We start from the raw sequence: 72,089 nt of genomic DNA, 5'->3' as shown, positions 1-72,089 counted from the left end.
ATTAGTACTGCAAATATATGTAGAATCCTGCACAAAAAGACAAACACCGAAAAAGCAGATTGTTTTGGTCAATTATAATTGATAGGCAAAGGAACTCTCATATACGACAAGGGGAAAAGAAATTATCCCACTCTACTACATCCATGACATGAACAATATAATTATCTTTCTGTCCTATCAAGGCATCAAATTTAAACTAATGCGATTTTGTCGCTAAATTATTTAATATTAAATTAAGTTTATTTCATAACATTGTGTAGACAATAAAGTTCTTTAAATTTGGATTGGATGTTAATCAATTAATTGATATGATATTTATTCATTTGACATCAATATAAAGGTTTTTTAATGTGGCTTAACTAATAAATTAAGAACCAATGCCCATGGCACAATTATGTTATTAACTGTTTAGAGAAAAAATAACATTTATCATAAAAATGATATAAGCTATAGTTATTTTTCTATATCAAGAGTTTTTATACAATATTTAATATCTAGAAAAAATTAAGATTCAAAATATAACTAAATAAGTAAAATGTCAAATCACGATTCTTAAAATAAGTTATTATTAGATGAATATATAATTTTGATAAAATAGAAGAATAATTAAATTTTAATTATAGCTATTGAAGTTGTGAAGATGATTCCACAATAATTATAAATTGTTTTTAGTATTGAATGTATAACAAAGTTATGATAATTGTTGAACCTTTTTCTTTCCATTATTTTTAAACAAAATTATTGGTTCCGTTCATGTCTTGAATTAACTTGTAAGTTTTTTTTTTTTTTTAATTTGAAAAACCCTGAAAAAATTAACCTGTAAATTGGTATTTAATCTATTCATTAACCACTAATTCTCAAATCTACACGTTTGACTGAATCGTTAACTGCATAATAAATATAAAACTAAGTCAGGTTTTAATTATTGGCAATAGATGATGATCTGCTATGGTTTTAAGCCGTCCGGTGTAAACAAAAATTGGTTCGTCATGAGAGTAAAATCGCACAGGTAGAGTTTATTTATGATTATATCAGATACCAGATACGAATTTTAAAAATTATTACTCATATAACTCAATTTATTTTTAATCTATTTTTATTTTATCAAAGATTAAATTTAAATCAAATCAAATTTAAATTTATTTTAAAAGAATTGAATTCAAATTCGAATCAAACTCTTAACTCATTATTAAAAAAATATTATTTTAATATATATTAATTAAAATGATAATATTTTATATTAAAATTTTTAAATTCATAAATTTAATATATTAAATACCTCAAAATTTGAATTAAAAAAAATTAAACTTCTACACTTAAACTCAAATACGAATTTAATTAAATTAAACTTATTTTTACTTATTTAAATTAGATTTAAAATTCAAACCCGAATAAATAAATTTCATATGAATCTAACCGTAATTTTATACTTGCATCAATCTGATCTGCATACTTCATTCGTCTGCCCATTTGCGAGGTCTACCACTAGTTCAGCGGTCAATAATGTACCACGTGCAGTTGGTCAGGTCCAGTAAAAATAAAAGTAATTCTGAAGACCTGCCCATCATGCCAAAATATTTACTTATTATTAATTTTGATATTAATTCAAAGAGAGGACCCAGGGTAATGAATACTTGTGGGTCGTACAGGTACTGGGCAGAGGAGAAAATTGAAGGTGACAGAGAGTGTCAGGAAGATGCAATTTCCAAGGCGACTCCTCGAGCCGGTGGAGAGTTCTAGTTTAGGGAAAGAGACGATGCTCCAAGTATGACGGAATTTAGGATTTTCTTATAAAAATAATGTTATGTGTGTATTTTTATATATAATTTTTATATATAAATAATAATATATTATTATATAATTAAATAATTAAAAATAAAATATAATACTATTTATATATAAAATTATACGTATAATTTTATTATTTTTATAAATAGCCTCTAGATATAAGAGTTAGTAGAGCTTAGCCTTTAATTTTGATGGAATCCAAAAGGCCAAAGGATTTGCACCCACATAACTATTAGTCTTTTTTTAGTTTTTATATATTAACTTTAAAAAATTTAAATATTTATTTATCTTTTAATTTTTATAATTATTGTTAGGAACAAAATTATTATTTAATAAAAATATTTAAATAAATTAAAAATTTATCGTATTTTATTTTTAAATTTAAAATTTTAACAATTTTCATTTATCACCTCCTCACACAAGGTTTAAAAAATTACAAATTTCCCCTAGGGTTTAGAATTTTTTCCAGGTGATTTGCGCATGACCGGAGCCTACCTTCCCCACCACCCATCCTTCATTAGTGGTTGAAGAAGAAGGAACGACAACCACTTTTTGATTTGTCCAATGCTCGAAAAGCAACAAATCTCAGCCATAAGTTGAACGACAAATTTCCATAATGTTGTCCAAGCATCTCTCGTTGTCGTTTGAACATCTCTTGTCATCCTCTAAGCATCACCTTGTCACCGTCGTGGCTAAGATTGACTAATCGTGCAACATACTCCTTTGAGCGTCAAACGAATCGAAAAGTGATTGTCGTTCCTTCTTCTTCGGCGGCTAACAAAAGATAGATGAGGAAGGTTGACTCTGGTCACTAAAGAATCAATTGAAAAAAATTCCAAACCTTATGCAAGAATTTGTCATATTTCAAATATTGGGTAGAGAAAAAATTGTTAAAATTTTAAACCTAATGGGAAAAATGTGAGAAATTTTAGTTTTTAAAAATGTTTTTGCTAAATAATTTTTAGGTTTTTTAAAATTAATAGGTAAGAACATGAAAAACTTTTGGGTGAGAATAAGTCCACACACCTTCCCTACCCTAGAATTTAAATCCAAATTGAATGAATTTGACCGAAACTTGGAGGCAACTCGACCAATTAGGGTTTGCCCCAACATTGATAGAGTCACCTTGATTAAATTGATATAGGGATGAGTTAAAAATTTAAATTAGAATTGAAACGATAGATATCTGACTTTTTTTATTTTAATTCCTACCTGAAATCGGTTTATCTTGGATAAGTTTTGGTTTCAATTTTTTGGAATTCGACTAGTTCTAATTCCACCTCATAAAGAATTGAAACTTATAAATAGATATTATGTTAAAAAAAAAAAAAAAACTCTTCCAATTATTAAATTAATTTCAGTGAACATTATTCTAATAAAGGCCTTTAAATTAGTGATCTTATATCTGATTGCTATTCAACAATTAACTATGATTTAGTAATACTAAAACACCATTTTGTAGAAGTCTTTTACCACTATTACTGTGTAAAATAGTAGATTTCCATGGTTATTGTCGCATATATTCAACAAGAGGTTAAACCCTAGATTCTTTTTATTGTGTTAAACTACCAAAAAGAATCAAAGTATTTTACATCATTTGATATACTTGGTACATATTTGAAACTTACAAGATTGGTTCCTATTCAAAATCAATTTTTTAGGTTCGAGATTTTGATTCCTATTTCTAAAAACTCGTTGATTCTAATCTAATTTTAATTCCTTAAATTTTATAAATGATCCGGAACAACTCCCTCCTAAATCCGTATTCTAAATTGTGAAAATTTGACCCAAATCTAAGTCATGGCAAAATATGTCATACACACCAAACCACATAGTATTATTTTTTTATTTAATCTATTTGAAAATGGATTGTAAGTGAAGACATGTTTGACTTGACTATTAGGAATTTAATTTTAATAATATAAATATATTTTTTTATTTAATCAATTTCAATTTCTACCCGAAATTGATCTATCTTAAATAGATTCTAGTTTCAATTATTTGGAATCAAATGATTCTAGTTCTAGCTTTAATTCCACCTCGTAAAGAATTAGAACCTACAAATAAATATTATGTAGGGAAATTTTTTTAATTATTAAATTAATTTCAGTGAACATCATTCTAATAAAGACCTTTAAATTAGTAATCTTATATCTACTTGCTCTTCAACAATTAATTATAATTTATTAATACTAAAACACCATTTTGTAGAATCTTTAAGTCTTTTACTACTATTAATGTGTAAAATAATAGATTTCCTCTTATAAATATGATAAATAATTATGAATAGAAGATTTTATAATTAAAATAAAACTTAAACAGGAAAAGAAGATGAATGAAGTAGATATAAGTGGAATAAAAGTGAAAGCAAAGTCTGTTTGGTGAAACATTATGATATTGTTGTATCACTATAGGTAAAAATATATTTTATCTACGAGCGAGCCTTATGAGGGTCAAAAAGATTATCAGCATATACATATCTAACCAAACTAGAATTTTTAGAGAATTTAACATAATAGAATAATTTCAAATTTTTAGTTTCACATAGATAACAAAGTATATACTTAATTCTTTTCTAGTGGCGATGGGTTGATATAAAGCTAAATTTTGTCAATAAATTTACTGTAAAAGATATATCCGGTTTAATACATTCAGTCAAATATATTAGGACTCTAATAACATTAAGATACAGTAGTTTGGGATTGAATATCTTTTCATCTTGTTTTTTAGAAGGAAATGGATTTTTTTCATATCGAAAGACAGGACAACCATTGAGGTGTTCAAAAGATAAGTCTTATCCATATTAAAATGTTTTAAAAAAATTTTCAACATACGTTGATTAATGAATAAATATTCCATTTGAATTGTGTTTGATCTACAAGCGAGACAATATTTTATTTTTTCCAAATCCTTTATCGCAAATTATTTTTTCAGATATTTAGTAGTTTTTTAGAACTCTTTAGGAGTCCTAATTAAATTCATGTTATCAACATAAATTACTATAATAATAAATCATGATTTTGACCTTTTGATAAAGACACATAGGTATATAAAGTCATTCATCAAATGTCTTAGATGTAAATTCATTAGTATTATCTAGTCATGTTGACTTGATTGGATCATATAATTTTGACCTTTCGATAAAAACACCTGGACATATAAAGTCATTTATCAAATGTCTTAGACGTAAATTCATTAACATTATCTAGTCATATTTACTTGATTGGATCATCTAGGAAATGAGCCGTTAATTTAATACTTTAAGTTAATAATTTAGCAAATGCAACATTTCGAGTTAGCAATAAATAAACATAAGAGCATCATACAAATACATCCATTAAGACCATAAAAAATGAAATGACCCAGTTAGTGGATGAATGAGTTTACATATGTCCCCTTGAGTCGTTTATAGGAATGATGAAGATTTAACTCCAATTTTGAAGGGAAATTGTCTGATTACCAATTCACCTTGTGAACAAGCGGTGTAAAATTTTTTACTAGACAATTAAATCTTATAATTTTTTAATGTATATCCATATGAATTTTCAACAATTTTATGTATCATTGTAGATCCTGAGTGACATAGACGGTCATATCAAAGTATAAAGACTTTTGGATCAGAGAATTTCTGGTTCAATACTGTGTAGGTTTCAATTACTTTTATGATTGTATAATATAATCCAGATAATAAAACGGAGAATTTTTCTAGTACAAACCTTCTTTCAGAGACATTATCAGTTGTACATATGATTTCTGCCCTATTTTCACTCATGGTTTTAATATGATAAATATTATTTCTTATATCTTTAAAACTAAGTAGATTTTTTCTAGATTTACTTGAATATAATGCATTATTGATGCTTAATTTGATTCCATTTTTAATAAAATTGTGACTCTTTTGAAGTCTTCAATCAGATTTATTGATTCTAATATAATGTTTACTTTAGCTTCAATAAATGTTAAAGTTAAGAAAAATTTCTTTTCCTTAAGAATTTTGTGCATTGTTGTACTATTCACCAAACACATCTCCATCATCAGCTTTTGAAGTTAACACTTCAGTTTTGAAGTCCATATCCTTTCATTAAAAATCACCTTAGTTATAACGTACACAAAATAATAAAAGAAAGGAAAACATGATAATAAAACACAAAATAATATTCATGATTTAAAATAATTATATATGATGGATTCTAATTATAAAAATCTTTGGTATTCACATCACTAGTCAAATGTCTCATATTTTTATTTTTGAAAGAAATATTGAAACATCAAAATTTATTAAATCGATAGGATCTAAATCATCAATAAATTTAATTTTTATGAATACTTAATATAGATCCACCTAATGTTTGTGTATACTACAACTACGCGATCAATGGCATTTACAACCATACCTATATTTTGTAGTTTACTCTACATTATTCTTTATTTCACCTCAGTCTTAGTCCACTTTTAATAGTATGACTAAGATTTTCTATTGTAATCATCTTCATATAAAAAATTATTTTATACATGACCTTACTTACACTAGTGATAACTACTGTTTGCTATTACGTTCACTTCATGGAACAATGCAATGATTATGGGGCAAGTTTGATGGTTTTTTCATTAATGAGAAAATATAACATTAATTCATAATTTATTTTTCCAATATTGCTACTATAAGAGCATAAAAAAATGAAATGTGAGAATATTTTCTCTTCTACATTATCTCAATCAGGAAAAGATTTTAAACACTGCAGAGTTGTACTAAATTATAGACCCTTTAGAAGTATTATTGAATCTGATATTCAAATTTATCTTTCAAATTTCTACATGAATATAGTGGATCTATCATTATATCCACATTTTTGGCTTGCAATCTTTCAGAGATGTGATACCGGTAACATAGTGGTATTGGATTTGTCCTTTTGGGACATTTTATTTAATAACTTTTTCAAGGCTTATAAATTTTAGATAGATAATTATGTAAAAAACCATTTAATATTATACATCCAATTTTAAAAACTTTAGGTTCAACCATTGTCATATTCACAAAACTTCTGGTTTTGTAGAGAATATATTGAGATTAATTTTTAAAACTTTAGGTTGATGTATTATCTTATATTTATAAAATAGCTGGTTTTGTAGAGAAAATATTGTGATTAATTTTTTAAACTTCAGGTTCAGATATTATCTCATATTTATAAAACTTTTGATTTTGTAATTATATTCAAAATATTATAATTCTTAAACTTTAATTTTGATTATATTTCAAACTTCAAGTCTATATTTTTTATAATTTATGCACACTTCAGATTACAAATGTGATATAATAATATAAAACAAATAAATATTTCGATACAATTTGGGACTTCGAGCCTATATATATAAAAGTATATATTCTCACAATTTTATAAATTTCAGGTTACAAATCGGATACAATTATTATAAGATAAATAAATATTTAAATAATATTCATGACTTCTGATTCAGATTCATGATTTTGTAAAGTTTGAGTTACAAATGATATCAAAAACTTCATATTACAAAAGATATTCAGGACTTTGAGCTAGATTCCTGGTTTTGCAAACTTCAGGTCATAAATTAAATACAATTATGAATAAAAAATTAAATAGAAGAATAATAGAAATTAAAATATCTATAGTTTGTATTTTGCAAACAGAATAATTTTATAATTGGACTATCCGTATTTGCAATATACAATCAAAATAACAATATAATTAAAAGATAACTAATATTAAAATATACTTGAACTGATTGTGTTAATAACATATTATAAATATGACAAAAAATTATGAGTAAAGGATTTTATAATTAAAGCAAAATTTAAGCAAGAGAAGAAGCTGAATGAAGTAGATGAAAGCAAAATAAAAGTGAAAACAGAAAAATAAAAATAGTACTTGGGAGGCGTGAATTAAAATTGTTCACTAGATGCATCTTAGAAAGGAAGAGTCTTTGTCTATTGCTTGTCATTAGACAAAGATGACGTCTTTGTCTCAAATGAAGATGACGATCTCCATCTCAGATGAATATACGGTTTTTGTTTCTGATGAACAAGGAGGAGCACCGACGAAGAAGAATGAGAGAAGGTCGACCAATAACTAGGAAGTAATTGATAGTCAAAGAGAAGGAAAGAAAATCCTAAAGAGAAATTGTTACTTTTCAAATTTTGGATAGGGTAAATTTAAATTTTCAAATTGAGAGGCAAAATTGATAAAACTTTAGTTTTTTGATTAAATAACGATTTTACCTTTAACTTTAAATGAGAATTTTAACAAAACTTGGGTCGTGAGTGTGTATTTAAGTTTTTAAAAATTAGAGGGTGAGAATTAATATTTTAACCTTATCTTTTTGGCCAAAGTCTTTGTCACGTGGTGGAAAAATCCACCATATATAACATTTCCATGGTTATTGTTGCATATATTCAACAAGCGATTAAACTCCATAAGTTTTTTATTGTGTTAAACTTAAAAAAAGAATCAAAGTATTTTACATCACTTGATATATTTGGAACCTATGTGAAACTAACAAGATTGGTTTCTATTCAAAATCGACTTTCTAGATTCTAGATTTTTATTTTTATTTTTATTTTTAAAAATAGATTGATTTTGATTCTAATTTTAATTTTTTAAAATTTTTTAAAATACCCACCAACTCACTCCTAAATCGGTATGCCAAATTGTAAAAATTTTACCCAAATCTATCATGACAAAATACGTCATACACCACCAAACCACATGGTGTTATTTTTTATTTAATCTATTTGAAAATGGATTGTAATTGAAGACATGTTTAACTTGATTATTTGGAATTCAATTTTAATAAATATAAATATAATTCAGCTATAATATTTAATATTAATATAAATAAAAGAATATTTTAAATATTTACACAGTACAACCATGAAAACATTGTTCCCTACTCAGAACAGATAAGTACAACTACAATAACAGGTTTTATTCATAGAAATTAGTACTTTCATGTATTTTTTTTAAAGTTAACCCATGGGGAAAGTGTTGAGATGTGACAAGTCCTGCGATATATCCCTTCTTAAATTCCTTTGAAATTAACAAATCAGAGGACAAACAAAACCCTAACTCCATTGATATTATAACTGAAGATCTTCTTCAAAATTGAAACTAGTGACAAAATTTGTACGTACCTAAATGAGAACAAATCCTTCTTTTTGGCAGAGTCACGAAAGAGAGACAGAGACAGTAAGAAGAAGCTATGAAACTCAGGATGGATAGCGCTACAGAAGAGCTATTTCTTGGCAGTAACAGTGGCGCTATCCCTCCTGAGCTTAACAGATCCTTCTATACAACATATAGATCATCGTTAACAAAGGAAGCAGAAGCCAAGAAAAGAAAGCTCGCTGGAAGGAAACGAACCTCAAAGCTAATGGTTGGTTGGGTTCTTAAAATGGTGAGGAAGATTTAAAGAAGACACAGCTATATTTATAGCAGCTGATCAGGAGAGAACGTGGGATTGCAGACAAACGTCACCTCTCGTGGAGCCATGAGTACATTGACTAACTTATTTCTAACAATTATTTTAGTAGACTATAGTGAAGAGACGGATTATTTATTATTTATGTTTGAGGCTGAATTTTTTGAATTCAGATATTGAAATTCAATCGTAAAAAGATAAATTTATATGTCTACTCATCATGGTATATTAGGTTTTCTATGCAACTTGTTGGAGGGTTTGAGCTTGAAATAGTCGGCTATGAGTTGGGTTTGAATTAAAGTACTGTTAAGTTTTGGGTATAGGATGTTGTTGAATTCAAAGTACTGTTGATTTTATAGGTTCACGTATATAAATAAAATACTATTATTTTCGTTTATTTAAAATAATGTTATTTTGTGTTAATATTATATTATGTAAATAACACCAAATGATACGTGGTTTCAAAACCCTAAATGGTTATCTGTTATTTAATTTTTGTTAGAATTTTTTATTATAACTAAGGGTAAAATCATTATTTTATCAGTAATATTAAAAAAAATAATTTTATCTCATTTCCCCTCTAGATTTTAAAAATTGACAATTTCACCACAGTCTCAATTTTAAAAAATGACTTTTTTCTCTCATATCCCTAAGGTTTTCCTTTTTGTTTTAGCGATAGTGACGACCACCATCTCCACCATTTTCCTTGTCTTTAGTCTTCTCCCTCCTCAATAGATGAAGAGATGAAGACGATGTCTCTTCGTCAACGAAGACGAAGATGCATTTTTTGTCTTTGCCGACTTCATATGCCAAGAAGGGAGACGATCAAAGGGAGGAAAATGGTGGTTGTTGTTGTTGCTATCATCAGAGAGAAGAAAACCCTAGGGATGTGGGGTGAAAAAGTCAATTTTCAGAGTTAAGGTTGTGTGTGTGTGTAGGGATGTGAGGGGGAAATTCACTTTTAAGAGTTGAGGTTTTGTGTGTGTGTGTGTGTGTGTTTTGAGCTTGACGTGTTTGAGGAGAGTCGAGCTTGAGTTTGACTCAAGTTCAAACTTAATTTGAGTTTTGATATCAACTCAGTATCAAAATAACATCATTTTGATATGTATTGGTTAAAAAGATGTCATTTCAATCAATTTGTATCGAAATTTTACACACTTGCCAACTTGGCAAGTCGAAAACCCCCAAATCTTGTGTTTGAACTTAAACTAGAAAATATTACTCCTAGACTCGAACTTGAATTCGAGTTCACTTTAGTCGAACTTATTTCAGGCTTGTTTACGCTAAGTTTATTTTCAAATTCAAATAAGCTCAACTTAAATTCAACCCTATCACTAACTCCAATTTCAATCTTTTTATACGATTCAGTCTACCCTTTGAAAATACATTAAAATGACAAACCTATAATTTTGACTACACTCGATTTTATGGGCGTATCCATTATGAGGATTCATTTAGTCTTCATTCTTTAATTTCTTGGGATTAAGTTGATGACACAAAATAGGCAAAATATCAAGTTTAGTAATCGCCCCATAATAATTGCATTAGATAAATCAATAATTTAATTCTCCTATGTCAAAAATAGGTTTTGAACTTACTTGAGCACCTATATTTTTATCACTTAAGCCACCTCCTAAAAGTTTCTTTAACCTACTTTGATCAATAATTTCCTCCTAATTAATCATAGGAGGCTTTGAATAGACATGCAATATGTTGTGATAATGTGAAAAATGTGTAATTTTTTTTTATTAGCCAAAACGCTTATTCTCACCTAAGGTTTAGTCTATTGATATAATCTCACTCGTTAACTATAAAATATCTAAATTCTTATTTGTCAACTATTACTATTAGTAAAATATGTTAGTTATAAGAGTATAATTATAATTGTACTTAGTAATATTTAAAAGGGCAAAGGACTATTTCCTACCCAAGTTTTAGTCTAATCTCAATAGGACACTAGCAACAATTCAAAAACCTAAATACCCACCTATGGATTAACTTATGTTAGAGGTAAGGGTAAAATCGTTATTTTATTATTAAACTTTTAACCCCTAAAACTTTATGTTATTTTCTCTCTTAGTTTAAAAAACTAAAAATTTTTCCCATGATAAACTCTAAAAAACTGTAATTTCCCCCTAAGGTTTCAATTTTTATTTGAGCCACTGATGCACTATAATCTAATGGCTCAATGGCGATGAAGAAGCATCCAGAAGTGCATCATCATCTAGATTGATGCTTATGGATGACATCATCCATAAACATTGATCTAGACGACGCATCATCATCCAAAAGCATCAACGATCTGGACGACAATGCGTCGACACTTTTGGACATTGTTTTTTTATCCATAGGCATCAACCTAGGTGACAATGCATCTTCCAAAAGCATCAATACTTCATTATCCAAAGGCATCGATCTAGATGAAGATGCGTCGATCTAGACAACACATCGTCATTTAGAACGTCGATCTAGATGACGATGCGTCATCCAAAAGCATCGACATTTTTGGACGTTTTTTCGTCACTATTGAGCCAATGAATTTTGATGGATCGGTGACTTACCTAAAAAATTGAAACCCTAGGGTAAAAATTATAGTTTTTCAAAGTTTTATTATAAGGAAAATTGTTAGTTTTCTAAACTAAAGAGAGAAATGATATAAATTTTTAGAGTTTTAAAATTTAGTAGTAAAATAATAATTTTACCTTTACCTCTAACAGAAAATTATAATAGAAGTTAGTTTATAGGTGGGTATTTGAGTTTTTGAACTGCTGCATATGTGCTATTGAGATTTGACTAAGACTTTGTGGAAATAATCCTTTGCCCTATTTAAAAAATCAAAATTTATCTTATTTTCCACAACTAAGCTATAAAAATTGACCTTTTTTCCCTTGTTATCCTTAAAAAAATTGCAATTACCACAAATGAATCTCATACTTATATTTTTTTTTTTTTGGCTCATTGTACAATGATACAATATTTTTTTGTAATTAATTGCTTTTTTTTTTTCAATAATCTCTAGCTATACCATTTCATCATAAAATTTTTCTCATAATCTCTCACATTTTCCAACAATATATAAGGGAGATTGTGGTCAAGTTTATAGGTGAGAGCCAACTTGAAAAGGTGTTTTGAGTATAAAACCATCAACTTCCAAACTTATGGGGGACAATCGAAGAAGATGATGGAAACGAAGTATAACACTCATAGGTAAAATCAAGAGTAAAATACTCATTTCAAGTTTTATAAGCCAACCTAGGTTAATTGTGGAACATAATAAGTCAAAACATTCATAAGCCCATGAATGTTTGCACATAATCTTCCTTGTGAGCATAGGTTGGAAGAGCCACATACATAATTTTAAATGAAAGGAACAAATGTTCACTTGTAAGAAGAATGTTTGTTCATGTCATTATTGAAATTGTGTTTAAAAGAGGCTTGTTTTCATGGTTTTTGGGGATATTTTCCAAACGTATGAAAACAAAAAACCCTAGAAAGATAGTGCACTAGAAAGTAGAGGCATAATACTTTAGTTTCTAACAATTATTTGTTGGTTTCGATGAGCGCAAAAAAGGAAAAAATCTGGAGAGAGAGAAAGATACCTTGCCAACCAGCCAACTTGCAATTTTGTCATTTGTAAGTGATGGTTTATCTAGAGAGTGTGTATACTTGTTAAGATTATAGGTTGTGTTTCAAGTGATGGTTTTATTGATGTCTGCATTGATTTTAGTAGATGATGATGAGGCTTGGCTAAATGGTGTGGTTAATATGTATATATTTGTGATCATGTGATTAACCCTTCATTGCAACACTTGTAGTAAGCCACAAGTACATTTATGAAGTTCTTTAAATGATTTTGGTGATGATTTGGTGAGATTGATGGTGTATGTGATGATATGAATACCTAGAGGTGTGATTAGGGTTTGAGTTTATATCTTTATGCTTTTGGAAGTTAATACATTCTAGATTGTTGTGTTTAGACATGTTTTAGTGTAAGTTTGTTGTTAATTATCATGTTGAAATGTTATGTAAACTAATTAGGGACAAATAATAGCATTTCACAATATGTTTTAGACTTTCTAGACGTCAAAAACTTTTATTCATTTGAGACGAATGAACGTTCATACTTGGAATAAACTTTTTACATGAATGAATGTTTTATACTTGAAGTTAATACATGTTGTGAATGTTGTGAACGTTTCATACTTGGAATAAACTTTTATTCGTTCATGACCGTAATTTTTTCTATCAAGGTTGGACAAACGTGTATGCACACTGCTCATCGTTCTTCTTTATCAAAAATGACATCACTCACGAACATTCATCACACAAGAATAAATGTGCCTAAAGCAAGACTAGGATGCCTTTAGTATCGTAGGAATAAGCAAAAAGAAAAGTAATAGATGTTTATCAAGGGATGATGAACAAACATTCATCATATTAAGAATTTGCTCGTCATGAACAAAAGATGAATGAACGTTCATAAGAAAGAAAAGACTGTTAGGGGTACTGTATAAACAAGTTAAGATAAATAATGAATCCTAAAAACTCCAAGGGTAAGAGTAAGACCTATAGAATAAGATATTACCTTAAGAGTCTAAGTTAAATCGGTGAAACGTGAAAGCATAATGAACATATAATTAGGTAGCTTGAGTTAACATGCATGCTTAGTAAAATGGTTCCATAGTCAACGTTACAAGTTTTAGGGTCATTTTGAGAGGACATCTATGAGATACTTTTTACATTGTTTGTAATAGGGCATGATTCACAATAGGACCATTTGTTCACAGTAGTACCTAATCACCTATAATAAGGTGTAGTGAGTTATAGTAAGTTTATATTTAGTTACAGTCCGATAGTGGTATAGGGAGTGGACTACGTAGTTATGACACTCATGTGGTCAAGGTGCCAAATCCCTATTTCTACTTAGTTTGTTCGAAAAGTCAATTACAGTTCAGTTTAAGGTTAAGAAAGTTTTCACTTGTAAGTGTCTAATATAGGATCCTATGTGATCATTAAATTCCAAATTTAATTTCAGTATATAAATGAACGTTTGTAAGCCCATGAACGTTCGTGCATAGTCGTCCATGTTAACGTAGGTTAAAAGAGCCACGTACATAATTTTAAATGAAAGGAACGAATATGCACCTGTAAGAGGAACATCTATTTTTGTCATTATGGAAAATTTTTTTTAAAGTAGCACATTTTTGTGATTTTGGGGGATATTTTTCCAAACGCATGCAAATTATTAACCCTAGAGAGATAAGACGCTAAAAAGAAAAGGCATAATACTCTAGAAGGATAGTAAGTGAAGAAGGGAAAAATCTATAAAGAGAGAAAAAGAGAGAGAGAGAGATTCTATTGATGTTTGCATTGATTTTAATATATGATGATGAGTTTTGGCTAAATGGTAAGGTTAATATGTGTATATTTGTGATCACATGATTAACCCTTCATTGCAACGCTTATAGTAAGCCACAAGTACATTTACTAAGTTCTTTAAATGATGTTTCTGATGGTTTGATTAGACTGATGGTGTATGTGATGATGTGAATGCCCAGAAGTGTGAATAGGTCTATATCTTTATGTTTTTGGAAGTTAATACATTTTGGATTATTGTGTTTAGGTATGTTTTAGTGTAAGTTTGTTTGTTAATTATCCTGTTGAAATGTTGTGTAAATTGGTTAGGGATGAATAATATCAGTTTACACAATGTTTTAGGCATTCTAGACATTGAGAATGTTTGTCTTAGTCTAAGACAAACAAATGTTTCATACTTGGAATAGACTTTTTTTTCATACATCATGAACTTTTTTTCATGCGATAACAAACATTCATTCATTATCGTAATTTTTTCGAATGAGGTTGGATGAGCATGCATATGTGTTGCTCATCGTTCTTCTTCATTGAAAAAGACTTCATGAACAAACATTTATCACACAGGAAAGAATATGCCTATGGTAAAATGAATACCTTTAGCACTAAAGGAATAAGCAAATAAAATAGTAATGAACGTTCATCAAGGAAAGATGAACAAACATTGATCATATCAGGAACATCCATTTGCCACGAACAAAAGATGAACGAATGTTCATAGGAAAGAAATGACCATAAGGGGTATTGTACGAACAATGTAAGATAAATAATGAATCCTAAAAACTCCAAGGGTTAAAGTAAAACATATAGAATAAAAAGTTCAAGTTATATCAATGAAAAGGTGAAAACATAATGAGCACACAACTAGGTAGCGCAAGTTAGCATGTATGCTTAGTAAAATGGTACCATAGTCAGAGGTGCAAGTTTAAGGGTCATTACGAGAAGGTATCTATGAGATACTTCTTGCTAATCTAGTAAGGTCTACAACACGGTCTATAGTAGGACCATTGGTTTGTAATAGAACTCGATCACTTATAGTAGGGTTTGGTAAGTTGTAATAAGCTTGAGTTTAATCATAGTCTAATATGTCAAAAGGAGAGAAAAATGATGATGGAAATGGACATGCATGCATGGTGAAAGAAAGAATCAATGTCATTCAAAAACTATGAAAGAAAGTAACATTTATACCTTCTTTGAGTTAGTTTATTTGAATTAGATGATGGACTAGAGCTTCCCAAATGCAAATCCTTTAAAGATTGCACCAAACCAAGCATGAAATGACTTTTGGCGAAATAGGAGAGAGAGAAACGAATGGGAGAAATTGTTTTAGCTAAAATGAGTTCATATCTTCAAAAATTAACCAACTTTGCCTTTTTATATTAGTGGATTTAATTAGCAAATTCTTAATTCTTGCATGGCACCTTGCGAAATCCTCTATGTACATGATGACCATGCATGCATATCTTATATATACATTAACCATCCTAATTTTATTGTATGAATATCTTAACTTTTAAAAGGTCACTCAGAGTCAACCGATCCCCTCCTGATCATTATTCATCTCGTATACGAATAATGTAAGACCAACCTAATTTTATCATACGAAACATAACTAACTCCATATTTGTGCACCACATGAACCATAAGCATCCATATCAAATCTGACCATGATATCTCATGTCAAAAAATTACTACGTATATTAGTACAATCATACATAAGTCATTTATTACATTTCAATGATCATGTAACTTATCATAATTGGTCACGTTCAAAAAATAGTTAATTAACTGTTAATCCACACTAGTGCTCTAATGACATGACTGTCATTTCCATCCATACTAATATCATCTCATGATATTCAATAAAGACATTAAGTATGCCTACTGTATAATATTATTGTCTAACTAATATCACGTCTGTAGGGAACAATTCGATAATCTTATTTTACTTATTAAATGAATTATCTAGATAGTTCACATACATACTTTATATTTAAACCAATAAAGAAAATAGTTTATGTATATAAACAAAAGAATACTTTCTTTTATTAATAAATCATAATTACATATATACAAGATGAAATGCCCTAAAATCAACAACACAAATGGTTTTTAAGGCATACACAAACAAAACTCTTATTTGCGCTAGAGTCATTCGTTATTGTATCTCATACCCATCTTCTTAAAATGATGGTTTAACTGTTTTAGTGTTATCGCCTTAGTTAGTGTTTCTACAACATTCTTTGCTATGGTGTCTTTTAAGTCAATATTTCTCTAATTCTAACGAATTCCCTCAAAATATGATACTTTCGCTAAATATGTTCAAACTTCATATACACCCTTGGTTCATTTGCCTATGCAATAGTATCAGTATTGCCACAAAATATGGTTATTAGATAAGCCATATTCAGAACCACACCAAGTTCAAATATGAACTTTCACATCCATACAATCTTGTTTGCTATTTTTGAAGAAACTATGATTAATTGTTTGAAACGTTTCAAATTAACCAATCCTCCATTATATATGAAAATAAACTCTAACATAAACTTTCTATAGTCTATGTCCAGTTGAAAATTAGAATATGAGTTTCTCTAAATGTTCAACTCAGAATTAAATTCTTAGTTCTTCTTAAGTATTTAAGGATCGATTTTACAGTCGACCAATGTTTCTCTCATAGATTGATCTAAAATCTACCCATATCACTTATGACATAGGATATATCATGTCTTGTACATAACATTACATGTATTAGTTCACCTATAGCTAAAGCATAAGACACATTACACATCTGTTATCATTTTTCATAGGTTTTTGGACTCCTATCTTTAGAAAGATTAAGATTGTGAGTGAAGAGCAAAAGACCTCTTTTTTAATTACCCATACTAAACCTCTTCAGCAACTTTTCTATGTACAATTTATGGGATAAGCCAATTATCCCATTTGTTCTATCTTTATAGACATGAATTCTAAGGATATAGGTTGCATCTTCCAAGTATTTTATTAAGACAGTTCTAGATAACCAGATTTTAACCTTATTTATCATACTAATATCACTACCCATCAATAGTATGTTATCTATATACAATATGAGAAACTTTATGACATGATCCTTAACCTATTTGTAGACACAAGGTTCATCCAAATTCTTTATGAAACCAAACGATTTAATCGTATCATTGAATAGCATGTTCTAATTTCTTGAAGCTTGCTTCAATCCATAAATAGGTTAATGTAACTTGCACATTTAATGTCTTTTGATAGTGGATATAAAACCTATGGAATGTTCCATATAGATATTTTCCCTCAATGAATCCATTGAGGAATACTATTTTGACATCCATTTACCAAATTTCATAATCATGGTATACAACAATAGCTAGAATTATATAGATGGATTTAATCATAGGTATGGACGAAAAAATTTTCTCATAATCCAACCCTTATCTCTAAGTATAACCTTTTATTACTAGTCGAGCTTTGTAAGTCTCTACCTTTCCATCATTGTCAATCTTTCTCTTGAAGACCTACTTATAACCTATAAGAACAATTCCTTTTGGTGGGTCAAGAAATGTCCAAACTTAATTAGTATGTATGGATTTTATTTTAGAATTCATAGCATTTAGTCATTTACCTGAATCAACATCTAGTATTACTTATTCATAATTTATTTCTCTCACTAAAAAGGATTCAAAAACCTACTTATAAAGACATTTGTATCTATTTAGAGGTCCAAAAACTCTAAAAGATCTATGAACTGGAAAAGGTGTATCATATGAAGAAATCTGTTGAAAGGATTCTCCTGGCTCAACTTATTTGATCTAAGGCTTTTCGAACTCTTCTTTGAACTCTATTCTTCTTCCTACACCATTTTCTTGTAAAAATTCTTTCTCCAAGAAATATATGTTCTACTAATTGGAATTTTTTGATGATTTGGGAAATAGAAGTAATATCTTAAAAAATTTTTAGGATATCTTATAAATCGATCTTCTTTAGATTTGACATCTAACTTATCAATTTTAGCCATCTTGATATAAGTTAGATATCCTCAGACTTTCACATGATTTAGACTGAAAAGTTTGCCATGCCACATCTTATAAGGTGTCTTTTGGATGGATTTGGATAGTGCTATATTCAAAATATGTGTAGCAGAAAGTAAGACATATCCTGATAATGACAACAAGTCTATAAAACTTACCATGGACCATATCATATCTAATAAAGTACAGTTCCACCTTTCTGATACACAATTGTGTTGTGATGTATATAAAGGAGTTAATTGGGATATGATTCCATTTACCTTCAAATAATCTAAAAATTTCGTACTCAAATATTCTTATCCACAATCGATCGTAAGGCCTAAATATTCTTTCTAGATTGTTTCTCTACTTTAGTCTTGAATTCTCTAAACTTTCAAAATATTCAGATTTGTATTTCATTAAATACACATATCTATACCTCGAATAATCATTAATAAAGGCAATGAAGTATTGCAAACCTCTTCGTGCCATATCATTAAATGGTCTGCATATATCTAAATATGTCAATTATAATAATTCTTTGAATCTTTTCCCTTTATTTTTTAAAAGTGATTTGATCATTTTTCCTTGAAGACATGATTTACAAGTTGGATAGGATTCATAATACAATGGACTTAAAATCTCATTTGTTTCTAATCTTATTGTGTTATTGTCTCTTATATGATCTAATCGATGATGTCAAATTAACCTTGAATTAATTTCTTTTCTAGATCTCTAATTTGTAACAGTATTACAAACTATTTGTGTTTACTGTTTTGCCAAGTAGAGAATTTTCAAAATAAATCAAACATTGATTTCCATTGAACTATACATAGTTCCATTTTTATGCATAATAAAAACAAAAATAATATCTCTAATAGCTTTGGAAAAATAAAACACTTTGTACAATCTTAAAATTTGTCCAGATAGAATTTGTCAAAGAATAATTTCCCATGGCTTTAGCTGTAACCTTTGCTCCATTTGCCATCTTTAAAATAACTACATCTTTTGGACAACACAAAACTATTCTACAGGTCTTGCAATGAAAAACTTATGTAAGATGTAGCTACTTAATCTAATATCTAAGAATGATTATTTGAATTAACTGTTAATTCAAATTCTATTATAAATTAAGGAAATATTTCTATTTTCTTTTCTTTTAGGCTTTGCGATAAAGAGGACAATTTCTCTTCCAATGTCTATCCTTCTTACAGTGGAGACACTACCCTTTAACTTTGGCTTTCTCTATATTGGCTTCAACTTTCTTAAAATTTTTCTTCTTTAGTTTAACTTTTAGACCCTTTTGAGGTTCCTTTTGCTTGTTTTTGTCCCACTAGAAGAAACAACATGAATTTCCCCATACCCTCTTCCTTGTATATAAAACTTTTGAATCTCATTCAAAAGTTTTGGAAGTGTATGCTCGATTCTATTGAGATTGTAATTCATTATGAATGGTCTATAACTACTCGAAAGGGATTGCAAAATCAAATTCAACTTGAGTTTGTCAGGCATGACAACTCCATATACATCCAATTGCCCTAGAATGTTTATCACTTTTATGATATGATCATTCAGAGGCATTCCTTCCTTTAATATCATCTCGAAAAGTCTCAAACACAATTCATACTTGATGACTCATGAATTCTTGTCATACAACTCTTATAATGCAACAAGGATATTGTATGAGTTTTGTATGTTTCCGTGCTTCCTCTAAAGCTTTTTGTTCATTGAAGCCAACAGACACTTGACACTTTTTCATTCCCAATACCATGCCCTAAATTTTTCAAAACATTTGCATTATCAATTTAATAAATAAACAAATCAATAATAAATGTATTACAATAATTATGAATAATCACGAATCTCAAAAGTATAATTATGACTCAACAACACAAGTGTGCATAAACAAATTCAATACATAAATGTGCATAAACAAGTTCTAAAACATAAATACAATCTAACCATGAAAATGTTGAAAATGCCTCTACCCATCATGGAATGTCTTAGGCTGAACCGTTACCTCCGCCACCACCCCACTTTTCCACGAGTCTACCTACAAAATCATAATGGAATTTTGTGAGTAAAACACACTCAATAAATAGGTAAGCATATAGCATAAAATTATAAATTATTCCCTAGTTATCCTATTTTAATCGATGTTGTGGCGTTTCTGATGTTTTCCAGCATCCTAGATGCTCATTTGACTACATTGACACCTTGTGCCTATTTTCATTATTAATATCATCCCCGATTACATATGTCCAATGATATAACATAATGTCCCCGATGTCTAGTGAAAACATATGACATCCTCGATGTAACATATATGGTGTACCTTGTATACGTGTTAGTCAGGCTTAAGGTTAAGGTTACACAAACTAACCTTGTTGTTTTCACCACCATAACGCACATGCTAAGTGGCTACATCTCATTGCACATAGGTCAATGATGCGTGACATTACATACAGCCTAATGACAAGTCACACTACACTTAACTTGGTGACAAATCCACAATGCACTAAGCTTGGTGATACAAACACCACACATACCTTAGTAATAAGAATCTGATAATGCATTGTTAGAACTTTCAACTTAGAATCACTTCGATTGGGTTTCATGATATCTTCACATAGTCAAGTACCCCAATAATGTTTTCATTATCAACAACCTTCATTAGGGCATTTCTTCTTATTTTTCTCCTAATTACCCCTTTTTAAGGGTAAAATGATCATTTTAATAGCCACATGCAATACTTTCATATTTTTAATCCTTAAATTATATTTTTCCCAAAAGTACATGAAGGTGTATCCCCTTAGACACTAGAGTGTTCTCTCTCCTAAGAGAAGCCCATGTACATGTCACACAAGAAGAGAATTTTCCCCAATTCTATACAATCGTGTTTTAAGAGACATAGGTGTGTGTTGATGATTTTTAGAATTCCATTATAACACTTTCCTCCAGAAGTATTGCCTCCGAAGGAATGCTTCACTAAATTACCTATTTTGAGCCTGCATTTAAGTTAAAACAAGTAATTAATACATTAAATAGCTAAATAAAACCTTATTTATTGAAACTTAAAAAATTACTAAAATATCCTTGTCTTAAGAATAACTAGAAGCATCAATAGATATCCAAACATGAAAACATAATGTGTGCAGTCTAAAACATCAATGAAAATTTGATTTAAACAAGAGCAAAAAATACTGCATTACCTTTGATGCTATAGGCCCGTGGATCACTGCTCATCCCATAGCCATTATGATCACCTGTACCTACACATATGAAAATATAGAAGTGAATGGTGAAACACTTAGTAAGTAGGAGACTAAATTAATAACCTTTATTGAAATTTCTAAAATGCCCTTAAACTCGACCATGCTAACTTTATTATCTAGAGCCGACAATAAACTCCTCTATGGATGATAACAAGTCCTATGTACTATTTATGTACTCATATTATACTTTAGGGATTGCCTAGGTTGTATGTCATAACTCTTAGGTCGAACTATATGCTTCTTTGTCACTAAAGAACCACTCTCCCAGATTCCTATCTGGCGTGACTATACTAAACTCGATAAAAGTATTTAAATTTGAAAACTATAGCTATCGATCGGTCTGGATTGAATACAAGATTTGGCATCTTGGCCATATTAGCTATTTTTCTATTTCATTACACCAATTATATCTTAACTGAGTTTTACTATGAGCATATGCCCTACTATGGGTCTAATGTCTTACTTCAAATGGTGTAGTGACCATGTACTCACAATGCCTTATCATAACGATTCTATAATGTCTAACAGACATGCATCTCAAGCCTTTACTTACTTAGCTCACTCTTGCTTCTACCTAAGAGATTGTCTTGTGCTTTATTATAAATGAACTTTTAGGCACATAAGGTACTACTATGTACCCAACTTTTTATACTGTTACTCCAGACAACCTTTAAATTCATAGCCTAATTCTCTTTTCTCTTTTCTTTATTATACTTTACACACACGGGTGCGTGTCTATAGATACACGAGGGTGTCTCTTTTTATTCCTAAACACACAACTATTCCTTATGACATTTCCCTATGCATTAATTTCCAACACACACACGGTGTGTGCCCTCTTTTGATATTATTTCACTTTTCTTTCTAAACTTCTCCCAACTACACCATTTTGCAGAGGTATTATAGTCATTTCTCCCTTACACATGATCATGCTAAGGTATACACAAGAAGACCACGTGTCCTAGTTGACTTTTAACTAGTCAACAGTATTCAACACTCATCAAAATAATAAAAAAAATAAGCCTGAAAGTTAGAATTCATGCACAAAGGTGTGTGTCTTGTGCCACACGGCCATGTGTCAAACCTAGAAATTAAAACGATGACCTAGTTTTACTTCTCAATCTAATTTCTAAGCATTCTAGCAATCCATCACAAGATTCATCACTGAACCCACATTCAAATTATTTCTCTTGCTTGTTAGGATTGTCAAATAACATATATTTCGTCTTAACTCAAGGTTATTTATACAAATGCCTAAACTATTAATATGCATGTAATTGGAAATTAACCCTACACTTTATGGAGATTAATCTAACAGGAATCAGCATACCAGTCATCATTCAAAGGTTTCTTGCATTCCATAATCTCATCTAGCAAACTTAAACATGCCTAAAGTCTTACCATATATACACAATTATCAACATGTATCAATTTACCCTCAACATGCAGTATGATAATGAATAACATCTTGATTATGCTAGTTGATTAATATCATGGAAATTATCATCATCAAGGTTTAATAAACAATAACAATAATTTGAATTAAACCCTAATATAGCAAACCCTACTTACCTCTTATAACCCTAATAAGAGGGTTTATTCTTTTTTCCTTTCTCTTCTACCATGACACTAGAAAGTACCACCAAAAACTACTATGAGAAAGCTTAAAGGTTAGGCCTCAAACATCTCTCTCATACTCAAGGAAGCATGTGCATTTGATTAGGGTTTCACACCCCTAAAAACATAAAGAACACTTCTTATATAAACTGAAAAAGTATTACATACACACAAGCATGTGCTCAAGGCACATGAGCATATGTCACTTAATTTTGAATTCACACAAAATCAGTCTCATTCGGCTAATGTGAAATGACACATGGGCATGGTCTCATTATACACAGTTATGTGTCACTTAAAACCCCTACTTTAACTTTCACAACTTGCTAACTTATACAAAAAAACTGTTTTACCCTTGAGATGTACCTATAGATGTTACAATTCCTCCCCCTTATTGGAATTTCGACCTTGGAATTCACTGAAAAATAATTTTTTGTTTATATATGAAAGCATTTTGGTCATTTTAGGTAAAAAAGGCATTTTTTCTTAAGTTTAAAAAAATTGGATAATTTTGCTTAAACCGTTAATGTTTAGGATAATTAATTTATATCCTAATATGACGTATATTTCTTATTAAATGAACTCAAATCAAATCTTAGCATAATTACAAAGACATGACTCTGTGCCATTATCATGGTTAGGATTTGAGTTCAAATAATAGCAAAATTTCAAAATAATAATAAGGTTTACCTCATGTTAGTTTGGGATTCGTAGGTGAAAGAGAAATTGTTTATCAAAGAGATGGTTGAGGAAACATTTTCAATTGCAGGAGCTGTTATTCAAACAAAATGTCTATAATTCCTCGTATTATTTTTCTACTTGGGATGTTTTAGTATAAATTGTGACACTCAAACCAAAGTGATGAATTTGTGGGTGGTTGGATTATGTCATCAATAATTATAACATAAAAATATTTATAAACAACATTATATATTTACATAAATAAAAATTAGGAAGAGTGAAAATGTAAGTTTAAGCTTAAAAGAGGGAGATGTGAACACACGTTATTCTAATGGTGAAGAGTCTTTCCATTTGGTTGGTATTGAGGTGTCCATGGGTCGAAGAGGCTGACTTCGCCTATGGGTTGGGTTAAACCTTAGGCCTGTATATTAATTGGTCTTTGGATTGGGCTGGCTAATAACCCTCACTTGTAGCAAAGGAACATTGTGGTTACATGATAAAACATATTATAACTTAATACAAAAAAATTAATTTACATACTGTATAATTATAAATATAAATAAAATATATATATCATATAATTTATCTAATCATTATCAACGTCCAAATTTGTGAATTTTTCAAAGATATTTTTAGCCACCCAATTCTATAATTTGAAATCAACTTTGACCCAATCTTCTTACACATGATCACCTTGACCATATTTAGGTATAAATTGGATTGTTTATCATCTAACACGCATCCACTGCACTAAAAGTGGATTTTGATACTACATTCAACACCGAAGGTATTAGTAGATCTTCAGCTATGGCAACAAACATAGGAAAAGTTTATGCCTTATCTTTTCACCATGCCAAAACATCTAGTTTTTTAGTTTTATATTTTTGAACAATTTCTAGATAATTCTCAATGTTAATAAAATTATAAAACTAACCGTAATTTGTACTTTGATTCATATATTGCTTACCTTTAAACAAAAGCAACCATATACACAACTTTTTTTTTGTCTAAACTACCGAAACTTACCTTTGGTATAGAACTTTGTCTAGTCCTTCCATATTTTTGTTCATAAATATTATAAATTTTAAGTAAAAAATCTTAAACATTTTTAACATAATTAACATTGCTATTAATTAACAAATTTTCATTAATAAAATCAAATAAATTTTGTAGTCCATTAGTTTTTGCCCTAAGATCTAAGACAATAATTGCAAAATAAAGTAAATGAATTTCACTCCAATATTTTTTAAATTTTTGTTTTATTTGCCTAGATATATTTTAGAAAGTATGATGAGAATCATGAGTCTCATGTTCTTTAGAAAGTTCACTTATTTATATCACACTATATATTATTGAACAAGTAATTGGATAATACATACCTGAGCAATAGTCTATAGTTGTCTTCAATGACTCTAACATGTTCAGTAGAGTCATAGCTATCTCATAACCTTGATATGTCAAAAAAAATAAAAGATTTGCCGAATCTTTTGATTAGATATTGAAGTACCGTGCTATAAAAACTTCATACCTTACGCATACTTTTAACATGAGGTATATTGAATTCCACTTAGTTTTAAGATCTATTTTTAATTTATTCTTCTTAACCCCTTTGATTTACATTATTAATAATATGTTTGCACCTGTGATGGGAATGACGAAATGTATACAATAGCATATCTAATTATTTGTATATGTTTTTTAACAAGGGTCAAACCTTTTTGAGCTATTAAATTAATAACATGAAATGTGCGCCTAGTATAAAATGATTTTTCATTAACTGGAGGAGATAAATGATTATACATATATTCAATAACTTTATCATTATTTTTGGCATTATCAAAAGTAATTGAAAAAGTAGAATTATTAATTTTATATTCTTCAAAAGTATTTGTTAATTTACAATAAATTGTAAAATTATCATGTGAATATTTTAAATTTTTAAATACAATAATTTTTTTATATAACTGCCAATCAGAATTAACATATTGGGCAGTTACACATAAGTACCCTATATCTTGATTCGTAGTTATCCATAAATAAAAAATTATTGAAATAACACCATTAAAATTACTTAATTCTTCAATAACTTTTAATTTCATTAATTCATAATTTCTAAGAAATTCTTCTGAATGTCGGTTGAACATTATTTTACATCATCCATTCTAAAATTTCCTCTTATGCATAATTAAAAGGTTGATAAGAAGCAACTATACACCTGGTCATGTAGTCTCGCATCTTCATTTGATCAAATGTGAAAGTTGACATTTCTCCTATGTGTTTGAAACTACTTAGACCTCTTGCTAAATTGGTGTCGGGACCAATGGATCGCGATTGGGTGAATACAATTTATTTTTACCCTTTGAACTCGTGTCAAATTTTTTTACAATAATTAGTAATATGTCAACAAAGATGCCCCGTGCCACCCGTACTTGTACATGTCAAACAAAAACCACAATGTTTACATATTGCTCAACGAATTAATTTTCTTTCCATCATTTCTTATATTTGATTGAAGTACTCCTACACCATTGATGTTTGTTTTTTTTTTCTCTATCGAATGCGAACATGTGTCTGTACCACTTTTACCTATTGATGTTCTACCTATTCCACCATGTGCATTATCAATAATATCATCAACACTAACATGATAATATTCAAATGGATTGAATTCATTTAACCTTGGATCCATTTGTAATATTTTGTAATGATAAAATTAAAATGAAAACGAAATTATAAATAAAAAGAATTATTGTTTGTGAATTCAAATAGTTTCTAAAAGAGAGTTGATAAAATGAGAGAAAATGTGATTAAGAATAAAATGAAAGAATTGAGATTGAGATATTTGTAAACAAAATTGGAAAATAGAGAAGATTTAAGTTATTTATATAGGAGAAAAAAAATTAAAACAACGGCTTCTACCATAAGCAAAGTCGTTGGCTTCTACAACAAGCCAACTGCCTTCTATAATATAAATTTTTTTATATTTTTAATATTTAAACAGTATTAGGTTGGGTTGGGTTGGACTGGCCCATGGGCCTAATACCTTGGCCCATAACCCCGTCCAAAAGACCTATAGGTTAAGCCCAACGCGTTACAGTATCGAGTCAAGCCTTATTTATGGGCTTTGGGCTAAGCCTCCATTTGGCCTAGCCCAATTAATGTCTCTAGGTTAGTATGAAAGTTAATTTATTGGATATTATCTAATTTTAGTCAAAAAAAGTGGTTTAATTTTTCCCATTATTTAAAGGGCCAAAGGACAGCGAATTGAATCGAAGACAAAGAATCAACTCCAATGACAAATCGATTGCATATTTGTTGAATCAGCTACAGTTCACTACATTTTCGTCGTCTTCTGTCATCGACTTGCCCATGGTTCTAGACATGGCTATTGATTCCAGCCAATGAAGCCAAATCAATGGCCTCATTGATTCTTCTGGACATAGATGATTCGTCATTGTCTAGACGAAATCTCATCTTCTCCAATAAAGAAGCGTTTAGAAAAAGGGAAAAAAATGGTCGAATGATGTCGATTGTCGAAGAGGAGCGATTTTGCTAGAAAATTGAAACCTTAGGTGAAAAAGTGAATTTTTCCAAACTTAATCCTGAGGAAAAATTGTTTGTTTTCCAAGTCAAGGGGGGAAATGAGATATAGTTTTATTTATTTTAATATTACTAGTAAAATAACGATTTTACCCTTAATCCTGTCAGAAAATTCTTAGGTGTGTGAAAACGGATTAAACCTTGGGTAGGTATTTGAGTTTTTGAACTCTCGAGAGTATGCTTTTGTCCTTTGGCCTTATTTAAAGGGAAGCATTGTATTACTAGGTGTTATCGAATTTTGGCTGAGAACAAGATTAATGAGATTGAGATAATTTTGTTTTTAATGGAAAAGAATGATTAAAAATTTAGTTTATATACAGAGTAGTTTGTAAAACCATGTTATGTTAGCTAAAATGATAAAGTCCTAAAGTTATTAATTATTTTTGTAGAATCCTTTAAAGTGATTAATTATATATAAAGTAGTTTGTAAAACCATATAACTAACAAAACTAAATAAAAGCTTGTCAAGATCTCAACCCTTTACCTTTTTTGGATGAACGTTGTGGGGCGGAACTTGAGATTGGTGCTGGGCTTTTACATTGGATTCGGACATGTTTTGGATCTTGACAACGATTGTAAATCCTGGGTGTAACATTTTCTCCTTGCGAAAGATGTCGATTTCTATTAGAAGGGCGACCTAGGCAAACGAGGTCTAGGATAACTCTTTCTTCTAGTGAATGCAACCATTCTAATTAGTTTCCAAGAGGATTGACAGGTTTCTGATATATTGCATGGTAGAATTCAGTGCAGAAGAATGGATAAACTCACGCATTGACATTTGTGACCCTCATGTGTCGTGCAATAGCAATGGCATGCTTGCACGGAATACATGAAAGCTAAAACTGTCTAAACATACAAGACATTTCACTGAAGTCTACAATACCCATGTATCCACCAAAACCAATAACTTGATATCGAGTAGGTGTAATTGATCGAACCTTCAAACGTGCAGACTCTGACAGACGATGACTGATCTTCTCCTCCGTCCAAGAGGTGACAAAGTTAGAGCATTCATCTATAATTTAAAAAAATATTAACAACAAATTTGTTAATAACAAACATAAGGGAAGAAGTACATGATCAAATACATAGTTATTAACAATTGGATACGTACTTGCATGGTTTCTCCTCTAGTAAAACCATCGCTGCATGGTACCATGAATGAACTCGATGAGCATCGTGATAGGCAGACCCCATGCATGTCTGACAAGGGCGTTAAATGACTCTACAATATTAGTTGTCATGATGTTGTATCGATGCCCTGGAAAGTGTGTTCTACTCCAATGCTCAAATCGGACCTCACGTAGATAAGCCCCAGCTTGAGGGTTCATCACATCATAGCCTCAAATTCTGCTTCTGTGTATGATTTCACGGTTTTCTAATATACACCCGCAACCTGCAAGGTGGTAAATAATATGAGAACTTTATGATCAAAATGTATAAAAAAGTTAAACAGAATAAAATGTTAATACTTGTTTAAACACGTTGCCTTTGAGTCTCGTTTGTACTTTGCCCGCATGTTATATAGAAAGTGATGACAACAACATCCATGGTAGACACCCAGAAAGACTTTAGCCATTGCAAAGTATATAGCATGATATCGATTTGAGATTATCACTAACTCAGAGAGATTGTGGATGCATTCTTTAATCTTCCTGAGAAACCAACACCATGTGTCGTGATCTTTTTTCTTACTGACACCGAAACCAATAGGATAGATATGGTTGTTACTATCAAGGCCCACCGCTAGGAATAAATGTCTTAGATATCGACCGTTAAGGAAAGCAGTATCAATGCAAATAACAGGTCGAAGATATTCTCTAAATGCACGAACGGACATCTTAATGCCGTGAAAAAATACTTAAATCGATAGGCATCGTTCGTTTCAATAGCAGTTACGATTCCTAGATTAGTACGTTGTAGATTGTAGCAATAATCTGGTAAGAGCATAAATGATTCCTCCAGTAAACCCCTCAATGAATTTAAAGCCCAGTTTCTTACCCGTCAAGCTTGTGAATATAATCTGTCAATTTTATATCGGTTGGCGATGTCCATAATTATTTCCTTAGGGCGATAAATTCGATTAATCAACACAAACTTTGACCTTATTAATTGACCTAAAGCTTGGGCCCAACTTATCTATGATGTGGCATTATTTGATCAACTGAACATGAGTAAGTTGGATCCATTTGGTTGATTTGAAACACCTCACTGACTTTGGATTTGGTTGCATGTATATACTACTGACAATTTTCAGTCTTGCACTTAATATCTCATCGCCCCTTGTCAAACTTTTTAACCATGAATTGAAATTCTTTCAGTAGGACAAATTGCTTCACAGCATCTTTCAATTTTATTTTATTATGAAAAATATCACCAAGCTTTACACCATTTTTCTCTCGAATCGATCTTGTACCACCTGATGATATTGATGGGCGTAAAGGAAAATCAAGAAGCCCCTAAACAGATCAGTGGGGACATTGTCAAAAAATGGCCCAGAATAATTTCCACCACCTGAAATAAGATCTTCAAGTTGTAAACTGTTCATACCCTCAGTAACAAGTGGCATATACTCGAGTTTTGCCTCTTCAGAAGAAATATCAGACATATCATTTTCATCAAAGTCACCCCAGTCAGGAACCCTATCTTTCTCTCCATAAGCCCATGAGTTTGCAATGTGCAATGGGTCATTATTGAAATCAATCAAGTTTTTCAAATCATATTCTTTTTTCACTCCACTAATTTCTTCTTCATCTTCTTCTTCTTTCTCCTGTCCTTCAATACATATAACAAAAACATGAATACATTCCTATAAATATTGAGACATATTAATAAAACCCTAGACATCATCATCATTTTGGATCTGTACGGGGCAGTTGAGTTCAATTTTTTTTGGCTTCATTAATAGTTGAAGGTAATTTTTCATTGGATCAAAATGGCAAGACTTCTTCAAAAGCTAAATAAATCCCTGCAATGATGTTCCATACGGAATTTTAATCAATTGTTTGGATCCTTCAACATATTTCATTGTGTTGTTATCATCTTGAATCTATTCTCTTTGATAACAAACTGATGCATAACCATCTATTCTAATTATCAATCATACAATGACAAATTTTTGGAAAAAAAATTTAATTGTTTATAACAAAAAATCTGTAATAACGATTTAAAATAGTCTTACAATGATTAATATTAAAATACCCCTCATATTTTTTTAATATTTTATTTAACCCCCTATAATTATTTAACATTTTATCTAACACTCTTGTATGTTATCTTGTATCAAAATGCATCTATCTATTCTTAACATTCTATTTAAAACATTTTTACAATGTTTAATATCAAAATACCCCTATATTTTTCTAATACTTTTTTAACCTCCTATAATTATCAAACATTTTATTTAACATTCTTGTATGTTATCTTGTATCAAAATGTATCTATCTATTTTTAACATTTCATTTAAAACGTTCTTATAATGTTTAATATCAAAATACCCCCTATATTTTTCTAATATTTTTTTAACCACCTATAATTGTCTAACATTTTATTTAACAAACTTGTATGTTATCTTGTATCAAAATATATCTATCCATTATTAACATTTCATTTAAAACGTTCTTATAATGTTTAATATCAAAATACCTCTCATATTTTTATAACATTTCATTTAGCCCCTCATACTTATCTAATATTTTATCTAACACCTTCGTATATTCCCTAGTATTAAAATATGTCTATTTATTCTTAACATGTTATTTAAATCCTTCATATATTATGTAATATCAAAATACCCCCATATTTTTCTAACATTTCATTTAACCCCTTATAATTATCTAACCTTTCATTTAACACCCTTTTATGTTGCCTTATATCAAAATACATCTATTTATTCTTAACCTATTATTTAAATCCTTCATGTATTATGTAATATCAAAATACCCCTCATATTTTTTATATTTTATTTTACCCCCTATAATTACCTAACATTTCATTTAACACCCTTTGTGTGTTGTCTCATGTCAAAATGCATCTATCTATTCCTAACATTTCATTTATAATGCTCTTACAATATTTGCTATCAAAATATCCCTCATATTTTTATAACATTTTTTTGACCCCCAATAATTATCTAACACTTAATTTAACACCCTTGTATGTTGTCTTGTATTAAAATATATCTATCTATTCTTAACATGTTATTTAAATCTTTTATATATTGTGTAATATCAAAATACCCCCTATATTTTTCTAACATTTTATTTAACCCCTATATTATTATCTAATATTCAAATACCCCATTTACATGACATACAAACTAGATTTAACAAATAAAATTAAATTTTAAGTTAAGATTCATATAAATACCTTTTTTTTACAAACTAACTTTTTTCGATTCGAATTCAAAAATACGAACTTCTTTCTTCCGAACAAACTCGTACTAATTGATATTGAGTAAAAATGAGAGTGAAAGTGAGTGTTTGAGTGATATAAGAAGTGTGTGTAATAAGAGTGAGTGAGAGAGTTTATATAGATGTGGTGTGGTGAAGAGTAATTTTAGTATTTAAAAAAAAGTTAAGGGCATTTTTGTTAAGAATAGGAAAATTGGGTATTTTTGTTATAAATAGGAAAAATGGGTATTTTTGCTTAATAAAAGGGTAAAAAAGGCATTTAATATAATTTCCCTTTAATAAATTACCCTATAAAAGATGTAAATTAAATTACATATTTAACCCAATAAAAAACATCAATTCAAACACCGATCTTCCTGCATGTGATTGGACAAAAATATCTATGGGTTAAAAACATTTTTGTTAATTTATCTAATAAATGTATTTATATAAAAGTAATTTTATTTATGTGACTAATATCCTAATTAGGAAATATAGGAACAAAAGAAAAACAGTACAAAAATTATAGAGGTATAATATGATGAATGATAAAAAATATATTTATAAAAATATGTTATAAAATTCAAATACATAAATATTATAAAACGTATATATACGAGTTTAATACAATATATCATCAATAATATATTTTTAAAAATATGATAATATAATTTATAATTTTAATACTTTTTATGGAACACTTGGTTATAATTAATATAATATTTCAAATCAAAATATTTAATTAGCTATTAGACTTAACATAACATAATACATAATTAATTTTCAAATTATAGCATCAATACTTTTAAACTTAATATATATCCAATATTCAATTATAATCTCTTAATCTTAAACACATATTATGATTAGTTATTAAATTAATATAGTTGAATTTTCTATTTTATGTGAAGAGATTTAACAATAATAAAGTATTTATATCTCACATTTATCCTCTGTAGCTGAGTCAGATTCAAGTCACGTAAATAACATTTTAAAAAATAAGAAAATAACTTAAGTAAATATTAATTAAAAATTCTAAACCCTAAATTTAAAAAAATAAAGAAATTATATTATATTTCTAAAATTTCTATTTTGTCATATGTCATTTGTCTTAACTAAGAACTTAGATTGTAACTGATTTGAGTAATATTTTATTATCAAAAATAAAATATTATTTTAGAAGATAACTGAATATAAATTATTACTATGTTTGAAAAAAATCAATAGATATAAATAATTATTGTATTTGATTAAATGTAATAAAATAGTACTAAAAATTATTTTACTAAAATTTTAGTAATATCAGTAAAGTATTAATTTTGTATTTTTCTTTTTATATATAGATTAAGATTAAGCTCTAATATCAAATGATAGAGAGTAATAAAATATATTTATCAAACTTCAAGTTTTTTCTTACAACCAAAATAATAAAACTTTGACTTAGTTGATATAATAATTATAGATTTGATCATTGTATTTAAGGTTTATTCGTCTAATTAATCTGGATAGGATTCTTCAATTATCAAAACAAATCCAAAATTTATTATTACAATATTGTTTTAGTATAACTCTAACAAAGTAAAAGTTTCTTACCTTAATTGGGTCCCATATATGAACTCTCATTTTTAAGCAGTAACAAATTGAAAAAGAAAATAATGAGTTGATGGTGAGAAAAATAACCTAAAAGAAAAATATAGAATTATAATAATTTTTAAGGAAAATGAGTGTAATTTGTCATTATTTAGGTTGGGTTTTATCAACATGTATAACGGCGTCATCTTGTGTCTTACAAAACGATCCTGCAGCTTATCTCTTGCATCATCTTGTCTGTCCTTGCTTGTCTTGTAAACATACCAATTCACCTCGTTACAGAAACCTTACCTTATTCCGTTCGATACAAAACCGTCCTCAAATCGTAACTTCTCTCGAAAAATAAATAAATAAACACCACGACTATCGCCACTTCTCTCGAAACTTCACCGCAAAAACCAACTCCTAAACAGGTCGACAAACCTTACCCGAACGGATCGGCTTTTCGGATTCGTTTTCTGTTTTCTTCACCAGTTTGAGGTACCATGCGAACTAGCCGACTAGCTCGTTATAGCTTTGTTTTGGTTTTTTTAATATTGCAGAGATTGATTCAAGGCTGATAAATTGGAAATTTAGATATGGTATATTGCATTGCCTGATGATCCTAGGACGTCACTTGTCGATACAACCTTTGTTGGTCATTTTGGTAGCTTTTCATTACTGTTTGTTAAATGTTTTCAGTTTTTCTATTTTTGACTTTCATAGTTTTTAATTTGAACATAATTTTTAATACTGTGTTAAAACATTTTCATAAGTTACAAATTTTGAAAAGCAACTTATATTTTTGGATTTTAATTGAAGTTTTGCATACTTGTCTTTGAATCATACACTAGAATGGTTGTTAGCTTTGTAAAAGCTTATGAGGAAGTTCGACTTCCTGGCAATTTGCAGCCTAGTTTACTATCAAATGAATGAGCTATTTATTTAGAGGTGAGTGTGTACACCGATAAAAATATTTAGCCGAAAAATAAGGACTTCCAGTAACGTGTCATAATATGATTTAGTAATTTTAAATTAAAAATGAAATAATAACTAATAATATGATAACGTATTATCATTATAACACAAATTTATACTCATTGTTAGTGTTTTGTACACTAGTATTGAACTTCTCGATGTTTTTCATAGAGTAATACAACATGTACAAACAATTTTTATTATATTATCCGTACAAATTAATATGACAATATTTAATTGATTGATTTTAAAATGAGAAAAAAAGTAAATACCCATATCATCAAATTGTCATATTAGTGTGTATGAATGAATTAGTAAAAATCTTCGTGCATAGTTTTATTTGTTTTCCATCTTAATTGCCAACTTTATTGAATTTGTGGATACTGTTTCTCAATAGTTTGTTAGAAGTTTACTAAAAAGACAAAGTTTTGGTGATGCCTCAGTATGATGAGATTTTTGTTTCTTTTTATTGTTTTTGTATTAGTTCAGAATTGTGAAAGGGATTTGCTTATTTATTCTGTAGGATCGGTTGAATTGGCTGCAATTAGAGTTTCTGTTTCTGATTTTAATCTAGTGTCAAAATTGTTTAATGTTCCATTGCTTAACATTAGAACATCCTGTGGTGTTGAAGAGAAGGCATTATATAATCAGGGCAATGGTGGTAATAGCCAAATTGATTATGTGATATCATTCTTTGATTTCTAATTCTTTTCCAATTCTTTTCTGTGTTTTTGGTATATCAAATTCCTTGTCTTGCCAATCATTCTCGGTGGTTACATCAGAGTTTTCTTATCAAGACTGTTCTGAGTTAAACCACTTTTGACTACTGAGACACTAAAATTGGGAACTGAATTTTGAAATATCCAGTTTTGAGCACTATTTCTCGCTTAAGGCTCCTTCATTTGTACCTGAGATGGTAAATACAGTAACTGTGGATAGGTCATGGCTATATTTTAATTATATATTTTTCATGTATTCATTAAGGATATTTTCTGGGGGTTTTCTTTAAGATTTGTTATTTTACGGGATTCACCAATGTGATCAGCTGAGAATTTTCTTGCCTCAAGGGCCTTTGGTGCTCCATCCGTTGTAATTGCACTTGCTGCACAAGGTCAAAGTGCTCTTTTGTGGATTTATGGATACAATGGCACCGTTATATGCTATTGCCAACTATTGCTGCATACCTCTTCTCAGTCTGTCTCTCTCTTCTATCAATCCTGCCAGCTATGCATGTTCTTGTCTTTTGGAGTATTGCTGCATTTGTCCTTGATGGCCTCTACTATGTTGGTTTCTGACAATGAATATGCTGCCTATTCTGTGGTGTTGATTATCCTTTCAAAGTGGATTTTTTAATGATTCTTTTATTTTCCTTTCTTAAATGCTAATTGGGTTTCGATGGTAGGTAATGGTTGCAGTGATCTCATTATCTTTCCTTCTTGTGGCTGCTCCCATATTTGGTCTTCCTGGAGTCTAGACTGCGCTATGTCTATTCATGACCTTGCGTGGAATTTGAAAGTAAACTATGTTTTAATTTTGTAAGAGACAATATCAAGTGCAATTACTTTCCAAAAAAAGAAATCAAGTGCAATCGGCCATATTCTTTAAACATTAATAAGGTTAATAGCTTATATCATATCCCTGAGCCGAGCCCTCAAGTTTTTCATTTAATCACATTTGTGTCTTTTGTGGTAATGGAATCGTCTTATGTAAAATTTACCATCTGGTATCAACCGTAAAAGTGTATCATAATTTTCTATTTATAATATTGAAAGATGTTTACTGAAACACCTCAGGCAAGATATGATAATAAAGAGTTGTGTTATATACACAAACAATCATTACATGATTTAATAATTTTAAATTAAAAATAAAACAATATTTAATCACATGTTATTATTTATATATAAAATTATATACATAATTTTATTGGATAATAATAGACATCACACCGACTTTACCATTATCAACGTTTTTAAACTAGACAAAATTATTTAGACCCACTCCAGAGTAACCATTATTTTAAAACCCAAACTAGACCCAGAATTGGCAAAATTGTACTAAATCACAATTGATCATTGGGTCAAACTAGTCAAATCATAATACTATGTTATTATAATTAAAACCAATTATTGAGGATTAAGAGACTAAAACCCAGGATCTCTTTTATGTGATCATGTGATTAAACACAAATAATTTCGCTAAACTAAAAACATTTATTATTAAACATTGTCTAATAAATATATTTAATATATATATAATTTTACCGTCCTGTCCTGTGTACTCCTAGTCTTAAAAATTGATCATGACAGAACGTTGAATTGATGCATTTTTGGGCTTGACCCACAGCATAATGGGATTGGAGTATGGAATTATGAACTCCTACCATTGTTATTCATTGCAGGTTGCCCACAAAAAATGGACCATGAAAATAGACGTGGTCTCAGATTGATAAGTGAATCTTGCTAATTTATTGACATTTCTACCGTCTTCTAATGATGTTGAGACAGTTGACTGCCATCAGGCCAAATCACCAGCAAGTGCTTAAAGAATTAACCCTAGTTGGGTAACAAGAAGCAGAATCAATGCTGAGTATACTTCTGAGAGCTCAACAACTTGCATTGTTACTACCGTTTGACCTTTTATTTGGTTCCTAATGTAAACATAATTGTGAAGCAATCCTCTCTTGGCTCCGGTCCTAAGTGGCAACAATACCAGGTCCGACGTCAGACCCGTTGCCGTTCCTAGTGTGAACATTTCTCAGTTCCATTTGCCAGAAAACATTTTCAAATCGGTAAAAAGTCATTTAGTTTCGATAATATTTTATTATCAAAATAAGAAAATTATCTTGATAATAAATTATTTAAAAAATTATTATATATAAATTATTTTTATGTTTAATAACATTTGATAAAAATAAATAGATAAAAATAATTATTATATTTATTTAAAGATAATAAAATAACATTAATAAAATTACTTAAATATCTTTAGATATAATTATTTTTAAATATTTTTATATTATTTATTATATCAATTAAAAATAAATTTATTTTTATATTAAAAATTAATAAATAATAATATAATTATAATAAAATCAAGATTATCTTGATACCTTTTAATACTCAAAGTGAAACTGATAATCAAATTATTATTTATATCATTTATCACATCACTATTAATAATAAAAAATTATCATAATCTTTTTTATTGATAAATTAAATAAAATAATATAAATAATAAAAAATAAATTATTCAAATAATCTTTAAATATCTGTGCCCAAAAGGCCTCTTGAAATTAAAGTAATAATAACATCATCTGATTTGGATCCAGTTTCATTCTTTTGACACAAACCACTCTGGGTCTCTAGAGTACAAGAATTCTGAAAAGTAAATGGAGAACAACAGAGATACATAGTACACAAGATAGATATGATCAATGTAGGAGGTGTACAAGCACCCAAACAGAGGCAATGTCCAGACATCCTCGTCTTCCCAGAGCCACCAAATATTCCGAACTGTCATTTCTAATATCGTCAGCGGCTCCAGAATACGTGCCAACTTCAGCTCAGAAGTCAGTCTACAAATCCCAGCCGCATCTTTCATCTTTACCGAACCACTTTGAATATTCCGACTGCCTAACAGTCAACTAAAGATTGGGCACTTTACTGTTATAAAAATTCCAGAGGTAACCAAGAGAAAAATAAATCAGGACGACATACAGCAGTTCATAATCAAAATCTAGCTTATCATTAAAGGAAATACTTGGCAACGCATCTTTAGTCCTTCAATTCAATAACTGATCAATATCAAAGATGGATATGAGTTAAGCTCGAACAAGGACCAACTTGAGCTTGGCTCGAATTTGTTATGGGAAGCTCAAGTTTGAACTCCAACTGAATTTAATGGTGAATAGGGATAATGAAGAAACCAACGAATAGTTTGAAAATGAGAAGAAAAAGAATTGTTAGAGAATATAAAAAATCTCCAAAGAAAAAGAGTTTCGATAAAGAATCGCCAATAAGACCTTAAACTCAAACTGAACTACTGAGCTAAAGGTTTAACTTGAGTTTAGTTTTACTCAAATTTACCCTTAAGTAATGTACCAAAGAAAACATATCCTCTAGAGTTATGTCTAAATTCTTGGGACTACATAAGCTTGCTTCTTGAGACATGACAACCTAAATACTGGACCAATATAACTTTAGGACAATTGCTAGGCCAATATTGAATCGTGTCTCGTTGGTTTTTGGCTAATCTTATCTAGAACACATAGCTTTCCCTTACTTAAGTATCCTATACACTATAATCATACTCCTCTTAAAATGTTTGATACTCTAATCACATGACTTTGCAATTCCCTTTTCTCTGGTCAGGATGACTGTCTCCATATATGCCAAAAAAAACTGCATTTCTGTGTAGCCTTTCAAAGGCTGTCTATCACTCTACTTAGAGGTGGATTTGATCCAACTGGACCGAATAAGAACTAGCTTTAGTTTCACTTACTTGAGCTAGCAAACAGTAACACCAAGAAGAATTGCTGGAGATAAAAGAAAAAGAAAACTCGCCAACAATATGAGCTCCACAAGCTGAGAGTGCTCCAACTGAAGTTTGGCTTGTTGGATCTGAACAGTGAGTTAAGCCTGAGCCGGCTCGAATCCACCCTAACTTTACTAGGCTAGCTAACTAAAGATGCTTGCTTTCATATTCCAAGAGTTACTGAACATGAATAATTTATTTTCACCAACAATACAACATGTCTAACTCAACACAATATTAAAAACAAAATTACCTTATAATGAACCAGAAATAATAAGGAACCAAACAAGCAATTACTCCAATCCAGCAGACCTAGAAATCTTGTACCTCAACTTCCTATTGTGATTTTCCTGCCAGACAAACAAAATTATTTAAAGAAAATTCAGTTAAATTTACCCCATGAATCAAAACATAACATTTTAAAAAAATTTCCATCAAGAAAGTAAATAATCGCACCAGCTCTAAAACCTTAGCGGAGCTGGACTCAACAAGTCGAGCCAAACTCTCAGCTTTAGCCAACATTTTCTCATACAACTCCTCCAAAGATTCTGTAAAATTCGCTGCCTCGGGTCCCATCAGCCGTCTCAACCTCTCAATTTGAAACCCTTCCGCACACAAATCCAATTGTTTTTTATCACTCGCCCTTTCCTTCTTCGCAGTCATGCTATCCTCATCCATCGCCGAGCAATTCATCAACGGCAACGCGCAGTTCGGAACGAAATTATCGTAATGCCCTCGAAATGCAGGGCCAATGTTAACAACGTCAAGTGACTTCGGTTGGAAAGATTTTTTCGAAGTGTTGAATTGGTACGCGCTGTGCTGGTGCGTGTGGATCAGCTGGTCCGTTAAGGGAGTGGTGAAGAGGACAAAAACGCACGGAGTTAGGGTTTCTGAAGAGTTTTTAATTGAGAACTTAAATTGGGGGATTTTCGTGAGAGAATTTGTCACAGAGAATTCACGCATGGATGGACGGAGAGCGGATTGGCGGCGGCCGGAGAACCAGCCGAGGAGGTGGTGGTTTTGGTTATGAGAGGGGACTTTGGGTATGTTGATTCGGCCGATTGCGTCATAGAAGGAGAGAGTTGAGCCGGAGCAGAGGAAGCTGGTGATAGTAGCGGTGATTTGGGAGGCGGAATTATCGGAGGAGGATGTATCGTCGGAGAGCGTGGTGATTTGAGTGACATGGCCGAAGATGAAACCATCTACGTCCCCAGGGAAAGAGGAGAACCGTTGGATCATGGAGGCTAGTGTCGGACCTGATATTGCTACCTTTTGTAAGGGAAATTCTTCCATGGCAAATCACGCAGGATGGAGGGGGAGGAGGAAGTTAAAACTGGAGAGGTAAGTTCGAATACATATTCGCACTAAGAGTAACTGACCTTTTCAACCCAAAGTTTGTCCCAAAAAACTTTCTTATAATTTTTTCTCACCCAAAATTAATAAAAACTAATTATTATACCTAAATTTTGCCCCACCTATACCTTTTTACCCACACAATTATACCTAAAATATTAAAGTCTCTTAAATACCCTTATTATTTTACCAAAACCTCCTACGCATGTCTTCTTTGCCAAGCCCTTCTACTTCAGTCTAGCTACCACGAGTTTTTGTTATCCATTAATTTTAGAAAAAAACAATAATTTTTATCAAAATTATGCATTTTAAGTATGATAATTTAATCATTAAAAAAATTTAAAAACTCATAAATTAATCTCTAAATTTTTTTAAACTCTCATATATTTTAAAATTATTATACAACATAATAATTGTAATATGATATTTATACTCATAATTTATTATATTAAATTCAATTCTTTAAAACTGTAATTGTCATTTTTTAAGCTATTAAAGGTAGGTCGAAAAAGTTTGTTGTTTTTTAACTATTTAAATCAAATTGGCTTTCAACAAGGCCAAAATGACCCAAATTTTATCATATATACCTTTACGGGACATACCAAAAATTGGGGTATGGGTCGGGCCTCCAACCTACCCGACCCTTCCGGCCATTTCGAAGTAGTAAAGTTATGCAATTTCATAATTTTATCTTGTTTACTGGACAAATGGAATGTCTATAATGAATAAAGTTGAACCACACCAACTTATATATATACACACTACCATAATTTGAATCAAAATAATTCAACTATTATCTAAGGTTGATTTAATCCAACCTATTCAAACTCGAGTCGAAATTTGAATTGAACGAGTCAAGTTAGAGTGAATGATTAAATTTATTTTCTTATAAAATTATTCGAATTTGAATTGATCTGAACATTCAAACGATTTAAAGTTAATATCAAATTGATTATTTCAGATTCAATATTGAATTGTACTTTGTTTGGGTTTGATTCGAAGCGAATCCAGCCCTATTATTGTTTGCTGCTTCTCCATAAAATTTTTTTTTTTGGTAATTAAAAAAAACATTAATCTTACTATGGTAATGATAAATACAACTCTATTCACCTGCGGGGCCTGGGACTTCAGTTCCCTGATCTGCAGAACTAGCAGCCGCAGCTAGCTGTGTCTTATTCTCCTCTATTTGTTGCACAACTTGTTGAAATTCTGGACGTGCTGCTGGTGATAGATTCTCACAATGCTGAGCTAATTTGAATGCGTTAAGTAATTTATCTTCACCTATTGTTCCTGTATCCCTCATAACCTCCAAATCAAACACTTCATTTGTCCAATTTTCTTTCACAATCGAGGCCACCCACTGGGGCAAATCCATTCCATTCATTGGCTCACCAGGCCATTTCCCAGTTAGGAGCTCCCATATGATCACTCTAGGCTGTAGACTTTAATCTGCTTGATGGCTTTCCTGAGCTTTGAGACCTCTGGTACCCGGTAACCAAGTGCTCCTACCATGACAATCACATCACTACTGGCGGCAGCAATCATTTGACATAAAGATAGATTCAAGTTAAGTCAAACAGGTCAATATGAATTTGACTCAATCGTAAATAGTAACAGTGGAGAAGATAAATAATAATGTCAAGAAATGAGAAGGATCAATTACATGGACAAAACTTTCCTTGTCCAAAATATAGACTAGAAAGTAGAAAAACCTTTTAATTGTCTGCAAGTGTGGATAACATTATTTGATCTGAGCTATCAATTCTAAGGCTTAGCTGTTCTACAGTCCAATTAAGGTTATCAAATCAATTACAGTACCAATACAATTTTGAATCATTGCCCAAGAACAATTACATAAGATTAGGGCTCTTCAAAGTTGCTTTTACAGAGGAAAGTTGCTTCACATCATATTATTTATACTTCTAGGCATGCATTCTAACCTATACAAGAAAATGTGTTTGTCCTGAAGAAAAATCAGGAATTCCTTTGCTTATCGAAACTTTAAAGAGTGGCCTTCTGTCCACCAAGAATTCACAAAGATGATTCGATGAAGAAGGTAGAATTAAAGTATACCGAACCTCTGCATATTCCAAAACATCTTTTACACAATTTGATCAATGAGTGCGAGATGCAGTCATCACTTCGATTGATAAAGAACATTATGAGGTGCATGTTAATAGAAACAGAATTTGAGAATGTTTTTCAATGTTTTAGCACGCACAAAGAGAAGTTAGTGCTACTCTTCAAAAAATAGTTTGTATAGTAAAAGAAGTAAAATCCCTAATGGAGAGAGTTTGAGTTCAAAATTCGTTAGTGTCATATCAAGATCAAAATCTTGACTTATTCAGTGCAATAGTTACATGGTAAATCTTTGATTTACTCGGTATAGTAGTTACATGATGTCTTATAATTTATCTGTTCGATATGGTTGATTCAATCCCAACAAAATAGTCCAGTTAAACATAGTGATTGGTTATGCTAGGTCAGCCTTGATGCAGTTATCATGCTAGCGAGTTAGGGTGTGCTAAGGTCCACTACAGTGCAAACCTTGCGAGCTCGGTTGGCCCATCAAATTGGAAGGATCCACGACATCTCCTAAGATTTATTATATCATATCATGTCAAACAATTACCGTTTGTGAGTCAATTCACTAACTTATAATATTTTGATAATATAATTTGTAATTAATATTTAATTAATTGTTTATTATTTTCAATTTTTAATATTTTTTTACGAATTAAATTAGGTTAACCCATGAGCCTGGCATGACCTAGGTCGTGCCCAAAGAAGGGGGTTTGGATTTTGTCATAAAAATCCAATTCTCTTAATATGTTTGAATCCAATGGAGGTGGAATTCAACCAAAAAAAAAAAAAGTTAGTATTATGTTGGTGGCTACATTGACAGGTACAGATTTGAATGAATCTTACTAGATATGTCAATTGGATCAGTCAAATAAAGGGTCGATCTAACTCAAAATTTAGACCCAATCCGAAAAGGTTTGATCCGACACTACAACATGTCAAGTTAGAATATGGGCTTTAATATTAGGTTTATAGGTTGACCCGATCCGATACTATTTAAAAATTAAAAAATAAAAAATAAATAAAATGGCAGAAGCAAGGCTTCTACCAAACAGAAGCTTCAGTTGCTTTTGCTTATGGTAGAAGCCTTCAACGGCTATTATTATTGTTTTATTTTTTATAATTTTTTTATTTGTTTATATAAACCAATCCAAATATTTTCTATCTCCAATTTTATTTATAAATCTCTCAATCTCATTTTTTTTCATCAACTCTTTTTCAAAAACTATATGAATTCATAAATAATAATTTTTTGTGTTTATAATTTCATTTTCATTTCAATTTTATTATTACAAAATATTACAAATAGATCTAATATCAAATAAATTCAAAAATTTGGACGTTGAGAACGAATAGATAAATGATATGAGATATATATTTTATTTATGTTTATAATTATACAGTATGTAAATTAATTAATTTATACTATGTTATAAAATTTTAATATTTTTCATCATATAATCACGATATATCTCTGCCACAAATGAAAGATTATAAATAAAATATTTAAAATACTGTCTTCGGTTTTAATAATTAAAAAATAATTTGTGTTTAAATTTTTTAATTAAATTTTTTTTTTTTAAAAATTTGTTTAAATTGGCTAGCCCAATTAAGACCTAACTTTGTATATAGGGTCAGATCTTTAGCCTAAACAATTATATGGATTGGTCCAGTCTAAAAACCCATCACTGTATGAGCCTAAGCCCGACCCACGGACATTTCCAAATCCCACAATACCAAACAGAAAATCTCATAATTTTTATCTTCATAGAGAGATGCCAAGGCTGGTTGTCAAAACTTTAAAGAACAGAAACAAATCACAAGAAAAATCACATGTAATCGTCACTTACCAGGATTATAAAGTGATAATCCTGTTTTATTAGTTATTTTTATTGTTCTTTTAGAGTTAATTTAATTATAAGATTGAGATATCAAATTTATCTTATAATGAAACAATACATTGCAGTTGAGATCAAATTATTAAAAAGGTCTAATTTTAAGTTCTCACCTTTTAATTTTTAAAATCTCATTTATCCATTTATAAACGGTTAAAATTAACAGAACTCTAACCCTTGAAAATTTTATTTCTTTTTCCTCTCTTAAATCTAAAAAACTAACTGTTTTCTCTATAGGCAAAGTTTAAAAAACTGACATTTATCTCCTATGGTTTAGTTTTCAAACTCTGACATCATCTCTGATATCATTGTCGGTCGCCTCTCCCTCCCAAAGTTTTTTTCTCCCCCTAGTGCTCTCTCTTCTCTTAATTGGACGTCCGATCGATGTTAAATCAAACCAAGGAAACGAAGAGTTTTGTCGGGGAGACAAAACTTTTCTTCTTCTCAGACAAAGACAAAGATCTTGTCTTCGTCTCCCCGACTTGATTCGACGCTAATCCGACATCCAATTGAGAGGAGAGAGATCGTCAGAGGAAAAAAAAGCTTCAGGAGGGAGAGGCCGCTAGCAATGGCATCGAAGATGGCACTGAAGTGTGAACTAAACCTTAGGAGGAAATGTCATTTTTTAAAAACTTTGTTTCTAGGGGAAATTATTAATTTTTAGGATTTTGTGGAAAAAAAGAAATTAAAATTTAATTTATTTATAATATTACAGATGAAATAATGATTTTACCCTTAAAATCCCCTATAGGTAAGTGTTTGAAATTTTTAAAATTAAAAAGTGAACTTAACAATAGAACATACTTTAGGTAGGAAATAATCCTTTGGCCTATTGAAAATCAAAATAATATGATTTATGAAAACAGTAGCAAGTAGGCGTGAGGCACGTGATAGCGGAAAAATAGTGTTCACAAATACTTCATGATACATTTTATTTGTTCTGTGTTGGTTGTATTATTTTTGCATGTGAGTTTTATTGACTATTTACATAAAATAGAAGGAGACTAATATAAATTCATTTGTGTTTTATTTGACTAACCAAAACTAACACTTTCGTATTGAGTCTTTTCGATTAATTTACCCAAAAAAAACCTAAACTTATACTCTTCTATAAATCAAGAAATTGGTCAAAACAAATCCCTATAAATAAATAGTTATTATTATGTAACATACAATTTTACCTTAATGTTTTCAATCGTCTCTTTGCATCCCTACACTTTGAATTGGTAAATTCTTTTATGTCATAATTTATTAAAAATTTTTGAAAAAATTAATTTATGTTAATCAAGAAGATTGAAACCTAAAAAGTAATGCAACAAATAGAACAAATAAATCGAAAAATCTTGGAGTTTTAATTTAAAATATTCAAACAAAATAACAATAATATAATAAAATACTCTCTTCCTCAGGGAAAAAAAAAAAAGTGATCGAGATCAATATTCATATAAATAAAATAATCCCTCAAATCTTGAATGAGAAGAAAATATTGTCTAATGTCAGATATCAGAATCAATATTTTTAACCATGATCAAGAAAAGTCTATTTAGATCAAATTGATTGAACAAAATAAAATACAGAACTTCATATCCGTTCCATGACCTATATTAAAAAGATCAAAGTACAAATTCTATCATGTCAAATATGCCCAACAATTAGTTAAACGCGTGCGGCGACTGCAGGGGCGGTAGCAGCGGCGGCGTTGGAGGCAGTCCCACTAAGGAATGACAAGAAACCAGTGGCGGCAGGCTCTTGTTCATCCAAAAAGAGATCTTCAGGAACCCTAAACGCACCATGAGCACAGATCAAAGCAGCTCCAACCATTAAAGCTGAGATCAAAACAGAACCAACGTTCGTAAGGAAGATCACGAACACGCTCAACACAACCAAGATCCCAAGAGTTTCACGGTCGCTAAACGTACGGCCAAAGATGACAAGCGGCTGATCGGACGGACGAAACAGGTAGAGGAAAATCCACGAGGCTAGAAGACCAAGGAGAATTAACAAAGAGAAAGGATTGGTTAGAAGAGAGAAAGCCAGAACAACAGCGAGGATAGAAAGGTAATTCACGCGAAAGTAGGAGTAGTTTTTGCGGATGCGGATGGTGGCATCGGATAAGCATTCGGGTTTGGAGAAAGCGGAGCGATCAACGAGTTCAGCCCAAGGACGGCGTTGGGAGAAGCCATTGCAGACGGAATCGGAGAGGTGGGCGATTAGAGCTCGGAAAGCGGGAGTGGCGATCGGGGGTTGGGACTGGGTTGACGTGGCAGCTGCGGAACCGGATTGGGCGGTGGAGATGGGAAGAATTGGAGGTGCTGTGGAGGCCATATGGGCAGGAATGAAATAAAGATTTAGGAGGCTCGTTGGAGTGAGAATAGAGATTTGGAATTGGCCGAAGATTTTGACAGTTAAAGATTAACATCATAAGGGTATAAAAGTCATTGTCGTAAAAAATATTCTCAAGTGGATGTTGCTTCCTCCAAACTCAACCCCTCAGGCCTTTGTTTTTCATCCTGCCGACGCAGGCCCCTATTTCAGTGTCTCGGATAGCCGAATTCGAATTCTCAAACATGTCAATTCCCTTTCAATCAGGAATTTCGCATTTGTTTAATTTTCACTGTTTCCACGCTAACAGAAGTTTAATGTCACTGTAAAAGATTCTTCAGACTTTGCCGTCGTCACAAAGAACTATATCAGTACCATATGTTGATCTATAATCATGCTTGTTAGAAGAAGAGGACTGGATCACATGGTGACCATGGAAGACGAGGAAGAAAGCATGTCCTCCGAGGAAGAAGCTCCATCTCTGCAAAGAATAATCTTATCCTCATTGGAATTCAACTCAGTTCCAATCTAGCGCTATAAGGGAATTTTAAGGAAAGTCATAAATTGAGACCATGCCAACAGTCTTTAACCAAAAATTTATTTATTTGTGGAGGCAAAACAATGGATGAAACTAAGATGTAAAGAATAAAATATTTCAAAAGCAGATCCCGTAACACATTACCCTCTCTAACGGTTTGTAAGCAAGACTATTAATCTGCTGTGTTTTAGAATGTGTATCGCATTAACTTTTGCCTTCGAGAAAATTCCTTAGAGGAGTATATAAAAGAAAAAAGAAAACGAAAACTCACTATGCGTTTACCTCTATTTGTTTTTCACAATAAAACCTGAACCAGGCTCAGTCCAAATATTCCTTTTCAACTATCAAGTAAATCGCCTATGCTACCTCCATGAGATGGTTATTTCCGGCAAATTACCAGGTGGCAGAATACCCAAATAAAACCGTGGATATTACAACATAGTCTCATCCATTAGCACCAAGGAAAAAGTGTCCATAAGTAAGCACATCATAGGGAGAATAGCAGTGGTCAGCAAAATATTAACATGGTTCTAAAGATAGCGATTCACCATAGAGTTAGACAACTGTATGAATACACAGCTCCAATCTTTTGAGAGCTAAATTTAGAAGGTTGCCCCATTCCATCCAAAGTATGAGCCCTGCAAAAAAACCACAGAAAAAAAAAAAAACTTAAAACAGACAGCAAATCACAGAGAGCAGATGAGACAAAAATCAGAAGATAGTCAAAAGTTGTTATCAACAAACGATGATAAGAACCATTCTCACTGTTTTTAACAGCTAAGATTTAATTACATGATCTAGTGCTGGTGTGAAGCATGCAAGCATTGTGCATATTCTTGGCTTTGATGGGCCTAGACAAACAGGAAGAATGCAATGAAATGAGACTAGCGCATGGGCAGTGATCCTCTCAACAATGAATAAAGTTGAAATGGCTTGCCTTCGTATCGTAAAATTTGAGGAAATATCGATTCTTGGGCACTGACAACTTCTTCTCAAGAATTGTAGCAATTGCAGCACTCAGTTTCTTGTTCACATCAGGGGATAGACCGCCAATGGACACCAACTCACCATAGGCAGCTGGCTGCTCAGTTCCTCCAAATGCTATAGGTACAGATCCCTTCAACACAACCATCACATACTGCATAACAACAGAGAAATTGAGAGGATAACAGGTGAAACAGAAGGTTTCGTAAAGTAAAAATACTAAAATTTTTTCTTAGCTGGTTAACGATTATCAACAAAAGAACCATCTTATTGCATTCTCATTAACAAGTTGCAATAGGAGCACAAGGAAAGTACAGATTATTATCAATATACAATCCAAATAAAGCAACTAAACTAACATGAATATAGAACTTGGGAAAAGGATGGCAATAGCCAGCTCAGACACCAACCAAAAGTTAAATAAAAAGTTCCAACTACGTTGCGTTCATGGGAATACATGTCTAATATGGCATTCTAAAAATCTGCGTACTAATATAATATAAGGTTAGTGAACTAGAAGAGTATAAAAGTAGAATAAAAAGGGGAAAAAGTTGGTTTTACTTTTCACTTAATTTCAAATTAGTACATGTGAATTGTAAATGAAGGATGGAAGGTTTTATATAGTATTGCACCTCCACCCTTATCGAATGAGGTTTAGCCACACCTTGTGACATGTGTCATATAATGACATCCTAAGAAACATGTGGCAAGGCAAAGTATTTTATAATATGACACCTCCACCTTTGTCAACAATCAACCAAATTAATTTGTTATCTTGCTATAAAGAGGAGAGCAAATTTTTGACCGGATTAGCATATTGAACAAAATGTGAATTGTACTCATTTAACTTGATCAACTTTGTCCTACTGGGTTTTTTTTTATAAGGTTTTTTATGAGACAATTTAAGTACTTCCGATGCCACTCTACAAATGCATTAAATAATTATGTTTCTCTACTTTGGTTTTGATCTCATAGAGTTTTTCCTAAGTAAAGTTAATATAATTATTCATAATGTTGAATATCAAGGGGAAGCATTATAGAAGGGTGGATCTCCACCCTACAACCACATGTCATAGGAAACCACCCTTGTGACACATATCACAAGATGTAGCTAGACTTTTATTTGATAAAGGTGGAGGTCTCACATTACATAAAATCTCATTTACCATTTTCTTAAGGATATCCCATTATGACACGTGACAGTCACTAAGTATAGCTAAACCACATTTGATAAGAGTGGAGGTGCAACATTGTTGATGCCAAAAATCTCACATCAAACAAGAGTCGAGGGTCTTAGGTCAATATAAAGTCATTGTCTCCTTCTCTCTCACAAGGCACCTTTAAGGAGAAATTGTAAGGCCAACAAAGACAAAAATGGAGAAAAACTTGTGACTTTAAATAGTTTGCTCTGTGTAGATCGAGACAACATCAACAATGGCACTGACAAGTGTTCTCCCTAAGCCCCTCGATTGGGGACTGTGTTAATGCTAAAAACCCCACATTGAATGGTAGTTGAGGACCTTAAGTTAATATAAACTTATTGTCTTTCTCTCTCTTGTGAGACGCCTTTAAGGACAAAACAATAAGGTCAATGAAGCTTAAAGTAGACAATACCTCACAGCTTTAAACAACTTACTATGTGCGGACTGGCAACATAAAAAACACTATATAAACCCCTTCACCTTTCATTTACAATCCGCATGTACAAATTTTTACAACTTGCATGTATCAATTTGAAATTAGGTGAAAAGTAAAATCCCGTGCCTCTTTTTGCAAATCCTGAAACTTAGAATCTTTTAGGAACAAATAACAGGCCTTAAATAACCACTCTATGCACAGAACAGTTAAAATCAATTCCAGCTTCACACTACACACAAACGTTAAAATGGTACAAATAATACAAGTACCAAAAAATCGATGTAGCAATACATCGCAACAATCACATGATCTTGTAAATAATTTCTAAATTTTTGAAAATAAAGCCGACTAATTATAAATTAGTAAATTGCTTCGCCGAAGTTTATTTTGATAGCGAAGTAAAGTTACGTGAAACCTCCAAAGTTATAGCAGAAAATAATTAAGCTAAAATATGAAACAAAAAAGGAACTTCTAATTAACTTCAAAGCCTGTTCCCTACGATAATTAAGCTAAAATCCAAAAAAATAATTAAATAAAGATAGAAAAATAGAGAGGCTAATAGAGGCAGGACTTACGGCCTCAGGTTTTCCGATAATGCTGGCTACAGTGGAGGTGGCCTCGGAGAGGATGGATGACGTGTCGACGCCGTCAAGGCTAACGTTAGTTGAAAGATTCAAGCAAGGCATCTTCGTTCTTCTCTCGATGAAACTTCTGTAAAAATAAAATCCCTAACTGTTTTATAACCTTGTCACTCGATCCACTCGTTTTTGTAGAGCTTACAGAGAGGAAATACTTTGATTGAAAGGACAGAAAAACAATTTATTTCCAAATTTGCCCTTCTTTAGCTTATTATTTAAATTCACCTCCCCATGACCTCATCCTACTTGAGTCAAAATAGTTGAGCCTAGGCTGTACCGCAACGCCCCCACAACCACCACAACCGGGGATAATCTTCTTTTTCTCTTGCTGCTCTTTTTCTTTGCTACATCATTCGAACTAATTCAAACTTGACATTTCAAGCTAAAATCGAATTAGATTTATAGTGAAAAAAATGAAATGGGCGGTCAGCGTTTTAGATTTCAAGTCCAGATCAAGTCAAGCATTAATTTTCACAAGAAGATATCTTGCATTTAATTTCTTATCAACATTTAATTGAACAATCTTTATTGTACGAGTCGTTCATAGTAGATTGCTTGACTCAGTTCAGTTCTTAAAATATAATAATAAGAAGAAGAAGAAGCAGCTTCCTGACACTCTGATGGCATTAATATTAATAAATTTGCCCTCTTTCAGAATCATAATTTGGGGGTGGGTTGCCCTGCTGTCGTATCATAAACTTTGAGGAAGAATCTTGCAGTGGGAATGGACAGTTTGGCTTGCAAAATTGAACCAAGAGTAGAAATCAACTTCCTCTTCACCTCTGTGTTAATGCCACCCATTGAAACTATCTCCGCGTAAGCTGCAGGCTCTTTGTTCCCATTAAATGATATGGCTAATGATCCCTTGAGTATCACCATTACCAGCTGCAACCAACCATATGAAAACAAAGCTGATTATCACATATTCGTTTAAAATCGGATCTCTCCTTCAATACCAAACCAATCACACTCAACAGTTAATAGTTGCTGGTGCCAAAATCCCAGATAGGACCCCTCGAGAAGATCCTTTTTAAGGACAAAACACAGTGACTAAGGAAGTCCAAAAGCAAACAATACAAATGGTCGGCTATATATAAATTGAGAAAACATGCCAAAGTATTTTCCCCGACTTCCTCGTTTAGGTTGTGTTTAACATAAAAAAATTCACATTTGAATAGGAGTCTTGGGTGAATCCATTGTATATACAAAGGTAGCCGAAATTGAGGTGAAATTATTGAGTTGATGTGCCGACATGTTTTCAATGTTTTCAACTTGTCGAGGCTGAAAAACATGAAAATGGAAGCTTTATTTTAGGAAAGCATTTACTGTGTTTTCATGTGAAAGAAACATGGTCTTCTGGTGGAATTTTTGTTTAAAGCAAATACATAGAAGACGTGAAACAATTAACCATGGGTGTGTTGGAAGGCAAGTCATTGATGACATTCTAATCAACCACATAAATTCCAAGTTCATAAATAATCAATCTCATTTTCTATTCTTATTTTACAGTGATTCGTAATCAGCCAAGAATTTACTTTAAGGACGGATTCGAAATATTTGTCTGAAGAAATTACAATATAACAATCAATCATAAACACATAAGAGTTCTAGCATACATATTGTTAAGTTAATCATATCAGTGACCATGAAAGTAAGCTTTATGAGTAACAATAAAATGTTTTATTTATTTATTTATTTTTGGTTCTTTAAAGCATATCTGGCTACAGAGTGAACAAAAACATCCGGCTCTCCTCTCTTTGTGTTTCTATAAAAGACAAACAACTTCCATGATAAATTGATAGAGCAAAACTACTTCTTCAGTTTAACTTTGATAATTAGTAAGTGAGAAGTCTAACTATTCTACCCAACACAGACTTTGAGCAAAAGATCTGAAGTTTAACATGCTATTATAAACAGCGACTTTCTGATTACGAAAGGATCGAATAAACGAGTATGAAATTTATATATAGAGAGAGATGGAGAAGAATTACATGTTCTGGTCGTCCGATGATCTCTGCAACGGCTTTTGTGGCGGCAGAGAAGAGGGGGTCAGTGTCAAGGCCATCTAGGTTGACGTTAGTAGAGATATAAAGACAAGGCATCTTCTTCTTCTTCTTCTTCTTCTTCTTCTTAGATTTGGTGTGGTGATGATCAATGGAGAAATTAAAGCTGAAGAAAGAAAGACAGTATATACATATACATATACATATATATATATATATATATATATATATATATATATATATATATATATATATATATATATAAATTGGAGTCTACATGGGATGGGTTGGCCGGCAAATGTGCCCACAAATCATAGTGGTGCTGCGCTATTTTTGATGGCTAATGGTGCACACGACCACGGAAGCTAGGGAGTCTTTCATACTTTATCAGTTTGGCCCACACTCAACCATATTATCAGATTCACATCTTCTTTTCAATAATCATATATTCACTATATTTTAAGAATAGTGGCTTTTGCCATGATTTTCATATCCACAAGGCCAAAGGAGTTATTCTCGCCCAAAGTATGCTGCATTCTCAATTTTCCACTCTTTAACTTTAAAAATCTTATTTATCTACCTATGGATAGTTAAACTTGACAAAACCCTAACCCTCTAAAATTTTATCTTATTTAAATTTTAAAAACTAACAATTTTCTCTGTTAAACCAAGTTTTAAAATATCACATTTTTCCCTAGAGTTTAGTTTCAATATCCAGCCACTCTCTTTAGCATCATCGCCGATTGTCTCTCCCTCTCGATGGTTCTTTTTTCTCCAACAGTTTGCCTCAACGAGACCCTAATCCCTCTAACTTCTTGCAATATCGTTTGGGAAGATGATTCATCTTCTCAGACGATAAAGACGAGATCGATTGTTGATCTCGTCTTCCCAGATGACGTCGCACGACACCGAAGAAGTTAGAGTCTCGTTGAGGTAAACTGTCGGAGAAAGGGAAACCATAAGGAGACGACTAGTGATGGGGCTAGAGAGAGTGGTCGGATATTGAAATCAAACCCTAGAGGGGAAATGTGATTTTTTTAAACTTGACTTAGGGAGGAAAATTATTAGTTTTTTAAATTTAGAAAGAAAAATTAGGTCAAATTTTAGTTTTTTTTATTATTATATAAAATAACGATTTTGCCCTTAAAATTAGCATACCTAAAAGTTCATAAGTGGGTAAATGAGATTTTCAAAATTAAAGAGTGGAAACTGAAAATGCAGCATACTTTGGGTGGGAATAAGTCCTTTGGCCTATCCACAATAAAGAAGTGGGTCTAGGCCATTAAATTACTTAAATAAATATTAAATATAACATTTTAAGTAATTTTTTAAATTTAATTATTCAATATAAAATCTGAATTAAACTTGCATAAAATGAATTTGATTTAATAACACATATATCATGTCAAGTCTTACCAAATACAAAATCATTTATTTTTTGTTTAATATGTAAAAGATAGGTTAAATTATATATATATACCACACATGCTGTGCGTTTTGATGGTACTTTCCAAGTTACGTGAAAATTGAGACTTAATTTTAGGTTTCGCTTCTGGAATAATTTGCCCTAATATGTAGAGGTTACCAGTCAAATTGGCCCATATTTAAATTGAGCACCCGATAAAAAAATATTTTTTTTTTTTCTGAAAGTCACTTCTCCTCAAATTAAAATATGCTCAAAATGAGCTCAAATTTAGATGTTTTAATTAATTTATAAAATTCAAAATTATAAATTTTTTGGGATATCGATAAAATATACTAGAATTTATAGATTTTTTATGATATATTTAGAGATTTTATTATAAAGTATTTTATGATAGTTTATGATAAAATATTTTTATGATATTTTATGATAAAATATTTTATAGGATTTATGATATTTTATGATAAAATATTTTAAGAGATTTCATAATATTTCACAAAACATTTTATAAGATTTTATTATATTTTCATAAAATATCTGGGAATATTTTATGATATCGGAAATATTTTATTTTCCAAAAATATTTGATGAAATTTTATGATAAAATATTTAATAAGTATTTATGATATTTATATGGAACTATTTTATGAGACTTTATGACAAAATAATTTATGAGATTTTATGATATTTTCATAAATTATTTTATGATATTTCTACATAAATATCTAGAAACATTTATGTTTCCATAAATATTTTATGACAAAATAATTTATGACATTTCCATAAAATATTTTAGACATTTAATGAAATTTTATGATATTTCCGTAAAATATCTGAAAATATTTTATGTTTCTAAAAATATTTTATGATATTTTACTATTAAAAAAATTTAGGATATATTTAGTTTAGGTAATATTTAATTACCAAAAATAAAATATTATATATTACCTTAAAGATTATGAGATATAAATTATTATTATATTTGATAAAAATTTATAACTACAAATAATTATTGTGTTTGGTTGATTCAAATAAAATATTACTAAAAATATTATTTTACTTAAATATACTTGAGTATAATTATTTTAAAATATTTTTTATATTACTCATTATATTAATTGAAAGTGAGTGTATTTTAGTTTTAAAATATTAATAAGTAAGAATATAATTGTAACAACATTAAAATTACTAATAAAACTCCAGGGTTTTATCAAAAAAATTGAAAAAAGAATTAATAAGTAAGCATTAGGTGCTGCTGGAGCTTTTATGCATAGGCTAGAGGATGAATTTATGAGGTAATTCTTTTTTCAGGTGCTTGTCCACTTTAATTTGACAGCTGTAGAGGACTGTAATTTATGTTTGTGTCTATATATATATATATATATAGTTTGTCCACATTATCTGTTCTTAATCTGAAGGTAAGGAAGTCCGATTGTTCTTCCTCAGCTAATGTGTGCCTGAGCTCATAGTATATGGTGATTTTCAGCAAGGTTGTTGACCGCGATTTCAGATTTTCATATTTGAAGTCGACATGCATATCAGGACTTGCATTGGCATGGAAAATGATTATAGCTCGCTTGAGATGGAGAATATGCAAAGCAGTTAAAAATGCCTCACCCATTGGTGTGAACTGACCTATATTTGCCACTCATTCTTAGGTCAGGTCAACTCGAGTTTGAAAGCTCATCAATATCATCACTACAAGGAAGGTTTTTTTTTTCTACAATGACTCTTATTCTTTCCAATATCACTGTTCACAATTTGAATTAACATTAACTCAAATGAGTCATTCCGAATTTGAGATGAGCACTAGACACGGTTGGACTCAAATCCACCACTACTTTTCTTTTTCTTTTTCTCTAGAAAAAAATAATCAATAAAATTGTATATTTATTTTAAATACACAAATATATATACACTTACACGTGTTATCACGTGATTAAGTAATTTTGAATTTAAAATAAAATAATACTCAATCACATAATAATTAAATAATTTTTAATTTAAGATAAAATAATATATAATCACATAATAATACACATATATGTATACATATGTGTATCTCAAATAGATACTCCTAATATTCCTAAAAAATAATTGACCAAGAACAGAGATCCCAATTTGACAATTTGGTCACCCTAGATTGGAATTACACTGTTATTACAACCATTAATTATTATTTAATTTTTGCCTTAAAATTAACTTTTGATTTTTGACCACTAAATGAGCATACTACGCTTAAATACAAACAAAAGAAAAAAAAAACTTAACATTGAAAAAAACAAAATTACCTAATAACTACTCAAATACTTTTTCTCAAACCCCAAAAAAATCATTTCCAACTGCAAGATTCATACATTAAATAGATTTACATTGAAATCCTTTCTTCCAAACCTTTGGCCCAGTCTCACACCATCCAATAATCTCTTAATATATATGTTTAAAGTTCTGTGTGACTGACTACAAGGCAAAAGCTGACATGAAACTCCTATTCCCAATCACATCAATTATTTCCCAACCTCGACCCTCTTTAAAACATTCAACCTGTTATCACATTATCGGCAAGACAGATAAGATAAAGATTTGTGCATTTATCAAACGACTGCATAAAACAAGAATGGCAAAAGATAAGATACCGTGTTCAACATTCTGTCACCCGATTCCACTCCTGCAAAGACGTATATAGACTCATTCTGAACAACCGCCGCAGAATATCCTCTTGCCTGCTTCATTGGGTCCACAGTCATCCATGAATCCATTCGTGAATCATAAATCTCGACGCTTGAAACCATTGCATTGCCATTATAACCACCCAGAGCATACCTACAACACAAATTTACCTTGTCAATCTGACACTCGAGAAGGACATTGCAATACAAAATTATGAGTAGACTTGCAGAAGAAAAAGTGAGATTACAATGTACAATGTAAAACAGAATGTAGTAACTTTTAGAGGACAGCCGAGTTGGGCCATAAAAAAGTACTAATAGACAACAAAACGAGAAAACAAGAATAAAATAACTTACAATTTTCCATTCAAAACAACCAGTGAGTGGCAGGCCCTCTTTGAGTTCATGCTTGAAATATGTTCCCAATACCGCATTCTGGGGTCAAATTTTTCTGCAGAACTGATACATGCAGAAATGTCAGGCAACTTTTTTAGAAGGCAGTGCCAGAAAAAACTTTGAATTAGCATCTACTTTTTAGTTTCTTACTAATCAGATGCATCTAAACGTTGTTACAGGCTAAATCAGTTAGTAGCCAAGCAATGTACAGATCCCCAAGTATAAAAAACACAGGACTCTAAATTCAACTAAATGTCAAACAAAAGATTAAGAGCCTTGATTGTCAAGAATTTGGAAGTATTTTCAGCTGATATTGCAACACATATAAATTTTAATTATGTATACAAACAGGAAAAAACATAGAGGGTATGTGCCTTACTTCAGATAATCTACCCCATCAAATCCACCAGTAGCATAAAGCACACCATCAATTTCTGCAGCAGCAAGAGAAAATCTCTGGAGAACAGATGAAAGGCATTCATGGATCAAGTCTTAATCAACTTATACATAATGCATGCTTTACAAGGTGGCATACCACAAGGAAATAAGAAATGTCTGAAATTTGCATTTCATTATGCAATTACGCTTTGCGTTGTCTTGCTACCACAATCACACATACAATACATATCATGTAAATGACATGTCTCATGATGTAAAGTATCTTTAAACCTTGTGTTGAATGATGACATGATAAATGCTCTACTTGACAAAGAGCAGCAGAAAATCAATATCCTTACTCCTTAGTCTGCTCAATCTTGATACCAAATTCTATAATAAAATTTAAAAAAAAATATGTTCCAGGAAGGGTTAACTTGGAACAACCAATGCACTCATGGTAGATGAAAAATAACACCATCAAAAAGTTCACTACTCTAAAAAGATGACAAAACTTCAGACTTTCAAAAATACCTAAGAATTCATAAGAGTTAACCATAATCAACCATTGTAACAGAAGTGAACTGTTGTCCATGATGAAACAAATAGCTTTATTTTCAGGAAGCGTAATTGTTATGATGTCAAATAGGCAATGAATTCAACACTGTTCCTCAATCATTGCACCAGAACCCAGGAACAAGTGAAATATATAAATATTAATTTAGATAGAAGATTTAAATTGAAAGAGGCAATTGTCTCTGTCAGTTCTACCAAATTAAACTTCTCATATATAAATATCATATTGAGTGAATCTAGAAAGTTGTTGCATCATATATCACAGTGCATTCACACTAGATCTGGTCCGAATATGATAAATTTCTCTTGTGAGTTTGATAAAAACTGTAAGATTTCATACATTATGAAATTTCCCTTTGTCTGTGTTCAATTAAAGCAAAGCCTCAATATTTTTCAATTCATTATAAATATTAGTTTATAGCTCTCACAAGTAAACTTAAGTTTCCATGCTTTGTTACTAAACCACTGAAAGTGCATTCCTCAAATCAATTCAAGTGCAGGTGAAAAGTGTACCTTTTGTCGTAGTGACAGCATAGTGATCCATCGTTCAAGCCTCAAATCAAACATTTCAACATCTGAAAAGCAATCAACACCATTCCCACCACCAATTGCATATATTTTGTTATCAGAAGTAACTCCACCTAACCCACCCTTTGCCTGATTCAAGGAAGGGCACAGGGTCCATTCATCATTACCTGGGCTGTATGATTCAACTTGACAAATAGTATGAAATATTAGAGATAATTAGATTGAAGAAGCAATCATACTTCAAAAAAATTATTAAGAGCTAATACCTGTATTGTACCACATGCGTCCATCCCCACCACCAAAGACATAAACCTCACCATAGAGTGATGCAACCGCAGCAAATGAACGAACAGAGTTCATTGGCTGAAAAGACTTCATCACACCTCGAGAGGGAGCATATAAATCTAATGTCGATAACCATGATTCCCCATCATATCCACCCAATATATATATTGACATAGTAGGAACAACATGCAGCTCATCTAAGGACTCTATGGCATTTTCATCACTTAGTTTGATGGGAGCATTAGACACAGAGTTCACCATCGTACAATGATTTTTCAACTTCTGGATTTCAGTTTCAGCATCAACCTGAAGACTCAGGGTCAAATGTATTTGTTCATTGCATCAAGTTGCCAAATGAAATACACAAATGAAAGGAAGCACCAATTTCCATAAACAATTATAGGTACACAGCAAGCCATTAATAACCAAGGGAGAGGGAATTAATGCATTGACCTTCAAATGAAGGAACAATAGTCTCTTGAATTTATTATTAGTGCATTACAATATAAATTTGATTCTTCCAAGACACTACTGACTCTTACCTTTGCAGTACAGGTGTTTCACCTACCTACTAACTAAGGGTTCAAGGGTGCTAAATTATATTTTCCTTTATATCTCCAAGCTTTTGATGTGTTCACACTGAGGAGAGGGAAAAACCTTAAACTGCTTGGACCATTGTTGCTAATGCTTTTCCTATTCAACCTTCTAGAGCATCAATGACTTTGATAATTCTACTTCTATTTCCATTGTAAATTCATTCAATATAACATTAGTACTTAGTCCACAGAATATATATATATATAAAAAAAAAAAATTGAAAAAGAATTATTATATCAATCTGCAGATAGTTTGCTTAAGTAATTTGCCAAGGGCAGATAAAACAGCTACTGGGAAGGGCAGAGTTCAACATCAGAGGAATGGCAAGGCATTACCAGCTTCTGCTCCAAATATTTCATCTTCAGAGTTTGTTCTGTTTTAAATGCTTTAAGCTCTTCCACTTCTTGAATCAACTACATTGAGCATAATGCAATGTTACCAAGGCCAAAGCAAGTAACTTATTTGCATCTTAAGTGAAATAAAATAAAGGACGAATATCCTCAACTACCTTAGTTATGATGGACTTACAATAAGAAGAGGAACAATGATTCTCTTCATTCTTCTCATCAGAACTTATCTTCTCATGAACAGAACCCCCGTTTCCTGGGCACATATCACTTGTAACAGCTGGTTCGTATACATAATCAGTTGAAGGAATGTCTCGACGTCCACGGTTAAAAGCCAATTGTTTCAGTTTCATGAGTATAATATCTTTCTCTTTTTGTTCCACCATCTTCACATCTAGATGAGCTTCCAAAAGCTGGTTGTCTCCATTTATTGGAGAATCATCTCCAGAATCCATTTTCCTACTCAAGTAATTATTTGACTGATCAACCTCCGAAGGACATGACTGAAGCAATTCACACTCCCCTTCCGTTTCACTGACAGAAGTAGCAACTTTAGAATCTGCAACGCAGCCTAAGCACTTAGTAACATCAGGATTAGGCTGTGTAGCAAAAAGCCCAAAACCCTTGCTTTCCTCTTCTGTCTCAGGTGACGAAAGAGGTTGGAAAAATTTTCCCCGCTTTGTTGTAATGAAAGGAAGACAAGGTAGAAAAGTCCTTGTTGAAACTGATAAAGATGCTAGTGATATCAACTTGCTTGCCTGAGAATGGTCAAGCTCAAACCAAAATTGATGATTAGTGTAGTAATTATCCTCAATTACTGGTTTAAACTGTTCTTCAAGCAGAGGTTGGCATTGCAATTTGACACAAATTTGCACCTTAATTTGGAAAGCAACATGATATCAGTGTTAAAGCTTAACTTCATCATAAACTATCTGTCTCATAAAACTTTTAACTTAAAAACAACTCAAAAACAGATAAGCAAACTTTGTTATATTACCTGTGCAGGATAGAAGGTTCTCTCAGAACCATCAGTGGTCCATCCATACGGATCAATGTTCATTTTTCCAGGGCTGGCAGCTTCATAGATGCCATAAAGTTTTCTATCACTGTAGTTGAATAGAAAAAGTGGTAGGCCAATATCAATGTTCTTTACATAGGTAAAGTGTTGAGCTGGTAGGCCTGTTAAAGTTAATGCAATAACCCATAAAGTTCTTGGAACAAAACTAAGAACAGATACCAAAGCAGAACTGCAATACTGCCTAACAAAAATGAAACAAAAAAGAAATTGCATCATATACATATATATTATTAAACCAAACTACTGTTTTCCCATCTTTAGAAGCAATCCTGATTAAAAAAAGGAGCTCTAAGTCTGTATGCAGAGTAATAATTGTAGAAAAGATATTTGCAAAATAAGAATTATTCTATCGATGAAAAACAGGAAAGAAAATCTAGACGAAAACAAATTATTAAAATAGACACAATTACAAATATTTTGTTCATTCTTCCCATTTTTAGACAATCCTACAGACCAATATCACGGTCATGGTTTCTGAATGACTAACAAATTCATGTAAAAAAAGAAACAACAAAAAACAGCCAGAAGGTTAAATAAAAATATGCATCAAAATTGCAGACGACTGACCAAACAGTTGATTAGTTAAACATTCTCTGATGGTGTTATTCTTGCAACCAAATATAACACCACCAAGCTGGTGCTTTCCCAGATTTCTAGCAGATGCATGAGTATAAGTTGGATTTGTAGGAGGTGAATTTCCATTGAGAATGATAGTTTGTGCTTTCCTCCCTGCCCCCATCCTGTGACAGAAATTGAAAAAGATCAAAGATGTCAAACAAAATTTGAAACTGAAATTAGAGCTTAAAACATGAGTAACTGAACAGCCACCTTGATTGCTGGTTAGGGTTTCAGTTAAAGAAAATCAAGAAAATGAGAAGGGCTGAGATCGAGAGATAAAGTTTACAGTGCAAGATATTTTGATCTGCTTGTATAGGAAAAGGAATGAATGGAGTACAATTGTTAATGACTTCCTTATGTACAAAACGGAAGTTGTTACATTTAACAGAATGGGAAACTTCTCCGTTACAATTCACAAACATCCTGACATCCCCTGTTAAACCAAACTCTCTTCTTAACTGACCTCCTAACATCCCCGTTAAACAAAACTCTCTTTCTAACTTACGTCCTAACATCCCCGGTTAAACCAAACTCTCTTCTTAATTGACATCCTAACATCCCTGGTTAAACAAGACTTTCTTCAGTTCAGATCACCACCATGCCGGATTGCAATTCAATCAAATCTGAACCCTTCAAATACTTCAACACACTTCATCAGTTCAGAACTGCATCAGAACAATTCAACACTTGAGCACTCCATCAATTTGAGCTGCATCAGAAAGATTCAACAGTACAACACTCCATCAAGTACCATCAATTCAAAACAGCATCAGTTCATCAGTTCAGAGCTGTATCAGAACAATTTAACACTTAAAAGCTACATTAATTCAGAACTGCATCACAACAAACACATCAACGCTTCATCAATTCAAAGCTACATCTGAACAAACACTTCATCAATTCAAAGCTGCAGCTGAACAATTAACACTGCAACACTCCATCAAGTTTGAACTGCACCAGAGCTGCATTTCTTACTAAATATTCAATCACCAACTTTCAGAACAGCATTAGCACTACTACAGAATATCCCTATCAATACTGCAACAACCATAATATCAACACTACAACTACTACAGAATATCCCTATCAATACTGCAAACAACCATAACAACACTTCAACAACCATAACATCAACACTACCTCTATTACAACTCCAGATGTTAACTAACCATATCTGCAATACTCCTGAAGCCAACAACATCAACTCAAAACTTAACTTCCAGAAGTATGCACAGATTGATGTTGAGAAGTCATAGACTGAAACTGTTAAAGATTGTGCAGATTAAAAGCACTTCTCAAGTTAACAAACTGTCTAGCAGCCGAGGATTTTGTTAAAATATCAGCTTTTTGAAATTTAGTTGAAACGTATTGAATAACCAACTGTTTTCCAGTAAGTTGATCTCAAATGTAGTGGACATCAATTTCAATATGCTTGGTTCTAGCATGATACACAGGATTAGAAGCTAAAGAGTCAGCACTCTGATTGTCACACCAATTTATAGAACGAGCAGAAAACTTTAACTTTAGTTCTGCAAATAAACTCCTCACCCAACCAATTTCAGTTGCTGTTTGAGACAAAGCTCTATATTCAGCTTTAGCAGAAAACAATGCAACTACCTTTTGTTTTCTAGAGCTCCATTGAAATAAGTTTTTAACACAGAAAAAGACAGTATCCAGTAGTGGATCTCTTGTCATGTAAGCTACTAACCAAATCAGAAATCTTAAAAACAGTTTAACCATAACAAACTCCTTAGTTTAAATTGTAACCCAAATGTCACAGTCCCTTTAATACATCCGAGAACTCTCTTGCAAGCCTAAAAATATGCAATAGTAGGTTTCTGCAGAAACTGACTCAGTTTGTTAACAGAAAAAGTAATATCAAGTCTAGACGAAGTTAGATATTGCAAGGCATCTGCTATACTTCTGTACAAAAAAGGATCCTCAAAAGCATGATTGTCATCTATGGCTAACCTGGAACCAACAGTAAAGAGTGTTGTGTTGCTTAAAATTTTTTTACTTTCAACAGTAAGTCTTAAGCATATTTAGTCTGGTTCAGATGCAAACCAGACTTGGATCTTACAATCTCAAAACCTAGAAAATAGTGTAATGATCCCAATACCTTGAGGGCAAATTTATCATTTAAATGCTTCGTCAAGCTATCAATAAGAGTCATATCATTACCAACAAGTAGGATGTCATCAAGATACGCTAGCACATAAATTATTTTCCCACAACTGTTATAAGGAAACAAACTAGTATCCATGACTGCACAATTAAACCCCCAAGCAATTAAAACAGCTTTCAACTTATAAAATCAGGCTCTTGGAGTTTGGTTTAAACCGTACAAAGCTTTGTTTAGCTTGCAAACCAACTTAGTTTCCTTTCAGTCAGTGATAAAACCATCAAGTTGAAGCATGTATGCTTGCTCCTCTAAATCCCCATTTGAAAAAACATTATTGATGTCAATTTGCTTAACATCCCAATCAAACTGAACTGCCAAACTCAGGAAAAGACTAATTTTGGCATCTTTTACAGCAGGGTTAAAGGTCTCAAAATAATCAATCCCAGGTGTTTGTTGAAAACCTCTGGCTACAAGTCTAACTTTATATATTTGAACAGTACCATCAAGATTGTACTAAAGTCTAAAAACCCACTTATGGCCCACTAAATGCATGTCAGTTGTATGAAGAACTAAAGTCCAAGTATTATTGGCAATCAAAGCATCATACTCAGCCTTCATTGCAGTTTTTCAGTCAGGACTAGATAAAACCTCAGAGCCAGTGGTTGGTTCTATTTGAACAGAGGACTCGGTATTAGATGTCTCAGTGAGGGAAAAAATGGAAGGCTTCAAGGGTTTTGCAAGTAATCATTTTAGATCTAGTTAGCATGGGATGCTGATTAGATGTAGGTTGGTTGGTAATAAAGTATTAGGTTGAGAAGAGATTGATGCAGAAGGATAATTGTTAAGCTACACTTCTAAATCAACAGTAAGAAAAGATAGGCCCGTGTTTATGGTTTTGGGAGAAAATAGGGATGGACATGAAAGGTTCAATGTTGAGGATAAACATTTAGATTCTGATGTTGTTGATGCTTCATGCTAACTATGGGATATGCCACAACTAGACATTGAAGGCAATAGTGTTTGACAAGTAGTACCTAGGCTTGTAGAATTTAACACAGACATAGGGAAAACTGATTGATTAGAAGACACAAGAATCTACCAGCTTTTAGTATTTGTAGCGAAAAAGTTTTTAGAACAGACTGGTTATCACCAAAAAATAATGCTGAAGACCTGAACAGAGGATCATATAGAAAAAAGAAATTCTGTTTCATTGAATTTGAGACTGAGGACTATGTACAACACTTATAGCCCTTATGAAGTAAACTATATCCAACAAAAATACACTTAGCTGTGTGATGAGAAAACTTTTGTTTGTGATATGGTCAAAGATAAGGATATGATGCACAACCAAAGACTCTTAATCAAGAATAATCAAGATTTTCATGAAATCATTTGTGAAAAGGAGAGTCAAATTCAAGAACAGAAGATGGCAGCTTGTTGATGAGATACATAAAAGTTTGAAAGGCATGCCAGAGTTTAAGAGGAAGACCAGCATGTGCCAATAGAGTAAGTCTTATTTCAACAATATGTTTATGTTTTCTTTCTGATTTTCCATCTTGCTAATGTATGTGAGGACAGTGGTGACAATGCCTAAACTGTTTGGTAAGGGAGCTAAACTTCTATACTCCCCTCCCCAATCTGACTGCAAACACTTAGTTTTAGTGTCAAATTGTCTTTCAATTAGTTTGCAAAAGGATTCAAAGACTGGTTTTGCTTCAGATTTATTTTTGAGAGGTAAAATCCGAGTAAATAGACTATAATCATTTATAAAGTGAATATAATAATTGTAACCCTCAAATAAAACTACTGGAGAAGGTCCCCACAAATTTGAATGTATTAATTCAAGAGGCTTAAAGGTCTTAGAAATGGATTGACGAAAGAAATTTGTTTTAACTTACCAAGTTGACATGCATTACAAAAGGAAACATCACAATTGGAATAAAAGACAACATTCATTTAATTTAAAACTTGTACAAGTATCTTGCTATTAGGATGACCTACTTTAGTATGCCACAAATCAATAGTGGTTTCAAAAATAGCAAAAGATACAGGCTGACCAGTTTTATTATCACAATTCAGAAATTTAGAAATAGGCACAGTATACAACATTGATGAATCAGAACTACTCTTGGCACTAGCATAGGCGAAAGAACTATTATGTCTAAATTGATGCATATATGTTTTATTTGCAGTACAAGTGACAGATGCCAAACTAAGATTTTCTTTGTGTTTTGAAGAAGCTGAATTGAATTTGGAATGTAGTAATGATGTGGAAAAATGAGAAATGTTGAGCTAATACAAGTCATCCTTAAGTTGCCCTTGTAGTAGTATTGTCTGAGTGTGTTTGTCATTAATAACACATTTGTCAGCACAAAATTCAACTACAACATAATTATCTTTTGTAATTTTAGAAATGCTAAACAAGTTTCTCGTAATATACGACAGACATGACATTTTTAAGAGGCAGACCTTAGAATGGAAGTGACTAGGAACTAAGACATGTCTAATATAAGTAATGCTTAGAGACTCACCATTGCCTACAAATTGATCATTGCCTTTATAGTTGGTTGCCACAGTCAGCTAAAAGTCATCAAAGGTATCATGGTCAGCGACACCTAAATCCATGTATCAAGAATAATCTTGTACAGTAGCAGGGGTAGCTACTTGAGCTAGTTGAAGGAGATGATAATGGATTTGTGTTTGTGTGTACTATTAGGGTGGTAGATAGTGTAAAATTGATACAGTTGCATAGTTGTAGTTGGTATTGAACCTATAGTAGCACTGCATAGTTGTATGGCCATCTTTACTACACAATTAACAAATCAATCTTCCTCTTCCAGTAAATCTACCTCTACCTCTTCCTAGATTGACTATAGAAGAATAACATACAAGTGCTAGGCTGATAAGATGGGCAGTTCAAGAAGGAATATGGCCTATGCTGATAAGTAGGTCCAGGTTGTCTATAACTTCCTTGTACAAAGGTTGATAGTGTACAATTGTTCATGACTTCCTTATATACAAAGGAAAGTAGTTACATTTAACAGAATTGGAAACTTCTTTGTTACATTTAACGAACATCCTAATAGTAACTAACTACTGCTAATCAAAAGGTCCAAAAATCTTTCAACCAAAACAATGCAAAATAAGTACTAAATGCAGCACAATCTTAAAACAGAAAATTTATAGAATATCAGCAATCATAAGAACAACAAAAACCTAACACAAACATTTAACGAATTGGCTTCCATTAATAACCAGAGAGGCCAGTATGTCAAACAAATGGAGATCTTACTTCTATGAGCATTACAAAAAGCCTTACATATTAACTATACATTTCTCACAAATTAATTAACGCTCATGTCGCTATCAAGATTCAGCCGCTTCAAAACAATTCATAATAGCAAACATTACAGCAATATCAATAGAATAAACTAAAAGTTGGTGGAATTTAGAGATCACTGCAACAACAAAGAACAAACAAATACACAGTGATTTGAGGCATTAAAATATCCATAAGTAATAAGTAAACAAATAAAACCTAAGGCACCGTTTGATTTCAGAGATTTAAAGATTACCTTGGTAATCTATCTTTTATTACTTACATTACTTTGTTTGATTTGTCAGTAAGGTAATCTTCTATTACCAATGCTAACATGACAGGTAATATAGGTGGTAATCTGATTATTACTTTCACCTTAAGTATTAAAAGATTACCAAGGTAATCTTAATTTTATTATAATTATATTATTATTTATTAATTTTTTAAGACAAAATAAATTTATTTTTAATTAATATAACAAATAATTTATAAAATATTTAAAAATAATTATATTGAAGGGTATTTAAGTAAAATAATTTACTAGTATTTTTTTATTATCTTTAATCAAACACAATAATTATTTATACTTATCAAATTTTATTAAACATAATAATTATTTATACCCAATAATCTTTTAAATACTCTACCTTTAAGCTAATCTTCTTATTTTGGTAATAAAATCAATCGCCCTAACAGTAGTGTGTGATGCTCAATGAACAAAATCGACAAAAACATTTCAATGTAAAGCAACCAGAGCCTGAGAATACGCTTAAAAAGAACTACAAAATATGGAAAATCGCAGGACAATAATTCGTTTGAAAGAAACTATGAAAGAACGTACAAGTGAATCGGCAAACACTTATTTCAACTTCAAATGCAAACAAATGCGGCGCAAAAAATCTTAATTATCATTAACTTTAATCGAAATTCGCTAATCAAAGTGCAAGCGAGTTCACTTTCAAAATTAGATCCTCCGATTGAAGCAAAGCCAACAAAAACTTCGAAAATCGAGCGAATAGAATTGAAAGAACAAAAGAAAAAGAAAAATGAAAAGAAGATAAGCGAAGAGAGATGCATACACTGTGCGTTGAGGGTCCCAAAAGAACTGGAGACGGATGCTTCACTTGGAGTGCTTGGCAAGAAGCGCAGAATGGACACAAACAGTTTTTATCATTTTAGAGCGACGCTAGAATTTCATCCGGTCAACGGGCTGCTCCTTATGTGGACCCATAACGTGTTTATTACACTAATAATATTACGTTAATTTAAAATCACATAATCATATAATGACACATATAAATATATACATATTTAGTTTTATTGTTATTTAAATATAACGTAAAAGAATTATTCTTACCCAAGATGTAGTGAAAACTCAAAGTGACTCTCGTAAACTTTCAAAAACATAAATATTTATTCATCTGTTAGTTTTGACTATTACAGTTAAGGGTAAAATTATTATTTAAAATTTTTATTTAAACAAAAAAAATGTTTTTTTGCCTTCTTAGTTTTAAAAACTAACTATTTTCTCCCTAACTTAATTTTAAAAAATTAATTTTTTACCCCCACCATATATGCATTTTAGGGCTCTATATTTTAGAATGAACAGCTGCCCCCCTCAAACTTTAAAACATTGCACTTACACCTCAAAAACTTCATTCTATCTTTTCCGTGATAGTTTTTTTGGTGTTCCTCTCTGACAGTATCTTTTCCCTCTCCGATGGTTTTTTAGTGTGAAAACTATTAAAAATCATATCAAAATGATCAGATTTTTGTGCATAGATCTGTGCACAAATCATATAGATCTGTGACGATCTATGTGTTAGTAGATGCATAGATCAATCGAATGACATCGCATAGATATTAGTCATGTCTGTACAATGCCATCAGACTGATCTGTGCATTCTCGCACAGATCTATGTGATTTTCACATAGATTTATATGTAAAAATTTGACCATTTCGATTGAATTTCGGTGATTTTCGCATCGAGAAACAATTAAAAAGGAGGCAGATGTTGTTGAAGAGGAATGTCAAGAAGAAGAATCGTCGAAAAGATGGAATGAAGTTTTTGAGGTATAAGTGTAATGTTTCAAAGTTTGAAAGGGGCGGTTATTTATTCTAAAATATAAAACCTTAAAAAGTATATATGGTGGAGATGAAAGATTAATTTTTAAAATAAAGTTACGGGAAAATGATTAGTTTTTAAAATTAAGGGGGAAAAAGAAATAACTTTTTCTTTATTTAAATAAAAATTCTAAATAACGATTTTACCCCTGATTATAACAGTCAAAGCTAACGAATTGGTGGATATTTGGATTTTCAAAAATTGATGGGAGTCACTTAGGTTTTCACTAAACCTTGGGTGGGAATAAGTCATTTGGCCTTAAATATATTTCTAGAAGGGCAAGAACTTCCCACCCAAATTTTAATGCTATCTCAAAATAATAACCACAATAGATGAAAAATCTAAATACCCATCTATGGGTTAACACTGTTACAATTTTCAGTTATAAGTAACGATAAAATCGTTTTTTCATCACTAAACCCTAAATTTTTAAAAGTTAATATCATTCCAGCCAAAATTTTAAAAACTAACATTTCACCTCATTCTCAAAGTTTGAAAAGTTTAGATTTCACCCCTAGAGTTTGTTTAAATTCTTTGGCTACCACCATTTCGGCCATCGGTCGACGTTTTCCATTTATCTTCTAGATCCGATGACAAAGGACAGCCACCTAACCACCACGAAGGACGACGCCCATTGGGTGGTTGTCCTTCGTCACTAAATCTAGAAGATGGATGAAAAACGTCAGCTAATGGCCAAAATGGTGGTAGTTGAAGAATGTAAACAAACCCTTGGGGTGAAATCTAAACTTTGGGAATAGAGTGAAATGTTAGTTTTTAAAACCTTGAGGAAAATGATATTAACTTTTAAAAATTTAGAGTTTAGTGGTGAAAATAACGATTTTACCCTTACTTATAACTAAAAATTGTAACAATAGTTAACTCATGGGTAGGTGTTTGGGGTTTTTATTGACTCAAGAAGTTATTATGCTCTTATTTTGATGATAACAAACTAATATGTGCCAAAGTATATTGACTAATGATTTTACTTGAGTATGAGTTTAGATTGCAAGAATTCATCTAATGCACTTAAAGGAGTTTCAAGATAAAAATGAAGACAATGCTCAAGTGAAGAATTTTTGAAGATTTGAAGAAAAACTCAAGTTTAGGTAGATATATTTGTAATTTGGACCATTCGTTTTGATTAAAATATTTATTTGCATGTGATAGCTCACTTGAAAACTTATTCTCATATCTTTTATATTTTGGGTTAAAATGTTATTTTTTAAACTTATTGGGTTAAGCCAATTTTTTCACCAAAGTTTATTAACTCATTTAATAATGAAGTTTTGTGAACTACATTTTCATATCTCAAAGTTGGTTTTGAAAGAATTTTCAAATATGGGTTAAATTGTCACTTTTCAAAGGTTTAAGGGATAAATTACAAGTTTTTAAAAATTTAGGGGGTAAAATGTAATAAAATTTGGTTGACTGAATTTAACCAGCCAAATTCTTTGATGGTAGCTTTCGAATTATCCAAAAGCTATACATTTTGGCTTTCAGAAATTCGGTTAACCAAATTAAATCTAGTCAACCGAATTTTGGTTTGAACTTTCTAATGGCTAGTTCCACGTAGGCACCACGGGAGTGTCACATCACATCTGGTTGACCAAATTACATCCGATCGATCGAAGTTTGCATTTTTTGAAAAATTAAAACAACTAGTTTTTGTGTCTAACGGTAATTTTTCTCATTTTCACTTATATAAACCAAATCAAATTCATTCGTAAGGAACTTTTGCCACCAAGAACTTTCACATATTTGAGAGTAAATTAGTTTTGAGCTATTCACTTGCAAATTCTCTTTTCTAATCAAAACTCTTGCTCATACACTTTGTAATTTCATTTGCATTATGTTGTATTAAGCTTAAACTTTCATATACACTCTTGAGAGAGATTATATTTCGAAGTCATATCAAAATTCGTACTATAAAAAAGTGAAGTTCACTCTTAAAGAGACTAAAAAAATTTTAGTGAGAGAAATTGAGTTCTAACATTTATAAAAGTTAATAGCACCTTGGAAGCTATTTTGTTGTGAAAAAAAGTTTGGTTGAGTTTTTGGTCAATCAAGGATTAGTGGAATACTTCAAGGGAGATAGCTTGGAGAAGTGGACATAGGTCGGGTTGTGTCGAGCCACTATATATCGCGTGTTTGATTTTTTCTTCCCTTAAACTTATACCTTGTGTTATGTTCTTTTGATTGTATTGATTATTTGAAATATTCTTGTCATTTTCATAAATTGCATTAAAAATAAGCAACATTCATTAATTTGATTAAATTTGTTTAATTCTTTAATTAAGTAAAGATTGTTTTAAATTGCCTAATTCACCTTCTCCCTCCCTCTTAGGCATTTGATCATTCAGTTTTCATCTGTTGTGGGTATGTTTTTAAAATTAAGGTAAAACTTGGATGGGAAATAGTCCTTTAGCCATTTCTAAAATAATACAATGCAATAAATGTTTTGCACTAAGTGATCCACGGTTACTTCTGACATTTGTTTAACTAAGTCGTATTTGTGTTGGGCCAAAAGTCTTATTCCTACCAAAGATTTAGTTTATTGTCAAACTTTCATTTGTTAAATCCATTATACCCACCTATCAATTTATTGTTAAACTTATATCTACCTATCAGTTGTTAAAATTAATAAAATTTGTTATCATTAAGAATATAATTGTTATTTAACTAGTAATATTAAAAAAAAAAATTATTTCACTTCCTTATCTTAATTTTAAAAACTAACAATTCTCCTAACCTAAGTTTTAAAAACTTACTTTTTCCCCGCTAGAGTTTCATTTCTTTCCTCATTTTTTTGATGACCTTTCTCTAGCTAACCTCTCATACCTTCTTCTTTGTCAACGTTTCCTCTGCCTCCCGACCAAAGACAAATCGAAGATGGTGGCC

General features: G+C 31.2%; 5 protein-coding genes and 1 long non-coding RNA gene across 12 annotated transcripts; 1 reads left to right on the top strand and 5 right to left on the bottom strand.

The window, feature by feature from the left end:
• Positions 1–33,959: 33,959 nt before the first annotated feature.
• LOC123202380 lies at positions 33,960–36,376 on the top strand. Its single transcript, XR_006498952.1, has 2 exons — positions 33,960–34,266; positions 36,146–36,376. It is a non-coding gene; the product is annotated as an uncharacterized LOC123202380 (long non-coding RNA).
• Positions 36,377–37,991: 1,615 nt separating this feature from the next.
• On the bottom strand, positions 37,992–40,677 carry LOC123202299. Of its 3 annotated transcripts, none has more exons than XM_044618154.1 (3): positions 39,736–40,677; positions 39,533–39,629; positions 37,992–38,422 (listed from the first exon to the last, which is right to left on the bottom strand). In XM_044618154.1, exons 1-2 carry the CDS (start codon positions 40,570–40,572, stop codon positions 39,573–39,575), a joined length of 894 nt encoding a protein of 297 aa, XP_044474089.1. In that variant the 5' UTR covers positions 40,573–40,677; the 3' UTR covers positions 37,992–38,422; positions 39,533–39,572. The 3 variants fall into 3 exon arrangements, with proteins under 3 accessions (XP_044474089.1, XP_044474090.1, XP_044474088.1); XM_044618155.1 differs by having other exon boundaries at positions 37,992–38,389; XM_044618153.1 differs by having other exon boundaries at positions 37,992–38,408; positions 39,736–40,676.
• A 5,445-nt stretch (positions 40,678–46,122) lies between these two features.
• On the bottom strand, positions 46,123–47,372 carry LOC123201976 (PRA1 family protein B4-like). The gene has a single exon (XM_044617662.1). The coding sequence runs from the start codon at positions 46,932–46,934 to the stop codon at positions 46,266–46,268; it is 669 nt and encodes a 222-aa protein (XP_044473597.1). The 5' UTR covers positions 46,935–47,372; the 3' UTR covers positions 46,123–46,265.
• A 526-nt stretch (positions 47,373–47,898) lies between these two features.
• Positions 47,899–50,869, bottom strand: LOC123201977 (macrophage migration inhibitory factor homolog). 2 transcript variants are annotated; one of them, XM_044617664.1, is made up of 4 exons: positions 50,667–50,869; positions 48,407–48,607; positions 48,262–48,320; positions 47,899–48,107 (listed from the first exon to the last, which is right to left on the bottom strand). In XM_044617664.1, the coding sequence occupies exons 1-3, from the start codon at positions 50,775–50,777 to the stop codon at positions 48,267–48,269; spliced, it is 366 nt and encodes a 121-aa protein (XP_044473599.1). In that variant the 5' UTR covers positions 50,778–50,869; the 3' UTR covers positions 47,899–48,107; positions 48,262–48,266. The 2 variants fall into 2 exon arrangements, with proteins under 2 accessions (XP_044473599.1, XP_044473600.1); XM_044617665.1 differs by lacking the exon at positions 48,262–48,320 and having other exon boundaries at positions 50,667–50,861.
• Positions 50,870–51,197: 328 nt separating this feature from the next.
• Positions 51,198–53,112, bottom strand: LOC123201978 (macrophage migration inhibitory factor homolog). Of its 2 annotated transcripts, none has more exons than XM_044617667.1 (3): positions 52,986–53,112; positions 52,721–52,931; positions 51,198–51,614 (listed from the first exon to the last, which is right to left on the bottom strand). In XM_044617667.1, exons 2-3 carry the CDS (start codon positions 52,829–52,831, stop codon positions 51,387–51,389), a joined length of 339 nt encoding a protein of 112 aa, XP_044473602.1. In that variant the 5' UTR covers positions 52,832–52,931; positions 52,986–53,112; the 3' UTR covers positions 51,198–51,386. The 2 variants fall into 2 exon arrangements, with proteins under 2 accessions (XP_044473602.1, XP_044473601.1); XM_044617666.1 differs by having other exon boundaries at positions 52,982–53,107.
• A 3,330-nt stretch (positions 53,113–56,442) lies between these two features.
• LOC123202148 (kelch-like protein 8) lies at positions 56,443–68,275 on the bottom strand. 3 transcript variants are annotated; one of them, XM_044617923.1, is made up of 11 exons: positions 68,145–68,275; positions 61,574–61,746; positions 60,926–61,107; positions 60,090–60,803; positions 59,917–59,994; positions 58,966–59,290; positions 58,685–58,884; positions 57,600–57,676; positions 57,182–57,283; positions 56,792–56,978; positions 56,443–56,699 (listed from the first exon to the last, which is right to left on the bottom strand). In XM_044617923.1, exons 2-11 carry the CDS (start codon positions 61,743–61,745, stop codon positions 56,616–56,618), a joined length of 2,121 nt encoding a protein of 706 aa, XP_044473858.1. In that variant the 5' UTR covers position 61,746; positions 68,145–68,275; the 3' UTR covers positions 56,443–56,615. The 3 variants fall into 3 exon arrangements, with proteins under 3 accessions (XP_044473858.1, XP_044473859.1, XP_044473860.1); XM_044617924.1 differs by lacking the exon at positions 68,145–68,275 and adding an exon at positions 61,835–62,307; XM_044617925.1 differs by lacking the exons at positions 59,917–59,994; positions 68,145–68,275 and adding an exon at positions 61,835–62,289.
• Between the last annotated feature and the right edge of the window lie 3,814 nt (positions 68,276–72,089).

Source organism: Mangifera indica, chromosome 18 (genome assembly GCF_011075055.1).
Source record: "Mangifera indica cultivar Alphonso chromosome 18, CATAS_Mindica_2.1, whole genome shotgun sequence".
In the NCBI taxonomy this organism is placed as follows: domain Eukaryota; kingdom Viridiplantae; phylum Streptophyta; class Magnoliopsida; order Sapindales; family Anacardiaceae; genus Mangifera; species Mangifera indica.
This window is presented reverse-complemented; position numbering and strand designations above follow the sequence as displayed.

Bases quoted from the DNA above. Each gene is read 5' to 3' on its own strand.
- LOC123202299 (XM_044618154.1), bottom strand. From the start codon at position 40,572: ATGGAAGAATTTCCCTTACAAAAGGTAGCAATATCAGGTCCGACACTA. The intron at 39,630-39,735 runs GTGCGATTATTT...TTTGTCTGGCAG, and splicing joins CCGCTAAGGTTTTAGAGCTG to GAAAATCACAATAGGAAGTT.
- LOC123201976 (XM_044617662.1), bottom strand. From the start codon at position 46,934: ATGGCCTCCACAGCACCTCCAATTCTTCCCATCTCCACCGCCCAATCC.
- LOC123201977 (XM_044617664.1), bottom strand. From the start codon at position 50,777: ATGCCTTGCTTGAATCTTTCAACTAACGTTAGCCTTGACGGCGTCGAC. The intron at 48,608-50,666 runs GTAAGTCCTGCC...GTTGTTATGCAG, and splicing joins TTATCGGAAAACCTGAGGCC to TATGTGATGGTTGTGTTGAA. The intron at 48,321-48,406 runs GCAAGCCATTTC...CTGTTTGTCTAG, and splicing joins TCAAATTTTACGATACGAAG to GCCCATCAAAGCCAAGAATA.
- LOC123201978 (XM_044617667.1), bottom strand. From the start codon at position 52,831: ATGCCTTGTCTTTATATCTCTACTAACGTCAACCTAGATGGCCTTGAC. The intron at 51,615-52,720 runs GTAATTCTTCTC...GGTTGGTTGCAG, and splicing joins TCATCGGACGACCAGAACAT to CTGGTAATGGTGATACTCAA.
- LOC123202148 (XM_044617923.1), bottom strand. From the start codon at position 61,745: ATGGGGGCAGGGAGGAAAGCACAAACTATCATTCTCAATGGAAATTCA. The intron at 58,885-58,965 runs GTATTAGCTCTT...CTATTTGTCAAG, and splicing joins ACGCATGTGGTACAATACAG to TTGAATCATACAGCCCAGGT. The intron at 56,700-56,791 runs GTATCTTATCTT...ATGTGATAACAG, and splicing joins GTGACAGAATGTTGAACACG to GTTGAATGTTTTAAAGAGGG.